This window comes from Musa acuminata, chromosome BXJ1-9, assembly GCF_036884655.1.
Source record: "Musa acuminata AAA Group cultivar baxijiao chromosome BXJ1-9, Cavendish_Baxijiao_AAA, whole genome shotgun sequence".
Lineage (NCBI taxonomy): Eukaryota > Viridiplantae > Streptophyta > Magnoliopsida > Zingiberales > Musaceae > Musa > Musa acuminata.
Genome location: NC_088335.1, coordinates 40,195,180 through 40,267,268, shown reverse-complemented (window position 1 = coordinate 40,267,268; position 72,089 = coordinate 40,195,180). Strand labels below are relative to the sequence as shown.

General features: G+C 37.8%; 2 protein-coding genes and 1 long non-coding RNA gene across 3 annotated transcripts; 2 read left to right on the top strand and 1 right to left on the bottom strand.

The window, feature by feature from the left end:
- Positions 1–16,593: 16,593 nt before the first annotated feature.
- Positions 16,594–31,292, top strand: LOC135593524 (uncharacterized). The gene is made up of 12 exons (XM_065083635.1): positions 16,594–16,914; positions 17,062–17,180; positions 17,265–17,371; positions 17,519–17,606; positions 21,579–22,623; positions 22,738–22,792; positions 22,887–22,968; positions 23,125–23,205; positions 24,031–24,135; positions 24,210–24,259; positions 30,555–30,705; positions 31,137–31,292. Exons 1-12 carry the CDS (start codon positions 16,785–16,787, stop codon positions 31,203–31,205), a joined length of 2,082 nt encoding a protein of 693 aa, XP_064939707.1. The 5' UTR covers positions 16,594–16,784; the 3' UTR covers positions 31,206–31,292.
- Positions 31,293–31,447: 155 nt separating this feature from the next.
- Positions 31,448–47,387, bottom strand: LOC135593525 (uncharacterized). Its single transcript, XR_010479674.1, has 4 exons — positions 47,005–47,387; positions 45,837–46,436; positions 42,762–42,805; positions 31,448–31,652 (listed from the first exon to the last, which is right to left on the bottom strand). It is a non-coding gene; the product is annotated as an uncharacterized LOC135593525 (long non-coding RNA).
- Positions 47,388–47,780: 393 nt separating this feature from the next.
- LOC135593523 (uncharacterized) lies at positions 47,781–48,975 on the top strand. The gene has a single exon (XM_065083634.1). The coding sequence runs from the start codon at positions 47,895–47,897 to the stop codon at positions 48,765–48,767; it is 873 nt and encodes a 290-aa protein (XP_064939706.1). The 5' UTR covers positions 47,781–47,894; the 3' UTR covers positions 48,768–48,975.
- Positions 48,976–72,089: the final 23,114 nt, after the last annotated feature.

The window sequence follows — 72,089 nt, the reverse complement described above, 5'->3', positions numbered from 1 at the left end:
ATGCTCCCACTATTTTACTAACGAGTCACGCGACACCCTCAGCACATGAAACGGAAGTCTCCAACATACTTCTAGTGGGGATCAGGATCCAATCAGCGTCTTAGTGTAACCTCGAGGGACTCGACCAATCACACTAAGCCTAAAAAGTAGGCAACTCTTGCCGATCACAACTCCTTGTGATTCCCGTCCTATTCGGCCTTCGAATCACCATGGCCTCGAGGGACTCGACCAACCATGATGCTCGGTTAAGTCAACACTTTCGTTACAAGATGAGTCTGATTTGATGATATACCCTCGAGGGACTCGACCAAGCATACCATACCCTCAGGTCACCGATGACATCTCTATGTCGTAAGCAAGATAGTGAATCACGATATAGGTGAGTCTCGAGGGACTCGACCAACTCAACCTACACCAGGAATCGGTTCCTACTTATAACGATGGAAGGCCACGTGGGTCAATATAATTGCCTCACGTTTACCGACTTAATATTATCGAAAGATGCTTCTATGATTTGGTCTCCTAATATGACATGTCACACATATACATATTTAATATATATCTATATTGCATGCAAATATATATACATATCTAGTATGTGTATAAATAATTACACCAGATGATCATAGACCACAACCTAATGTGATTAGGCTCGAGCCAATAGGCCTAATCACTCACATCAAGATCTATGTGTGCAACGGTGCATCTCCATGCCCTGTGATCGTCCATCTCGTGGGTCCCGCTATCGCAGCCACGCTCCCGCTGCGCCTCCTCATGTGATTACAACTTAATCATATGCATGCAGGCCTGACAATAACCGAGAAATATAATGGAGGCTCGCAGACCTCAATAATAATAATCACAAGTACACACATCACATGGTCCATGATCATCCGTCCACACTGCTAGTCATAAGTGCCCAGCAAGCCAATCACGTGAGTGATGGCACGTGTGACTTGATACAGAATCTTTTTGCTTATTATATTTTTGGCGTATATCACTTTATAACTATTGCATAAATGCATATGTATTGTGATGTCCTTGGATTTGTGCAATGGGAATCGGATCGTGATGAGATCACGATAATGAGATCGATTCACCTTTAAACACATATCCTAAATAATCCCGGTCATAGGTTACTCGAGAGGGACATCGTGATAACCGGATAGACTGGTGTGCTGTATACCCGTCCATATGATGGATGCAGCTGGTCTCATAGCTACTCATGTAGGGACACTAGGGATACAGTACAGGTGCTCATTGGAGAATGAGTTCACTGATTGATCCGCTTACGGAATGCTGGATGGTTGATGATGCCTTATTGTCAGACAACGATTTCGTAGTCCTAGTGGTGTATCTGGTTCTTAGACTTGAGACACCAAGGATGTCCTGTATGAGTGCTCCACTCTTTGATACCAGACTTATAGGTTTGGCTGTTCCCAGATCTAGTACAGCTGGTCATTGGGAGTGGTAGTCGACCTTACGAGGGCTATTGAGTGTCGATAGAGGATCATCCACTCTCGGTATCATGAGAGGAATATCCCATGTGTTCTTGCTCAGACAAATCCCTGGCCAGGGTCATTCGGGTTGAGAGAGAAAGAGTTCTCCGGGAGAATCCGATTAGAGCGAGACTCAAGTAGAAACCGTATGGGTCTGACAGCACCATGCTCGATATACGGTCTCTAGGATATTAGATGGATGAGGGACTATAGGTACATGGTAACTGAGGACAAACAGGTCCAATGGATTGGATTCCCCTGTATCGTCTGGGGACTACGGCGTAGTGGCCTAGTACTTCCGTAGTCGATGAGTCGAGTGAATTATTACAGAGATAATAATTCACTTAGTTAGAAGGAGTTCTGACAGGTATGACTCACGGCCAGCTCGATATTGGGCCTAGAGGGTCACACACATATGGTAGGCATTACGATGAGTAGAGGTTCGGATATGAGATATCCGACGGAGCCCTTGTCTTATTGGATGCAGATCCAATACCCACTAGGGAAAGGACCCATTAGGGTTTTGACACGGGATCTCTATAAATAGGAGGGATTCACAGCCTCATAGGCTAGAGTCTTTGCTTGCCCTTCCTATTCTCCTCTCCCTCTCCACCTCAGAGTAGGCCTGGAGTTTTGAGGAGCGTCGTCGCAACCCTGCTGTGTGGATCACCGCTAGAGAGGAGGACGCTTGACCTCCTTCACCCTCTCCTGAGGATCTGCAAGGAAACAGGGATATACGATCTCCCTAGGTAACACAATCTCTATACGCAGTTTTGTGTTTTGCGGATTTTGCGCACCAATCTTCGCACGACGACGAACATCTTTTTGGGAATCGGGGATTTTTGTTTTCTTGTTCTTCCGCTGCGCATATGATGTCGCCCCCATGATTTCCCAACACACACATCATACATCACATGTATAAATAATCATCATCATGTAGAACTACTACATAATAATAAAAATAATAATCAACTAAATTTTTTAATTAATTAATATTTTCTGAAATCAGGGACATGTAGGGAATTTCTCAATTCCAAAGGGTATTTTCATAATTTAGATAAAAGACAAAAACTGAAAATTTTCAAATTCACAAGGGTAAAACTATCTTTTTGCCCAAAACCCTAATTCCCTTTTATTGCTGCCGTCGCCGCCACCTTGCTGGCGGCGGCCTGTGTGGCGGAGCGAGGGCGCTGCCCTCGCCTGCAGGCGGCACGCCCGCTGGCGACGTTGCCGCTGCAGGTGGGCGCCCCCGCGGGCGGTTCTGCCGGCGGGGCAACGCCCACAGGCGGTGCTGTCCCGCCGGGCGGTCGCCCCTGTAGGGGGGGTTTCGCTCGCGGGAGCAGCGGTGGCAGGTGTCGTTGCCCTGCGGTGCCTCACCCCGTGGGAGAAGCAGCCGCAGGCGCCTCTGCCCGCGGACTGCCAGCCCCGCTGGACGCAAGCCTGCTGCAAGCAGGCCGTCAGCCGGTTGCTACAGACGCAGCCCTTGTGCTGCCCGCCTTCGGATGCGCTGCACGCACGCAGATCGAGGGCAGCAACTGTTGCTGCCCTTCCTTGTTTTTGCGTCAACGATTTTGACGTCAAAATTCTTCCTAAACACAACACACGCAGTTCAAAACTAATCATTTGCACGAACAACCTGGCTTGGATACCACTGTTGGGAAATCTTGGGGGCGACATCACATGCGCAGCGGAAGAACAAGAAAATAAAATCCTCGATTCCCAAAGAGATTTCGTCATCGTGCAAAGATTGGTGCGCAAAATCCGCGAAACTTAAAACTGTGTATATAGTAGATCGTGTTACTTAGGGAGATCGTATATCCCTGTTTCCTTGTAGATCCTTAGGAGAGGGTGAAGGAAGTCAAGCATCCTCCTCTCTAGCGGTGATCCACACAGTAGAGAGGGAGAGGAGAATAGGAAAGGCAAGCAAAGGCTCTAGCCTATGAGGCTCTGAATCCCTCCTATTTATAGAGGCCCCCTGGCTGAGAGTACCATCAAGAAATAGAAGCCAATTCTTTATACTGGTGAGACTAGGAAGAAAAAGGAAGGTAGAGAAGTCCCTTAAGAAGGATAAGGGTAAGGGAAAACCGGACAAAGCAAATATTGCTAAGAAGGACCTAATAAAAGATAAAGGCTAGTGCTTCTACTATAGCAAAGACGGGCATTAGAAAAGGAACTACAAAGAGTACCTTGCAGAAAGGATGAAATAGAAGCATAGAGAAGCTTCAAGTATATTCATGATCAGTCTTCATTTGTTAGACTCTCATGATAATACATGGGTATTAGATACCAGTAGTATTTATCACATTTGTAATTCGTTATAGGTTCTGGCAAGACCTAGGAGATTGGTGAGAGGTAAGATGGACTTCAAGATAGACAATTAATCAAAAGTTGCTATAGTGGCTATTGGCGAGGTCACCCTACATCTACTTGGTGAAGCTACTATTGCATTGGATGCATATTATTTTGTTCTCTTGTATTATAAAAAAAAAAAATTTCATTTCATGTTTGATAGTTAGTGGATATAAATTAGTTTTTGAGAACAATGATTATTCAATAATACTGAATGATAAAATTATCACTAAAGGAGCATTACATAATAGTTTATTTATGCTAGATATTGCTCCACATATCATGAATATAAGTATGTCCAAGAAGAAATGAGATGAGATGAACAATACGTACCTATGACATTATAAGCTAGGTCACATCCACGAAGAAAGAATCCAAAAGTTGTTGAAGGATGGATACATAGATCCATTCAACTATGAGTCATATACAACTTAGGCTCCAAGTTTGAATCCATTTGGGGCTTATAAATATCCCTCTCATCCCTACTTAGATCACACACAACTGACAGCAAAAAGAAAAGAAAATGCTATTGTAATCTTGTGTGAACTTCTCTCAAACTCTAAGCGTTAGTGAAGTTTAAGAGAGGAGGTTATGGGGGTGTGAAAGTTCTCTCCTAAGCCTGTTAAAAGAAGAATAGAGTTGTAAGAAGGTGGTTGATTTTCGCCTATTGAAGGAAGACCGTTAGTGGATGCTTGTGGCCTCGACGGAAGAGGAATCGGGAGTGGATGTAGGTCACGACGACCGAGCCACTATAAAACTTGGTTTGCATTTCTATTTGTGCAATTTACCTTTACTGCAAACTGCCTTACTTGCTTTACCTTCTCATTACACTCTTTCGTACACTTTCAAAGTTAAGCATTTCCGATATCGGTTTTCATCGAATGTATAAAAATTTCAGAACTAACATCATTTTTAATCTGCTGTACTAATTCAACCCCCCTAGTGTCATTCTTGATCCTAACACAACTAAGAAGAAGGTATCGATTATGAAGAAATCTTCGCTCTTTTAGCTAGATTTGAAGTCATAAGGATTTTCCTTACCTATGCTAGTTGTAATAATTTTAAGTTATTTCAAATGGATGTTAAAAATGATTTTCTAAATGGTTTTATTTCCGAAGAAGTTTATGTTGAACAACCACCCAGATTTAAGAATGTTATTTTTCTAAATCATGTTTTTAAGTTATCTAAGGCTCTCTATAATTTGAAACAAGCTCCAAGGGCTTGGTATGAGAGACTTAGTTCCTTTCTAATTAAGAATAATTTTTTGAAAGGCAAGGTTAATACCATATTATTTATTAAATATTTTAAAAATAAATTTCTTATAGTTCAAATTTATGTTGATAATATCATTTTTTGTTCTTCAAATGAGTCTTTATATGAGTCTTTTGCCAAGAGTTTGTTCGTGAATTAACTTTCTTTTTGGGATTATAAATTAACTAACTAAGTGATGAAATTTTTTTTAGTCAAACTAAATATACTTTAAATCTATTAAAACAGTCCAATATGGATAGTTCTAAGGTCATTAATACACCATTGAGTACTTCCATAAAGTTAGATATGGACTATGATGGAGAAAATTTTGATCAAAAGACTTATACGGGTATGATAGGTAGTTTACTATATCTGATTGCAACTGGACCGAAGGATTTCCATATATTTAAAATATGTTTAGAGGATATCTCACCTAAAAGCTATTTAGAGGATTTTCATATATTTAAAAGGAACTCCTAATCTAGGATTATGGTATCAAAATCTAAAAAAAAATTAATTAATTGCTTATGCCGATGTTGATTTTGTTAGATGTAGAATAGATAGAAAAAATACATCTAGAACATGTTAACTCTTAGGTCACACACTTATTTCTTGGTCTTCCAAGAAACAAAATTCTATTGTATTATCTACAATTAAAGCTGAATATATTACAGTACATGTTATGTACAAATTATTTGGATAAAAAATACTTTAGAAGACTATGCAATTTATTTGAAAAACATCCCTATAAAATGCGATAACACTAGTGCAATATGTTTAACAAAGAATCTCATTCAATACTCTAGAACTAAATATATTGCCATTAGATATCATTTTATTAGAGATCAGGTTAATAATCATGATATATCTCTAGAATGTATTGATACAAAATATCAATTAGCTGATATTTTTACAAAACCATTGAATGAGAAATAATTTTATTTTATCAGAAGAGAATTAGGCATGTTAAATCTTTCTAATACATGAATTTCTCTTATATAATTTTTGAATTTCTTAGTTTTTCGCTAACTACGATCGTGAGAAAGATAAAATGATTAAAGAAGAATCGAAGTTAGGTTAGAGTCAATGATCGGGCATCAAGCCGGATATCGGGGACACACCGAAGGATCAAACGATGTAGTGAAAGCTCACTAGAAGTTCACTGGGAGTTCGTCGAAAGCTCGTTGGAAGATCGTCGGGAATTCGTCGGAAGTTTACCGAGAGTTCGATTGAACAATTGACTTGCCGAATAACTTAGACTATGTGTATTGTAATTATTTTAGCCTTAAATATTATAGTTATTATTTTAATTTGAGTTAGTTTTGAGAGAAATCCTATCAACTCAATTAGGAGCCAAGTGGGCCTTTAACAGGACTAACTTTAGCCGATTGGATGGCCCATTCAACCACTTGGAGCCACGTTAGGTGGTGGCACCACCCAAACTAGGCGGTGGTACCACATGAAGCTTAGTCTCCCAAGTGATCTGGGCAATGGTACCATTGGCAGTTAATGTTGTCAGGCGGTGGTACTGCCTTGTCAAGCGGTAGTATCGCCAGAACCCAATCTCCGAGGCTCTATCAGGTAGTCGTACCACCCAGATTGGATAGTGGTACTACCCAATGTCGATCTGCATGCGGTGGTATTGCCCAATACTAGCGGTGATACCGCTAGTACCTCGAAAACTTGGGATGAGATACTTTTTTATTTTTTTTAAGCCATTAGGGCATATAAATACGCCACTCTTTCCTGCATAAAAGAGTCTAAAAAGTGTAAATAAAAGTCTAAGATTTTGATTGTAAAAGTGTTGAAAAAGTACTAAGTGTCCTCCTCATCCTTCTTTAGCTTTGTTATCAATCTAAGAGAGGTGTGAGGCTTGTAAAAGGTTATCTCTTAAACATGTAAAAAGGAGAAAGAGTTGTAAGAGGGTGGTTGGTCTTCGCCCATTGAAGGAAGACCGTCAGTGGATATCAATGGTGTCAACAGAGGAGGAATTGAGAGTAAATGTAGGTCACAATGACTGAACCACTATAAATCTGATGTGCTTTCTTTTTGTGTCATTTCTTTCATGCTTTTCATTCTCATCATCCACTGATTTACTTGCTCACTACCCTCAATCACTTATGAACATTTTCAAGTTTAAACGCTTTTTCATATACAAGCTTTATCGAACGAATCTTTTAATCAACATCATTTTTATCGAAAGCACTAATTCACCTCCCCTCTTAGTGCCAACTTGATTCTAACATGGTGTACATGGAAAGGAGGATTGTACAACGATTTGATGAGCTTCTTCGCAGCCCTTACCATATGGATCACTGTTAGAAAGAGGATAGTTGACTTCCTTCATCCTCTCCTATAGATTTATAAGATTTCAAGGATATATGATTTCCCTAGGTAACACATCTTTTTTGGTCGCATAGTTTTTTTTTATTTTTGCACACCAATCTTCGCACGATGATGAAACCATCATTTCTGTGAAAAAATTTAGGATTTTATTTTCTATTCTTTCACTATGCATGTGATGCTAACTCAGATTTCCCAACAGTGATATCAAAGCCAGGTTATTCGTGTGAATAATTGGTTTTTAAATTACGTGTGTTGTGTTCAATCGCATAGAATTGTTTTACATGTTATTGCTACGTTTGACATAGTTTTCAGATCTCACAATAAGGTGGCATGTGCACAAGGGTTATGGAGGAGATGCTTGCCCATTGAGGCTGCACTCGTGGGCTAGCCACTTACGGGAAACAATAGCCCCACCCGCAGGTAGGCCACTTGCAAGCAAGAGTAGTGCTAGTTGGCGGTCATCTACCCGAAGGGCACCTACAAAGGTAATGCCTGTGGGTAGGCCACATTCGATCGCCCTACATGAGGCGATAGCCTGCTTACAAGGCATCGCCGCACTGTCACCCACCAGCGAGAAGGCGACAACCGTAAAGAGTTACGACTACCGCACTAGTGGGTGTCAATAGGATGGCAACAGCCGAAACATAGAGGGGATTTTTTTGGACAAAAGATAATTTTACCCATTTAAATTTTAGAAATTCCAAGGTTTCTCCTTTCTATCTAAATTACATAAATGCCCTTCATAAATTAAAAAATTCTTATATATCTCGAATTTTAAAAAAATTAATTAATTAAAAATTTTAATTAACTATTATTATTATTTAGTAGTCTTATATAGTGATGTGTACTTGTGATGTGTGATGTGAATGGATGACCATAGACCATATAATGTGTATATATGTGATATGATTATTATTATTATTGGGGCCTACATGTCTCTATTTTTTCTCATTTATTATCGAGTTTGCGTTCTTGTGATTATGTTGTAATTATACGAGGAGGTGCGACGAGAGTGTGAAGGTGACAATAGGACCCACGAGACCAAGACGGACGATTATGATGCATGGAGATGCTTCGAGATATCGACAAAATCGATGAGGACAAGATTGATGATTAGAGGGCATAGAGATGCATCGATGCACGCATAGATTATGATATGAGTGATTAGGCCCACTAGCTCAGGCTTGATAACATTAGGCTGTGGTCTATGATCATCTAGTGTGATTACTCATATGATGTGTGATTGATTATATACCTACTAAATATGTATATATTTTGTATGCGATGTAGATATATATTAAATATGTATGTATATGATATATCATATTAGGAGACCGAATCAAAATCCCCTCTCTCGATAATATTAAGCCGGTGAATGTGAGACAATTAGATTGACCAATGTGGCCTTCCATCGTTACAAGGAGAAATCGATTCTCGACGTAGGTTGAGTTGGTCGAGTCCCTTGAGGCTCACATATATTGTGATTCGAGATTTTGCCAATGACATAGAGATATCACCAGTGACCTGAGGATGTGGTATATTTGGTCGAGTCTCTTGAGGGCATATTATCAAATCAAACTCATCTTATATCGATGGTAATGACTTAACCAAACATCATGGTTAGTCGAGTCCCTCGAGGCTATGATAGTTCGGAGATCGAATAGGATGGGAATCATAAAGAGTTGTGATCGACAACACTTGCCTACCTTTTCGGGCTTAGTGTGATTGGTCAAGTCCCACGAGGTTACATAATACCGATTGGATCCTGATCTCCACTAAAGATCTGTCGGGGGTCTCTTATTCACATACTAGAGGGAGTTATGTGTTTCACAAGAAAATAGTAGGAGTAGATTAAGATAAAAGTCTATATCTTAATTGTTTATTTTCGTAAAATCTGCATGTTATTTATTTTTATTATATATTTATTTATAAAAATATCGTTTTCAAATCTCGTACGTGGTATACTTGATGTCAACCACCTCACTAGTCTAAATTATATAGATTGGCATCGCAACTTGAGAATCATTCTTACGATAGAAAAAATCACGTATGTCCTTGACACAGTGATGCCTATGCCCGAGGAAGAGGCAAGCGAGGATGAGATCACTTGCTATGTAAAGTACAAAGATGACTCCACTCTTACTTAGTGTTATATGTTAGGTTCTATGACTCTCAAGTTATAAAGACAATATGAAATAATGGATATTAGATCCATTCTCCTATATCTTCATAAATTATCTGAGGAACAGGGAAGAAGTCAATGATATAAGATATCCAAGAATCTCTTTTATGCTAAGATGACAAAGGAGACACCAATTCAAAATTATGTCCTTAAGATAATTAAGTGGATAGAGAAGTTCACAGGTCTAGAAATGATCCTAGAGGATAACCTATGTATAAACCTTATGCTTCGGTCCCTCTCAGGCTCATTTTCTTAATTTATTATAAATTTTTACATGAATAAGCTTAAGGTGACTCTTCTTGAGTTTCTCAGTATGTTGAGGGAGGTTGAGAGTACCGTCAAAAAATAGAAGCTAATTCTTTATACTAGTGAGACTAGAAAGAAAAGGAAGGTGGAGAAGTCTCTTAAGAATGATAGGGGTAAGGGCAAACCGGGTAAAGCAAATGTTGCTAAGAAGGACCTAATAAAAGATAAAGGCCAGTGCTTCTACTATAACAAAGACAGGCATTGGAAAAGGAACTACAAAGAGTATATTGCAGAAAGGGCGAAACAGAAGCTTGGAGAAGCTTTAAGTATATTCATGATCAGTCTCTTAGACTCTCATAATAACACATAGGTATTAGATACAGGTAGTGCTTATCACATCTATAATTCATTGTAGGGTCTGGCACGACCTAGGAGATTGGTGAGAGGTGCGATGGACTTCAAGATAGACAATTGATCAAAAGTTGCTATAGTGGCTATTGGCGAGATCACCCAACATCTACTTGGTGAAGCTACTATTGCATTGAATGCATATTATTTTATTCTCTTGTATTATCAAAAATATTATTTCATTTCATGTTTGATAGTTAGTGGATATAAATTAGTTTTTGAGAATAATAATTATTCAATAATACTGAATAATAAAATTATCACTAAAGGAGCATTACATAATAGTTTATTTATGCTAGATATTGCTCCATATATAATGAATATAAGTATGTCCAAGAAGAAATGAGATGAGATGAACAATACATACCTATGACACTATAAGCTAGGTCACATCTACGAAGGAAGAATCCAAAAGTTGTTGAAGAATGGATACATAGATCTATTCAACTATGAGTTATATATAACTTGCAAATCTTGCCTTTGTGGAAAACTAACCAACTTTTTATTTAGTGGAACTGGACAAAGAGCCACTGAGTTACTGTAACTTATATATAGTGATGTATGTTGTCCCATGTTAACTCACGTCATAGGTGGTTACTCCTATTTTATTAATTTTACTAATGATTTTTTCTAGATATGGACATGTGTACTTGATGAAGTAAAAGTCCGAAACATTCAAGATATTCAAAGAGTATAAGAATGAAGTAGAGAACCAGACTGAAAAGAGGATTAAGACTCTTCGATCAGATTAAGAAGGAGAATACTTGAGTACAAAGTTCACATAGTTCCTCAAGGACTATATGATTCTATCCCAATGTGTTGTCATATTTAAGTGGACTGGGTTAAAAGCTATAAGACAATATTATGGGCTATAGGGAATACCATAGAATCACCAAGATCCACACGAGCTAATTGCAGCAAATTAGGTACTCTTGTGTTACACTGCACATCATAATATATACATGTATTTTCACACTACATGTCATAGTATATATGTGGATTGTACATTATAATATATCCGTGCACTCCTATATTACACATCATCATATATGCATGCATATAAGATATTTTTATCATAGTTTATATATTTTATGTTTATAGAATATATATATTCGCATTGAGCTCATGATGATCATATTCGTCCAAACATGCATTTCATATGCATATAATAATTAATATGGCCACTATTTTGTAGTAAATTAAACTTATACTGATTGAAATAAAAAAATGAAGATGCCAAGGAAAGATAATGTTCCTTAATGATCAAGTATGCTATAGAGCGATACACCTATCAAATTGAGAGTATAGGGTTATGAGATATATTAATTAAGAACCCTACCTCTTGAATTATTGATTTATAATAATTTATTATAATAATCTATAAAAAAAGTTTGATAAAATTTCTCATAAATAAACTATACTTAATTAAAATTTTATCTATATTTTATTATTAATTTTTAATAATTTATTTTAAAATTAAATGAACTAGTTAATATTAATCAACCCATTGCACCATTCTGTGAAAAAAATTTATTTCACTATTCTAGCTAACCAAATGATCTTGAATTATTATAAAATTTTATAGAAAACTAATAAACATATAAACTAAGTACACATCGAAATTTAGCTTAAAATCAAATCATTTAGATGCTAAACTATCATCCTAATTCTACGGGTACCTATTTTGTTATACTAAAACTAGGTTGGGATAGTCTAAACTTATAAATCTACATATAAAAATGGTACATACTCAATTCTAAATCTCACAAACTCTAAGAAAATCTTTTAAAATATATCAAAAGATGAGAACCTAATCATATACCTAAGAGGGTTAATTAAGCTTGAACAGAACCCCTTCACAAAAAATAAAGGATTCCGAGTACCTCAAATTTAGAGCATAATAATTCTATGCATGTCTCATATTAAGGTCATACTAGTGGCTTTAGAACCACAAGAGAATCATCAAAAATATATCCAAAAATCAAAAGTAAATTTGAAGTCTATCTTACTCAAAAGTAGCTAGAAAAATCAACTTATAATCTATAAAATTGAAAGCTCATGTATAGTATGGGAAGAGTTGAGTTTTTCTTATCTTAATATTTCTTACATTTAGGGTTTCCTAGCTTGCATGAGAAATGTTGAGAGAATGACTATAAAAAAAGAAAGAATCATACATTATTAGATTGGTAAAGAGGATGAGGCCAAAATAAGATTAAAATGTTTAAGAGGTTACCTTAATGTCTAAGGTTCAATCCCATTAGGCATCACTTCAAGTTTTTTTTTAAAACTAATATAATTTTAATGTTACAGTTACTTTAATTAAGTTTAATTTGGTTTAACAAAAATGATATTTTTTTTATCAAAACTCATCCTTCAATCTCACTTATATACCTCAACCTGTAGTAGAACATTTTTTAATTTACATTTGTATTTATTTTTTTATTACTCTATTCATGTCTAAGTAGCTTATTATCCTCCATATACATGAGGTTTAAAACTTAAGCTTTCTTACTTAAAGTCAATTACAATTCAATCGTCACTTTTAATCATTATATGTATTCTTATTACTATAACTTAATCTCATATTAAGTCCGCTAACGTACTTTAGCTTATTGTATTATGCTTAACGTAAACACTAATACTTATGTATGCTTAATTAATATTTCATAAAACATTAAGAATAATATTTTTGAAAAGCATGTACTTAAATCGTAAAAATTAAAAATGTAAGCATATCATTTATCATATTTATAAAGTTTAGACATCACAAATCATATCAGTAAATGAGGATTATATATATATATATATATATATATATATATATATATATATATATATATATATATATATATATAAAATTTATACTTCTGTTGATATATTAGTTATAGTTCAAAGTTTGAGTTATAGCGATCATCAGTCTCATTTTATCATTTCATGTTTGAGTTGCTTTGCCTAAACGAAAACATAATGAGATCTTTAATGCTGGCCTCAGTGATGTTAACTCAAAGCAACGTTGCTTCCCTCCCAAGTGTCTGATGAGGAATCCTTCAATGTCTTCAGCAGGAAAACATCTCCTACCATTTGGATCTCTGCTGCAAATTTATCTTCCTGTTTTATTTAGAGTTATATTAGAGCAAATTGCAATACGTGCAGTATCGGAAGTTGATAAACCATTTTAGTAATTTCTTGGTAGACTGGTCAAGTTGGAGCACTCAGTGAGATATTGATGGACTTGTGATTTGTTCATTCAAAATACAAGGATGTACCATTAGCTATATATATATATATATATATATATATATATATATATATATATATATATATATATATATATATATATATATATAAACTTTTGAACTGGTTAGAGAAAGAAAAGTATGAATTTGATAGAAGAAATGTTTATTCCCATGTTGGACATGTGACAATTTAGGCGATGGGAGCCCCATTCGATAACCAAATCATAAATATAAAATATCCTAAAAATATTCTACTCATGTTATAAAACATTTTTTCAAACTAAACCAATTATAAAAGATTCATTATGTCATAAAAATATAGTTCAATCGATGTTTATCCACACCACCTACTGTTTCATTTTATTATTAATTTAAATCTTGAAGGGACTATTAACCCTATCTAATATTGATTTTGATCTTCGTATAGATCTATCTTATGCACACGAATCTAAATTAAGTTGGATTAATTTAACTGATATCAGTTTCTTACATAATTTTTTATTGTTCAATTATACCTAAAGATTCTTATGTATATGATCCGATTATCACTGGCATCGTTCTCTAATATAATTCATAGTTACTCTATAAATCTCTAAATTTTTATTCGACTAATAAAATTATATAAATGATCATTCGCAAGTCTTGTCCTTACGGCAGCAGTCTCACAGACTAAATAACCATTGTGAACTACACACTGAAATAATGACATTCCCCAGTAGTCATCATCAGAGCCTCTGCACCGGTCCAGTGGACAGCTCTGTGCTTTAGTAGCTGCTAGTTAGCAATGAAACACACAAGTGTGAGCATTGGATTTGCAGGTGTGCATACTGCAATCCACATGCTTCCAGCTGAAGCTCCATCATCTAACCTTCAAGCAAAACTTCTGCTAAAGGGGTTTTACCCCAGTTAGAACATGAGAAGACTTGATCAATGAGCTGAACTACCAATCAAATCCTGCTCGCTTGCCTCCAAAAGAGTCTCATAGATGATTCAAAAAAATATATTACTGTAAAGGTTTAGTACACAACAAGCCATCCTCATCGGAGGAGCATTAAAAAATTGATGAAGTGCTATCGGTCATGAGATCCTACGAATACAAAAGGAAAGGGATAAAACGTGTTAACCAGTTAATAAATACTCATGTTTCTTTCCAAAAAAATATAATAAAATTTATATGCTTGAAAACATACAGTCAAACCCAAAAGACTCCTTATACAATTCAATAGTTCCATATTTAACATCTAAATAATCAGCTCTGCATCAAATTTAAACACCAGCATAGAAGAACTTTTCCCATCCTATTGTTTAGATGTTGTTAAAGAGAACATAATAGTCTCTTGTGAAGTACAAGTGCATTTGCTTAGAAATTAAACTTTTAATTTCTTTTTTACTATCTTATTTATTTACTATTTTAATCTATCATTAATTACGAAATTGAAAAGATAAAGATGCCACCTGCCTTGGTTGGTAAGTATTTTAATAATAGAAGTTGTCACCTGCCTTAGCTGCAAAGTAACAATAAATTATGTTATTTTAATTGCATAAGATTGAGAAAAAAAAAAAGAAAAGATTTTTAAAATTAAAAAAATTAAAAAGTCGACATAAGATTTAATATAATTCCATAAGTTTTACTTATATCTATAGAAAAAATTAAATTAGTCTTAAGTTATAAATTTTCTTTATATATTCTCTTATATGAATCTCAAAAAATTTAACTATATATATTTCTCTCGCTCTTTTTAAAAACTTCACATAACACCCTCTTTAGATATATTAGAGAAATATTCATAAACACTCAAAATGTTTCTCATATCTTATTCTTCCCAATCAAAATCTATAGATATATGAGGTATTTATAAGAGAAATAAACCTGATAGTCATTTTCTTCTTGCACGAGCACTTATCATATTAGAATTTCTTTCATTAAGAATCTTAAAATACCTTTAAATCCTGATAAAAATAAATATATTCTTCTGCCATTGAGTTTTGTAAAGTTTAATATCTATATTCAGAACTACAAGAATAACATATACAAATGTTACACTCATTATAAAAAGGAAAATTAGTGCATGAGCTGTTGCCAAAAGCCACAACTTAAATGTGTTGATGATGTATGTAAGGTGAGGGCGTGACTCAAACCAATAACATAATGATAATATGCTTAAACACATACATTGTGGATAAAAACTATGCAATTATCATAAATAAATAAATAAATATATAAAAAGTGTCAAAATGTTCATATTTATTAAATATTTTTTTGGGTGTTTAGACTAATCTTAATTACAGTTCGATTCAAATCGAATTAGAATCTTCAATCTAATAGTTCATCAGTTTCATGATGAATGGGAACTAAATCCAGATGATTTAATTACAATCCCTGATTTTTGAGAATCAAAATGGGCTATTCATCGATTCAAATCGACAATTTATTATTTAAAAAAATTACGAATTTTATTTTCAATTATATTTTTGATATTTTAAATTGTTTTTAATTAAAAATGAACCGGTTTGATTTTTTTTTCTCATAATTTAACAACGGGACCGGACCGGTTCCAGAACCGGTTCGGATGAATTGATTGAGCAGTAACGTTTTGATGATTCGGATATTCGCATGTCGAATTTTGATTGGAGTAGCCACCACCGTAATGCGACAATAAATAGAGCCTCTTCTCCGGTCGACGACTAACAATTCTGGAAGCTGCAAAAAAAAAGGGCACAAACTCGCAACGTATGCTTAACAGCGAAGAGAAGCAAGGATCTTCTGCAAGCATGCCTCTAATTGCCATTGTCAAAGTCGCATCTTGAGCGTACCATGTACGCTTTCCTGCTTGTGTTTCTCCTATGAGCCGTCCGATTGGAATTGGGTAGCAAGGATTTTTAATATCCTCCGATGTTGCATGCCACGCCCACACCACCCTTCGCTTTCGTCAATGATTCGACGGTTGGATGACAGCCGTCGGTCGCAACGCGTCACGAACTTCCGGCATCCGACGGCCACAATCGCGTCGGCCAGATGCGAGCTGCAAAATTCCCCTTCTATAATTAATTACCTCTCCCTGCAGCTCCGAGATAGAGGAAAAAGAAGTGGGAGAAAGAGAGAGAGAGAGAGAGAGAGAGGGGGGGGTTCGGGTTTCCATTTTTAATTCCTCCGAGCTGTTGTTACTTCTTGTTGTTTCGATCCCTCTCCGCTGTACGGTTTAGTTGGTGGAGAGGAAGGGCTAGGGATTCGGCCGGTGATACGAGGAGGAAATCGAGGCGGTGGTGATGGAGGCGGAGGAGCAGCGGAAGGGGGCGGAGGAGATCCTTTACAAGACCAAGGTCGTCCAGTTTCTCGGCCGCGCCACTCCAATCGTGCTCCAGAACGACAACGGCCCCTGTCCTCTCCTCGCAATCTGTAAGCCCTTTCCCCTCCCCCTCCGGTTCCTCCGCAAGCGATCGAATGCGGCGTTGCTTTGACTTTCTTGGAAGTTTCTTGTCTGATTGACCTAATTTGATGGTTCTTGGGATGTTTGATCCGGGTATGTTTTCTTGCTGTTTGTAGGTAATGTTTTGCTGCTGAGGAATAATCTCAGTTTGAGCTTGGAGGCGTCGGAGGTCTCGCTGCAGAAGTTGCTCTCTCTTGTCGCTGAAAGATTGATCGATTCCAACAGCAACGTGCAGGTTTGTATCTTCCATTTTCAGCTACAAGAATCTTGGTTTGTAGTCAAGTCTTGGTGTAACTATTCTTTTGATTCTTGCATTCAGGACAAGGATGATGGCTATGTCACCAATCAGCGGCAGAACATTTCTGATGCAATTGACCTATTGCCTCGTCTTGCGACCGGGATCGATGTAAATCTGCATTTTAGGAAGTGCGTTCCCATGTTGCCCTCAGTTTTGGTTCTTACTGACCATATGAAATTGTAACCCTTGTGTTTTTATCTGTATTATTTTTTTATGAAAAATTATGATGTCAAATTTATGAAATCACATGTTACTAGTTGCGTTTGATTATGTAGGATTAATGATTTTGAGTTTACCCGGGAATGCGCCATATTTGATCTCCTAGATATTGGTCTGTATCATGGCTGGATTGTTGATCCCCAGGTAACCTTCCATGCCACTCTGGTCCATGTTGGTATTTTGTTGTTTGCTGTGAGTTATTTGCTTACCTATTTCTTTTTGCTATACACCTAAAAAACTATGGTTCCTTTCTGCTTGACATAATGGTTTGATGACATTCGTTTTCAGAAAAATATATGCTAGAAAAAATGCTATGCTTAAAATGTTTAATATCCTCACCTGATGGCTTTTTTCATTATCTGTTGTGTTCATCTGCATTTTGAATGTCATCCATAGAATAGCTTATTCGCAATTTAGTGCTATGTTATTCTGACTCATGTCATGATAGTGTAACAATATCATGTTCTCACATTATGAATAAACCATTTCAAATCCCTATAAGTTGATGATTGACAAATTTTGAAGTAGATATGATTTTTTTTGTTTTGATTAATTACTCATGCAGGACCATCTTTCCTTAGATATTCTGAATTACTGTGCATAACATTTTCTTATTCTTGTCTCATTTCAGTTATTCTTGTTATTTGATATCATACTGAATCTATTATCATATATTCTCTTTTTTCATGCTTTGCAGTGCAAGTCTCTTTTTCAAGTAAACATGTTAATACTTTTTTTTTCTTTAGATTCAATATCCATTAAGTACAGGTTGGTCAAATTTTTGGTAGTTCATGTATGTTTGACACAGAAAAGTACGTGTATCAAATGCTTCATATTATCGATTTTGCCCGATGGATATGGTGTTGAGTAACACAAACGTCTGAGAGGTGCTTTCTTGGTGCAACAGATACATCGTAACAGGAAACCCCATCATTGTTGTTGATTCAGGATGTGGAGGAATACCCATCATCATCGTACCTTCTTGTTATATTGAATCCTAATATCAGACTATAAGTTTGCTTATTTCTTATTCAATTAAAATTGTAAAAATAAAAACTACCTAGTGGAGTGTTCGGTAAATGGAAAATTTTGATTTGATCTGCTTAAAGTCGATGTTAACAAGTTTTGATCTTTTTGTAAGCTCATTTCAACGTAAATCAAATTAAATTGCTTGAAATATAGAAGAGCACATCATCAGGTTTAATTTTAATTACGAAATCACCAGATGGTCTTTGGGAAGAAAGGATAACTATATTAAAGATACTACTGTATCGGATTCTGAGTTCAGAAACAGTGTCATGTGCATCATTTTTGTTTGTGCTTGGGCTATGCTGAGTGCATGCCTTTGCATTTGTTATTTTGGTTTGCTACCATGATGTGTGGAAGTGGAGTGCATGCCTTTGCATTAGAATCTTGAACATTTAACTTCTGGTGAGCTTTTCATGCGCCATAAATGTAATTTCATTCCATCTTCCTGTTGAAAACTGATGATAAATGCAAGAGGCATATTACTGGTGATGGTTGAAGGTTATCTTTGTTTACTATTCCAGATTTTTCTGTAAGCATACTGCCAAATATTCTTGATTCACTTCTCATTTCTCATACTTTGCTTTTTATTGCATTTTCTTTTGTGTTGTTGACTTTACAGTCTCCATTTTTGTATGTTTGGATTTCTGCTTCATAGATTTGACAATACCAGGCGAAGAAAAAATAAGTCTTTCTGGCTCATTGATTCTCTGGGTATCCTTGAAGGAGCCGTTAGTTTACTAAGCAGTTAACATAAGTAATTTTGAAATTTTATTTTGAAAAATGTTTTATGAATGTGTAGATCTAAGTGCTATTTATCAGTGAACTGGTGTACATTTTTTTGTACATTTTCTGGATGCGCATGCTAGTAGACATTATCTTTGATTGATATATCCAGAGATCTTGGTTCTATTCCCTTTTTTTTATTTTTTTAAATTAAGACCTTGAATTGCAAGCTTTAAAATGAATTGTATTGCAGTTCAAAGTTCTACAGCTCATGAGAGATGTACTTGACTTGCTTTTGCTTTGATTTTGTGTACATGCTGGAGAGTTATCTGATTAAGTAGATACAGTGCCTCCTGTTCTTTATCAAAAGTTCATTTTTGGTAAAATTAAGACCAGTATCAGGCATTAATTCATGTTTGTAGAAAATGATTTTCTCAAGTTCAACTTCTTAATATTTGTTTATAGCATGTCTGATGTGCATTAAGAAAGTTACATTAGGGATATTCCTTGTGTGACCAAGCACATGGCATACATGGAATAACCAAGTTATGTGGCTGTTTGTTTACATGAAGAACAAGCATGATGTCTATGCTACTCTTGAACCGAAAAAATCTATATAAAAAATATAAGAGAACTTGGTAAAACTTTCTTATTTTTTTGGAGGGGAGAAACATACAAGGACAATCTCTATTCCTATGCTGCTACATTCTAATTGTTGTGGTTCTCATAGTTTTGGTCTATATACAGTTCTTTGCCTGTTCTAAATTCTTGACTAATCCTTTGAATTTACTTCCCTGTTTCTGATCTCTTACATTCGAAGATAAGTTGATTTACATTTTTGTTAAAAATACCTAAGTAATATCAACTTTTGGGAGATCGAAAGATCTTGGACCTTACTTCTCAAGTGCTTCTTTTTGTTCCTGCATACCAAATGTGATTGTTCTCTTTATTATTCTTCTTCTTTTGTTTATCAGGCCTCTTCCAGTGTACATAGCGTAGATTGTGTATTAATCATGTTCTTTTCTATTATTTATGGTTTGGTTACTCACTTTATTTGTGGGATGCATCATGCCTAATATGGGCCATTATCTATCAATGGGTACCTTTTATTTAAAGAATCACTTCTTTTCATACTTCTTGTTACTTGCATCTTTATCATCAAAGATGAAAACAGATACAATATGGAACAAGTAGTCAAAAAAACACAAATTTTTAGTCACTTCTAATGAGCAGATATGAATATACTGGTTTGTGTATTTGATATACACTAGATGTTGACACTATTTGTTCAAAATGAAATCCTAATCAAATATGACATGTGGCATATATAGAATTCTGGATGGGGTGGATGTAGATACAAATTGGATGTGATGGCTAGAAATACGAACCAAATCAATAATGATAGCACAATGATGGATATTTGATGTGATCAATTAAGACAAAAGATTGGAGGTATACTAAACATAGGAATCTGATATTTCTATATATTTTTAATGTTGTTAAACTGGTTATAGAGATTTTTTAGAGACACCACTTTAATAAAAATATAAGCTGCTCACAAGTTCTTATGTCAAATCAAAAGTTGTAGAGGATTCCAAACTGTTTGTGGTTGAGCATGAGAAGTAAAACATATATTGGACAGTGGTCAAAATAGAATCCACATTAACCTTTTTTTCCAATAAAAGGTAAATATTTTACTTAACTATATGCATACATCCTAAGCCCCTCTTGTTGGAGCATAACAAAAACTGCAGATAGGAGCGATAGACAATTCAAGATCCTGTTCCAATGATTGGATGGCAAAATTAGCAAGCCTAGCAACAGTGTTACCTTCTAAAGATAGGAGAGATTGTGTATTCTACAAAAAGTTCAATTTAATATCTGTAACAATGCTTAGAATATGTCAAGAAGGGTCTTTGTTCTCCAAGATTTCTGTGGTTGTTACATGTCCTCTTAATATAAGCCATTATTCCTCTTACTTACACTTAAGCTTGCAATGCTTCAGCATTGATATTCACTACATTGTTTCTTGTGCCTGTTCTTTTATATTGAATCTATGGTGCTATTCAACTTTGATCGTTTTTTGTTTCGTTGAGTTTATAATTTTTATATTTTTCATATTCATCCCTTTTTTCTTTGCACTTGAATTTTTTTAATTTAAAAACTTTCACCCTATATTCGAGCACTTGCCCTATTAATTCTATACCTCTTTTGTTCAAATAAATCGACCCTTATTTTTGGTATTTAGTTGTCAATATTTGGGCTCTAAGTTGAGCGTACAGTTGTTATGCTGACTAGTTTAGCCTTTGTTAGTATAGATGAATCGCTAGCAAAGGCATTTAACTTATCTATGCTGTATCTCAGGACACTGATACTGCAGCTGCAATTGGGTCAAAGTCGTACAATACTCTAGTTGCTGAGCTTGTTGCTTTTGAAACAAAAAGATCTGAAGGAGATAGTAGGGGTGAAGAAGAAGAAGATTGTGTTGATTTTGCTGCAGCTACAACTGCTACCTTAGGAGTTCCCTCACCAAACCTTTCAAGAGGTAGATCATTTGATGATCATCAGGTTCCAGTCCTTGACGATCAAAGAAAAGGGAAAGGTGATATCCAAGAAGAAGAGGAGCTGATGAGGGTCTTAAATCTCTCAAGGGATGAAGTTTCAAATCCTGTTAGTGCTTCTGTATCATCTGTTGGTGGTTTGAGTGATTCATCTCTTGGTTTAGATGCAAATGATAAGAGATCTTGTGCTGGAAATTGTGCTGATACTTTTGGGGAACAAGCCAGAGATGATTGTAACAAAAGCAACCACTCAGATTCCTTTGCATTGCAAGAATGCAATGCATCTGCTGATTGCAAGGGTGTTGTGTTTGCAGAAGATGGTTCTGTGCTTTCCAATGTTGTTGCTGGGAACGATACGTGTCAGACAGGCCATGAAGGATCTGTAATTTATGATATATCTAATAAATCAGAGGAAATTGATATGGTAATGCCCAACCAGGCCACAAATTTCCAGTCTCCTGATAATGGTGGTTCAGACAGGTATTGCAGTTACAAGGACCTGATGATTGTTTCAGCAAATGATGAGTCTATCTCAAAAGCTTGCTCTGGAGATTGCAACTCTCAAATTCATGAAAATTCCACTGATATTTTAAACAAAGCTTCACCATACAATTTGCAATCCTCAAATGGAATTGAAGAGCTTTCAAATGTTTCTGAGGTTGTCACTTCATGTCCTGGGGGTGAGCCGATATATGAAGGAGAAGAATGTATCCTTGAATCTGGACTAACTATCTATGCAGATCGGGAACCAGTCTATGAAGGTGAGATGGTTCTTGCTGAACAGGCTGAACAAACAGAAGAGAATAGGCACCTTGCAAATACAAGTGATGAGGTTGCTCACAAGCATTGTAAGACAATTTCTGGGCCTTATTGAAAGCTTCTTGTTTAGTATTGGGGGTTCTTATGACTCCTTTAATGCTGACAAAAAATCCTTGAAAATTATCTGTTGTATTTGTTTCTAGGGCAACTTATAAAGAATTTTCTGGAACATAATGCAAGCCAATTGACAATTTACGGGTGAAGTGTCATCGCTTTCTAATGTGCATGTTATTTTCTTATGCAATGTAAATGTGATTGGAGTTTATATTGTTCAAAGACTCTGTTTTTGCAGGCTGTTCTGTTTGCAAGAAGGCCTTAAGGAGAGAGAACTCTGTGTTTTCTTCCGAAATAATCATTTCAGCACTATGTTCAAGGTAAAATGATAAAGTGGATCATGTATGTCTGCTCTTTAATTTCTTTGATTTGTATTGATTATGTACATTTTACTTGTAACAGGATAAGATTGTGAAATTCTTATTTATTTAATCCATACTGAGGGATCTCTTACAAATTTTGTACTTGTTGTGTAGTTCAATGGTGATCTGTATCTATTGGCTACTGATCAAGGTTATATGAACCAGCCAGATTTGGTTTGGGAAAAGCTGAATGAGGTATGCTCTATTTGATGTTTGGTTGATGCGTGCTTACCAATGATTTTAATTTTGAATAATACCACCCGTATCGGGCGGTACGTACCGGTCCACCAATAGACTGGTATACGGACCGACCGCTATCGGGCGGTACCGTTGATTGGGGTTGTTTCCGTCCTGTTATCGTCCTAAATCGGGTGGTGACCGAGGGAGAAAAAGAAGAGGGAGAAGGGTGGTATTAACTGAGGGAAGAAAGAGAAGGAAGAAGAGGAGAATCTGGAGATCGGCGCCGCTCTCCCTCCTCGTTTGTCGGCGACTTCACCTCATTCGTGTAGGGAGAAGAATCCTCGACATTGCGGGAAGAAGAGAGGCAACGTCGTGGGCAGAAAAGAGGCGACGTCATTGAGGTGACATTGCAGAAAATGATTTTTTTTACTTATATATATATATATATATATATATATATATATATGTATATATATAACGAGGCGTCGGTTTTCTACCCACGTGGGGAGAAGAAACCTTAGTTTCTTCTCCCCACGGACCAAAAGGGCGATGAGGCAATCAGCCTTTTTTTTTTTTCTACTTATATATATACCGAGCGGGATATCGAAATGTACTACTCAGTATACAGTACTGTACCATACCGAACGAATCTCAAAACTCCAATACGGTACAAAATTTCAATCCTTGGTGCTTACAGCTTCCTTTTTCTTCTTTGATGTAGTGTGCTTTGCTCATTAATATTACCTTAGCTTAACAAATTTTGAATTGAAGTATTTTGCCTGAATTCATTATGGTCTTTACAATGGTTTTTTGTTGATTTCTTCTGTTTGTATCCTTAAGGTCAATGGGGACACAGTTTTCATGACTGGTAATTTTATGGAATTTAAGGCTGACAATCAAGTCCGTGACTCGTGGAATGAACAAAGTGCTATGACGAGTACAGCTGTATGTATTAGCACTGTCAGTAGATCAAAATCTTTGAATATATATATCTGATTAATTGTTTTCTCAATTTGCAGGATTATCTAGCAGCACTTGAGAGCACAGGTCCCTCGAGTTCGGCTTTTAAGTATGTATTTGTACTTTTAAATTTAGTTTTGTTTGGAAATACATCTCTTAGATGTCTGTAGTAGCATATGTTTGATTATAAGTTGCATGAGGAAATTGAACTGGTTTCCTTTTGAAATTTTACTAGGTGATGCTTTATGTATTTGTAGAAAAGTATTGAAGTCTAAGATCCAATACAGATCAATATTAGTTAATTTAATTAGGGTATCATTTTCTACCATTTGCTAATATTGGGTATAACTGTAATTTTAACTCTTTTTATTCCTATAGGTATTGAAGTCCGTATTAGTCATATGACATGATCTTGGTTGTCTGAAGGGGCAACATTTATTGAATTGTTAGAAACATGAAGCTAGCTTTGATTCCTTTATTTTAAGTTTGGTTTAATTACTAGGATTAGTAAATTTGTATTAGTACTCTAGGTTTATTCTTTTATATGGCTTATGGCCTACATAAGCAGAGGAGTGAGGTCATCACTAGAGAAAAATTGATATGAAGTTTTAAGTAGTTATAATGTTTATGCTTTAGTTTTCTTTATTGTAGAAATCTTGTAGGGATAACTATGCTACACCTTTATGGATAGATACTTTTTTAGTTAGAGTTTTACAACCTATGAGATGCTCAATTCTTTCTTGGCTCACATGTGCTTTTTAAGTTGTATCATTTAAACCAGCAGAGGTCATCCTTTCCATTGGCCACCTATCATCTGGAACAAGGAGTTGGTTTTAATGGCAATATCTTAACCACTGGTCAGATTAGTATGGTACCAGCATACCGTCTGATTTGGAAGTAAAATAAAATTTAAAATAAAAATATGATGAAATTCAGTAAAACAGGAAAAGAGAAAGGGGGAAGGAACATGCCTTTTGATTATTGTCTTCTTCCTCTTAGCTTTTTCCTCCATTCCTTGCTTTCCTCGTTGGTGCTGTCTTTGAACAAGTGAGAAGAGACCTGGCCCTAGCCTCCCGCATCTCACTCTCTTCCTCATCTCCACTCCACATGTTATCGGTGTTGTCTCAACCTGTTTCTCCTATGAAGAATCACAACTTGTTATATTAGAGTTTTGACAGGTTTTGTTTAAATTAAAGAAGGTTTAGATCATTATTTGTAAGTGCTACATCATGATATCAGTCTGTTATATAATTCAGGATCAGTTCAGCTGCCTATCTTTGCTTTATCTGAAGATACTGATCAGAATCACCTGGTTTACAACCTGGTCTCTGATCAGACTAGTACATACCACATGGTATTTCTTGTATCTCTTGCGATTAGAATACTTGGTCTGGAGAACAAGTGTTCCATCTGTTTAGAATTATTCATACTTACAATCGAGGAGGTAAGTAAATTTAGAATTTGGAGCAATTGCATCTTGCAGAATAAGTCCCAATAAGTGCTTATTCTATAAGCTTCTTCTGCAATTTCTTGATTGTGCATCCCTCCTGAGCACTTCATGATCAACCACAATGTTCACAATTTCAAGGTACACTGCCTTCACCAGCTACTGGAAATGGTTTTGGAGTAGATACTATTGTCACCAGCTGTGGAGCATGCTATGTTCTGCAGCTTAGCAATCACTTATTGTGATCATATATAGTAAGATCATGGGAAACTGAACTCATGAAGTTCAGGAAAGATCATTACAAGATCATTTAAAAATAACTAATCTCTAACTACTTTATGTCTTGTGATTTACTGTGTATGCTTCGATCTTTATGTGAAGACAAGAATTGAGTTGAAGCCTGCTGATTGCAAATTTTAACAAATAGAAGTTTATTGATATAAATTTAAATGGCAATCAAGGATAACCTAGAAACTAAAGCATATAGTTCTCAACTAAACCTGGATCACAACCTTATTACATTACTTGCAAATGGATAGATTTATCACAAGAGACCTTAGTGACTCAAGGGAGGAACAATGTCTTCCTACCATCAATCTGTCTGAACAAGAAGCTGAGACCAATGACAACAAATAGCATTTATGAAGAAAGTAGTATACAATAATTCTTGCTCCTTTCATTGCTTCATGTTCAAATGTCATCTCTCCAAAGTTGCTAATCCTTCAAAATATCCTCACAATTGTGACATGATGTCACTGTAATTGCTCTTATTGACACTTGAAGAGTTATCATGTTTTCAACCATCAAAATGGGTTGTTAGCAGATATAAGCAAAAGAAACACACAAACTTTTTTAAAAGATTAAAATAACAAATGATTGAAGGGGAAGCAAGAAATGCCTCTTAAGGAGGGCTTTTACTCCATCTAGATTTATTTTTATTCACCCTGACATGCTTAAATAGCATCTGGAATACCCCCTAGGGATTTTGTGTTTCTTTTCGGTCTCTAAGACTACACCTAACATACCTAGTCTTCGTTACATCCACTGTAGTGATTTCAACACTAAGTTGGTTAAGTGAATAAAGGTTATCTCACAAGTGTAGAAATTATAATTTTCCATATTTATTGTATTTAATTATCTATTATTATTATTTTTGGGAATGTTATAGTCTGTTTTGTGCATGGTTGCTTATTCAGAAGTACTTCTTTCAAAGTTGTTAGGAAGCGTGAAACTTTTAGGCAGGGATTAAAATTTCGTATCGTATCGGTATACTGAGCTTTGCTTGGTATGGTATGATACGATATACCAAGTAGTACATCTAGAAAAAAATATAAAAATCAATTCTAGTATCGAGCGATATTAAATATATAAAATTAATATATAAAAAGATATAAAAATGAAAAATCAATATATAAAGATATAAAGAAAATATGACATACTGAGCAGTCGCCTTATCGTCGTCGCCTCGTCCTTCTTTTCCTCGTCACCTCGTGTGCGACCTTCGATGTCTAAGAGGTCGGGAGAAGAAAGACGATATCGGAAGATTCTCCGTGTGGAAGTAGTGGACGAAGGAGACTATTTGGAGATGAAGGCCGGGGTCTTCGCCATCTTCCTCGCGGCTGCCTCTTCCGTTGCTCTCGTTGTTACCTCCCTTGATCCCCGCCAGCTCCCCCTCCAAAGAGGTACGACTCTCCTCGTCGTTACCTCCTAGATCGGGATCGTCGAGGGAGGGGGACGTCGAATCGGGATTGAGAAAGGGCGTGGAAGACAAGTTCACACCGAGGTTCGATGGGCTCAGGTTCATCGAGACGTTGGTGACGGCGCATCGTTGACTTTGAGGTACTCTTTCTCAATGCTTCTCCCTCTTTCTTGATGCTTCTCTCTTCTTCAAATGCCCTCTTCTTCCTCGCCTCCCCTTGCTGTAGCTAGGCTAATACCACCCGATAGTGGGCGGTCTGCGTGCTAGTCAGCTAGCGGACCGGTACGTACCGCCTGTATCGGACGATACGGAACGGTATTAAAAATCCTACTTTTAGGTCCCATTTGGTATGAAATTTTGATATTTATCAAAAGTTCCAATAAGTGTCCAAATTCTAAGTAGCAATTTCTTAATAGGAAATTTTAAGCAGTTGAGAATCCCAGAATTGCCTATGATACCATTGGATAATGAATCCCAGAATTTGTATGGTGGGATATAGAGAGTGTTTAGTTTAAGATATCAAATTGCTAATGGACTTGGGAACTTAAATCATGGGATTTGGAGAATAGTGTTTGAATGATGAGATTTTGATGGTGGGATTTTGAGGGTGTGTGGCTAATATATCAAAGTTTCACCGGAAATCTCTATGGAACTCCTACACTAACTGAGACCATGGTAACTTCAAGGGTATCTATGTCAAAATTGCATATTTATATCATATAACTGTGCATTTTAACTGTGAATATCTTTTTTGGTTTATTCTGATGATGTTATTCATTTGTGATGGATGGTCGTATACTCGCATTTACACATCTCTTTTTTATTCTGATTTGTAGGATTTGGTTGACTTGTATGAGCAGATTTTACTGTCAAAAAGTAACAACTTATTTTAGGCTTTTGAGTTTTATACTATTGACAAACTTAAACCATTAAATATATATGGAGTTGATGGTAGTAGCCATTATATATAAATATATATGGTAGTTGATTCACAAGAATTTCATGACATTTTTCAGTGATAACGAGTGTAGGGGGAACTTCTTACTAAGATACTAGGGCAAAGCTTTAGTTTTATGTTTTGTTATATTGGCAAAGCAATTTTTAAAAATAAAGCAATTACATCTGATCAATTTCTTGTAGCCATGATTTGAAGATTTTATGGAATAATATAATTAGTAAGACAACAATTCTATATGTTAGAATTCTTTACTCATGTACCTTTTCCTTTTAATATGGTTTCACATCAATGGTTATGTTTCTCAAGTTCATATTAAAAACAAGGGTTAAGGTTCATTTAAGCTCCTATGTTTTTAATCATGGATCACTTAAGTTCTTATGGTTTACTTGTGTCTAAAATAACTACATTTTAAAAAGCGTAGCATATAAGCCCTTCCCGTCAAGTCTGAGTTAATAAAAGTTAGTTTGCTTATATGGCTTGCTGACTAACAATAAATCATTAATATAATGATTCGTGTAATTTAAGTTTAAAAAAGAGTTAAAGTCCATTTTAACTCCTATGGTTTTGACCATGGATCACTTAAACCCTTATGATTTATTCGTGTTTAAAATAATCCTTATATTTTCAAAAGCATACCATATAAGCCTCTCTTGTTAAGTCTGAGTTAACGGACGTTAGGGTTTGCTTACGTAACATGTTGACTCATAATAAAATCATTAATATAATGATATATGTAATTTAAGCTTAAAAAAAATTAAGACTACCATCAAAGGCGGGAGGAGGCGCTATCGTGGAAGCGACCACCATCTTGAGCTCGTCCTCTTCCTCGATAAGATGGACCTTAATCCTTTTTTAAACTTAAATTACATGTGTCATTATATTAATGATTTATTGTGAGTTAGTATACCACGGAAGCAGATTTTAACGTTTGTTAACTCAAACTTAACGGGAATGGCTTATATGTTATGTTATTGAAAATATATGGGTTATTTTAGATACGAGTAAATCATAAGGGCTTAAGTGATTCATGGCCAAAATCACAAGAGCTAAAATGGATCTTAATTTTTTTAAAAACTTAAATTAAACATATCATTATATTAATAGTTTATTGTGAGTCAGTATGCCACGTAAGCAGACTTTAACGTATGTTAACTCAGACTTGACGGGAGGGACTTATATGTTATGTTTTTTAAAATGTAAGGGTTATTTTAGACACGAGTAAATCATAAGAGCTTAAGTGGTCCATGACCAAAACCACACAGGTTAAAATGGACCTTGACCCTAAAAACAATAGCATAAGTTTTATATTCTCTTTCAACCTAGCCTGTTTGTCTCTCATGTTTACATGAACTACAGTATGCTCAAAGGCTTAAAGTTTATTCACATAAATTAGAAAATTATTTGAAGCAACCTATAGTCGCTGAGAGCTCGGAAGTAATATTAGAAATTTCGAGGACCTGTTACTTAAAGAAGATATTGAATTCTAGGTTTCTGGATGTAACATAACCACATTTTGCAAATCGAGCTGATATTGATGTTGGAATTATTAGCACTAAATGTAACACCTGCATGATTTCATTCCACAAATGTCTTAAAATGTTTGTCATTGTGTTAAAGTCATGGATCAACCACTTAAATGCTTTTAACAAACGATTGAAGTGCTTTAGGCATGGTTTAGTGTTGTATACCTCTGTTTCATATTTCATACGAGACATTGCTCATCAGTGCTTATCTTACATTCCATTACTGTGCCAGTGGCATACATGATATGAAGTGATATATTATTTAAAATGATATATTATCTAATATTGGCTTCAGTTGAAACTAGTGAACCACACCGAAATCTGTCATGAGTGGACTGGACACACCTGAAATTATGAAAATCCTGAAAATTGGTGAAACTAATCTTAAACTGATAAGTTTTTTGGCAGAGTTGCTTTAGATCAGCTGGAAGTGGCTGAAACTCCAAGATTATCAAATTTCTTGTTGGCCTTAATGAGATTGATTATCAAATAAAAACTTAAAATTAGATGAGTAACAAGTCCCGACAACAACTAAATGTCTTGTGACCATACCGGACTAGTTAACAAACTAACTATATAACTTTTTCCGATCAACTCAGGTGGATGACTTGTAATCAGTTCATGGTCTTAAAGCTGGGTGACCCTTGTTAGTGTTGATTATTGGTACTGCAATCTTAATTTCTTCATGGTTTTTAATTGAATGAAATGACAATCCAACTGGCTGTATTATTTCTTTTCTGTTTACACTAATCCTTTATTTATGCATGACCTTGGCAGTTCTGATTTGCAACTGGCAATAGCACTTCAACAGCAGGAGTTTGAACAGCAGCAACATCAGCAGCAGCAGCAGCAGCAGCAGCAACAACAACAACAACATTCTCAACAGTCATCTATTGGTGGTCGTTCGAGGCTTGTCACTGGTCCTCAGGTTTGTGCTTTTCAACCTCATATCGTAGTTTCTTTCACTTGATTATGTTCCAAACTGCATTCAGCTTTTAATATTTGGTAAAGGTTGGTGCTACCTGCTATTTGGATTTTATTCTTTTAGTGTTAGTAGGACAATTTGCACTTGGGGATTAAAAATGGTAAATTACTTTACCCATCAGTAGTAGTCTCACGTTGGAAGTGTGTTATGAGATTATTGTCACCATCTCCAAAGTCCCCGGGTTCAGGAACTATTCTTGGTTGTGTCGTACTGCTTTGGGTCAAGTTGCGTCGTTCTCTCATATTTGGGTAAAGCTGAGTGTCATTTGTTTTAACTGCCCCACATGTAATATGTTTTTTTATGCTTCTGCTTTTGAAGTATTTGGTTGACTAGTATATTTAGATTAATTAAAAGGGGTTTGCAAAATTCCACAGGTCTCCAGAAACGCTGGCGCTGCACAGAAAAGCGACTCAAAAACCAAAGAGAAATGCATTGTCATGTGACATGTAATTTGTACCGTTTTTAAAGTTTTGGTGTAAATATGGACATTGTTTGCAATAAGTCCTAAAAAGTCTAAATACATTTTTTTCTTTGCTTGAGAACACTCAAACATCATTTTAACATCCGTTTTTGATTTAATTCCAGCTTAACGGTCCAAATATATATATATATATATATATATATATATATATATATATATAGGAAAAAAAAAAGACTACAACGTTTTAATAATATGCCTCACGAATAAGGAGAAGCCGTAGGGTGGGGGGGTTTCAATTTCTCAATTTTCACAATGTATATAGACTTACGATCAAAAGTTGATCTATCATCGTGATTATCGTCCATCTCTCAGATTGCTAGCATAAAAGTTGATCAGCCGCACTACTTGCATCAGAATGATGTCATCGACCCACAACAGTAGTAGTAATGCGCAGCCATATCAGCATTACCTGTTTCGTACAAAAAATCATCTGTCAAGTTCTCCTCCACTGCAGTTGGCAAAGCGTGCAAAGTAAATAAAAAAAAAACAGAACACGATTGTGCTGAGGTTTTAACTAAATTAAAAGTTGACGATGGTATCTTAAAAAAAAAAAGTATCTTCAAAAAAGATCTAATGAAACGTAAACATGCTGGCCCTAAATGAAAAACAGTAGTTTCATATAAAGCTACCAGGCTAAAGATGATTACTTGCTAAAGCACCAAAGAAAAAGTAGAGATTTAAGATAACATTAGAATTCTTGTGAAGAATACGAGGGAAAAGAGAAAGAACTTTCCCGAACCACTTATTTTGAAAAAGTAATAAGCCCAAAGTTTATAGGTTCATGAGGAAGATAAAAAGGACAGCAAACAAAAAGATGAATATAGGTACAGGACTTGATGATATCAAATAAATGCCTACAAGGAGTAAAAATAGATTAACGTGGCCAACTCAACTAATGAGAAGAAGGAACACTACTGCTCCTGCAGCACCAATGTCAAGTTTACTGATCTCCCTGAAGTCCAGAACCATCTCTCCAACAACCTCACTATCCTCTTTTACTCAGACTGAAATTTCTTGACACTCCTAATTGGATTGGGAAAGCGAAAAGTCCTAATCCTCATGGCTTTAACACGTTCAATTTTATTACGAGATGTAATTTAAAAAAAATCATATCTTTGATGCATGTAATGCTTTTCACAGGATTGATTTCATCCCTCCGAGTTGGGGAAGATCCTTCCTAGTCTTTTATCTCTAACATTTTCTCCCTTTCCAAAATTACAAACTTAAAGACTAATCGCTTGAGACTCAAACCTTCCCTTGACAAAATAATTAATCAGAACCAATCTGTCTTCACCCAAGGTCGCAACATCTATGACAGCATCATCATCGTTAACGAACTTATCTATTGAATGTATAGGTCCAAGAGGAAAACCCCTTTGATCCTCCTAAAAAAAATATCAACCTAAAGGAAGCCATCCTCTCTACCTTAAGCTATATGAACTTCCCCCCCTAGGTTTGTTAATTGTAAGGTTCAGGGTTAAGAAGAACCTCCACTCCCAAGTCGGTAAGTCGATCCTATTAATGCTGTAATTAATGCCATCCCCATTCACTACTATAAACTCTCACATTGTTATTAATGCAAAACAATTCACATCTTATGTTTGGGGACGATATCATTCTTGCTGTTACAACTAGTGACAAAACCTGTAGAAACCTTCTCAATGCCCTTTGACTCATATTCTGCATTCTTTAACCTCCTCAAGGTCAACACAACAAAATCACTTATCTATTTCCACAAGTCTACTTCCTTCCAAACCAGACATAAAATATATAACCTCTTCAACATGAAAGAGGGGACCTGGCATATGAAGTACTTGGGTACTTTCATAATCTCCTTATCTTTCCAAGACAAACTGATTAACAAGGTTGTTTATAAGGTTTAGGGTTGAAAGAGGAACCTCCACTCCCAAGTGGGTAAGTCGGTCCTTATTAATATAGTTGTTAATGCCATACATGGCGCAGAGGGGGATGAGGAACAACTGATTCTGATTATCTTGTCACTGTTCCTTCGGCTTCTACTATATGCTTGAATGCAATGCTTCTTTCACCACCTCTACTGAAGTTGCAGGTCTAGGCTTCATCCTCAAAGATAGGGATGGAAGAATCCTCTTGGCTGCCAAATCTTACTCCCTTGCCCAAAGTGTTCTGCAAGCTTATAAAGCCAACTCAATTGACAATTTTGTCAGTTGTAAAGCTCACTCAAAAAAAAAAAATCACTTCTATTACAAGAGAGAGAGAGAGAGAGAGAGAGAGAGAGAGAGAGAGAGAGAGAGAGAGAGAGAGAGATCTATATATTCTGCCACAGTGAAATTCTTCTATTAATCGGAGGCTAAATTACCATATTAAATCTGAAAGCATGTTGCCTTTCTAGATTTCAATTTTAGTTGCAAGATACTGTTTCACCCCATAAAGTTCCTAACAACAGTATCAAGAGCCAGATTGTTGGTTTCACTTTTCCCATTTTCAATTTTAGTTGCAAGATACTATTTCACACTATGAAGTCCCCAACAATGGTATCAAGAGCCTAGTCGTGGGGTTAGGGTTCCTTGAACAGTGGGAGGTATATGAGTGAGAAGCAGATTAAGACAGACAGTAACAACAAGGAGATTTGGGATACCAAGAAAAAGTTAGACGAGGTCAAGTCACTATGCAACAAAATAATTTTAATAAAATGCTCCACACTCTTCAAGTGTTAGAATCCACGACAGTGGGATCATATCAAAACTCTATTTTATTCTCTCACCTTACAATGATGAATCATAAAATAGAGGATATTGAATGTTTTGAGTAACTAAATATCCAAGGACGTGTAGCAAGCATCTCAGATGATGGTGAAGTATTAAACAAGAGCTCTATAGTTTTGGAAGGCAGATAACAGTTTGTTAATATCTAGCTAGTGAATACAACAGCACCTATCACATGACCTTCAGAAGAAACTGGATATAACAATAAGAACCTATCTTAAGAGGATGTATATTTTTGGATAATTATGCCTTCGGAATTGCTAGTATTGACACCATCAAGATAAACATAATTCACACTATTCAAGGGGTCCTACATGTGACAGGTAAGAGGGAAACCCATTTACTCCTGGGACAATTAGATGAGTTTGGCTGTAGCATCCATGCTAGACAAGGAATCATGAAGTTTGTCAGAGGTGCACTTGTTGTGAAGGCAGAAAAGATCGTTATAGATCTAGATATGATTTTGGGAGAAAGGTTCAAGATATAGATACATTTGTTGCATCAACAAATGTATATGATATGGCATCACAAATCAGGTCATATGTCAGAACAAGGAAGCTCAAACATGAAGCTTCTTACTGATCTTAAATTGGTAACCTTAACCTTTTCGTATGCATTATATTACAAGTAAGCATCCGTTGGTGATGGTTTTGGTCGTCAGCCCAAGGTAGTGATATTGACCCGACCTAGTCTACTTTCCGAATGTGTCGTGATTGAAAGCCAGACGCTCCCTAGGAATATCAAATGTAGTCTCATCCCCTTGGTGGCAAACTCCTCCCAAGCTCCTCTCAAGCTAAAAGATCTTGCAAATCTATGCCGAGCACATGCTCCGCAAATCCCTTACGATGCTTAAGTCAACAAAAGCTCAAGAAAGTGAGTTTAATTGAGTGAGTTTGGAATGTCTACATACCTAAAGAGGTCCTCTCTTTATAGACCCCAAGCTAAGAATGCCCAGGACATTAGTGGAGAATATTTCATGGTGCCACATCATTGTCTCACTCATTGGTCATGCTTAGATTATACTACATCACCTAATTGATTGGGCATATATGGCCGATCTATCACGAACGGTCGTCGCGCGCCCGCAACAACTCTGTTCAACGAACCGTTCGTCATTTGTGTTTATATGTACAGCTGCATGGCAGCATGTTTTGGCTTGGTTTTATGCCCTTTTGCTTGTAAAAATGTAAGTTCAAATAAGTTACAACGCTACAATGCGACCGCTCACTGAACTGAGCAAAACAGCTAAAAACAGCTCTGTTTTCGCGAGCCACGGGCTGTTTTCTGCAGCCCGCTGCCGCTCGCGAAACGTCAGCCATCTCAGCACCCTGGAACCACCCGGGTGGCACCATGGGGGATGGGGCTTCGGTATAGTGTTGGACGTTGAACAATCTTTCGCAAGTTCGCACGTTACCTTGACGGGAACTTCTTGTCGCGCCCGGCACCCGATGAGCAGCTGTTTGTGGACTTGCAGCTGTTCGTTCAACCTTCTAAAGTCCTTGTTTTCCTCCTCTCCCTCTTTTCTCTTGTGCATGCAAGGTGCTCGCTGAATTGCTTGTAAAGCTTCCCCTTTTCGCAAGACGTCGGGATTTGTCTGTCACTCGTTCTTCGAACTAATCAACTTTCTCTTTTACAGGTCCTTCGGGACCTGTGAGAGGTTGCAAGTGGGCTGATCTTTGCGGATGCATATCGCAAGGGCGAGGCGCGACTTAGGCAACACAAGCTAAGTTCGCGTCTTTACCGCAAGGGTGCCTCACGACTTAGGCAATGCCAGCTAAGTCTGTGATATTGTGGTATCAGAGCGGGCAAGCAATTAGAGCAAGCAGCGAAGGAACTTCGTATTTTCGCCATGGCAAAGCATCGTGGCGAATCAAGCAAGACGGGGCAAGCCGGACCCTTGCCCCAAGCAGTCGCAGGTGGGCTGTAAGTGCATACTCGCTCTCATGTCGTTGGAGTCACTCAAGTGGAGCACGATAGCAAACATGATGAACGAGAAGTTGGTTACTCTCCGCAAGCGGAGGAGGCGCAATCTGGAGCGCCAACCGGGAAGAAGAGCCGTAAGGAGAGACTCACAGCGGCGGAAACCCACTTGGATGTTCTTGAAGCAAGCTTAGAGGAACTCTACCGCCAACGAAGGCTTGTTGGGGTAGAGAGCTCGCAAGAAGAAGCGGAGTCCCGGATCGACAAGGTTGAGGCCCTAGTCGACCGATTGTCAGATGACACTAAAGACTCCGTGCAACACTTGCAGGAAGTCGTGGCGGAACTCACTTCCACGGTGACCATGTTCACGAGGGCCTTGAATGCGGGAGGAAGCAACACCCGCGTTGCACCGGCACAAAACTTGAGAGCACCCGAGCTGCATTGTTATGGAGGTGCCCGAGATGCCAAAGCTTGAGAATTTCTTGTTTGACATGAAACAAAACTTTCGAGCTACAAGGCCTGATTATAAAGAAACCAAAGTTTCTATAGCAACCATGTATCTGAACGGAGAAGCAAAACTTTGGTGGCGAACCTGTTGGGAGGAGATCCAACAAGGTCGGTGTCGAGTTGACACATGGGAGGACTTGAAGCGGGAGTTGAGAACTCAGTTCCTACCGGAGAACACAAAGTTCGTCGCAAGAAGGAAGTTGAGACAACTCCACCAAAATACTTCTATTCGAGACTACATAAAGCAATTTTCTGCACTAATACTGGACATACAAGACATGCCCGAGAAGGATAAACTATTCAGCTTCCTCGATGATTTGAAGCCATGGGCTCAACAAGAACTACATCGAAGGAATGTCGCCGATGTGATCGGAGCAATTGATGCCGCAGAAAGGCTCACCGACTTTGTTTCCTCTGAAGCCCGGAGAAAATGAAAACAATCTTCAGGCAATCGCCCTCCAAAATATTCTCAAGGGAAGGAGCTCGGGGGCAAACAAAGGAAGAAGAGTTCCCACAAAGGGCCAAGCCCGAAAGGCAAGGCCCCGAAACCTGGCAGATGCTTCTTGTGCGGAGAGACGCACATGGTAAGAGAGTGCCCACAAAAATAAGCACTCAATGCTTTAACAGCTTCCATCCATCCCCCGCGATCGGACAAGGGCAAGGCTGTCGCTCTTAATTCGAGTAGTTTTGAATCCAACAGCGACAATGAGGAGTCGCAAGGACCCCGGATGGGAGCAATGCGTTTCTTGAACACCATGCGGGGTCAAGTGGGGGAGAACACGAAGACAAGGCTACAAAAAGCAGGAAGTGGCGAGCTAATGTACGTAGACATAAAGCTCAATGGCTAAACGACCCATGCAATGGTGGACACGGGTGCTACCCACAACTTTATTGTCGATCGAGAAGCAAAACGACTTGGGCTGATCTTGGAGAAGAGCCCGAGTCGAATGAAGGCGGTGAACTTGGAGGCCAAGCGAATCTCCGAGTTGGCTAAGGGAGTTCCTATCAAGATCGGAACATAGAGCGGGAGCACAAACATGATGGCGGTGCCACTAGACGACTTCCAAGTGATTCTTGGAATGGAATTCGTGTACGCGACGAAGTTGGTGCCAATGCCATTCCTAAACTCCCTATGTATGATGGGAGGTGACGACCCCTGTGTGGTTCCCGTCTCTCAGAAAGGAACCAGGGAACCCCAATATATATCGGCATTACAACTGAAGAAAGGGGTACGAAAAGGTGAACTAACATTCATGGCTGCTATGAAGCTAGTGCCACTAGATGAGAAGGTCATTCATGAACCTGCTGTGGTGGCAAATGTCCTGAAGGAGTTCATGGATGTTATGCCACTCGAGTTGCCGAAGACTTTGTCGCCACGCAGAGGTGTGGATCACCACATCGAGCTGGAGCCAGGAGTGAAGCCTCCAGCGAGACTACCCTACCGCATGCCCCCTCCAGAGTTGGCAGAGCTCAGAAAGCAGTTAGGTGAACTGCTAAGCGGTGGTCTCATCCGCAGTTCTAAAGCACCATTCGGAGCTCTAATTCTCTTCCAGAAGAAACAAGATGGAAGTCTCAGACTATGCATCGATTACCGAGCCCTCAATAAAGTGACGGTGAAGAACAAGTATCCCATCCCGCTCATCGCGGACTTATTCGACCAATTAGACAAAGCCAAGTATTTCTCAAAACTCGACCTTCGGTCGAGGTATTGACAGGTGCGCATTGCTGAAGGCGACGAAGCGAAGACTACCTGTGTGACCAGGTATGGAGCCTTTGAGTTCTTGGTGATGCCTTTCGGCTTAACCAATGCTCCGGCCACGTTCAGCACTCTCATGAACCAGCTATTCAAAGAGTATTTGGATAAGTTCGTGGTTGTCTACTTGGACGATATCGTCGTCTACAGTCAAACGCTCGAGGAGCATGTTAAGCACCTTCGAACAATTTTCAAGGTTCTTATGTTTCTACACTTTGTTCGTGAAAAGGGAGAAATGCTACATTGCTCAAACGGAGATCTTATTCTTGGGGCATCGAATCGGTGATGGCTCCATTCGGATGGACAAATCGAAGGTGGAGGCGGTTGCGGAATGGCAAACCCCAAAGAAGGTGCCAGAGTTGAGATCCTTCCTTGGTTTCGTCAACTACTATCGACGCTTCATAACGGGGTATTCGAAGCGTGCAACTCCACTGATGGAGTTGCTGAAGGAGTAGCCTTGGAGGTGGTCTGATAAATGTGAAATTGCATTCCAAGATCTGAAGGCTGCTGTGTTGGAAGAACCAGTGCTTAAATTGCTAGACTATGGGGAGCCCTTCGAAGTCCATACAGATGCTTCAGACTTCGCTATTGGGGGAGTACTCATGCAAGAGGGTCATCCGGTGGCCTACGAGAGCCATAAACTCAACGAGACCGAGCGACGGTATCCGATGCACAAAAAGGAAATGACAACGATGATCCACTGTTTACGAGTTTAGCGAAACTACCTTCTTGGATCGCGATTTGTGTTAAGGACAGACAACATCGCTTTGAGCTATTTCCAAACACAGAAGAAACTCTCCCCAAAGCAAGCACGATGGCATGACTTCCTAGCTGAGTTTGATATAGCAATGGAGTACAAGCCCGGAAAGGCAAATGTCGTGGTCGATGCATTGAGTCGGATTGTGGAGCGTGTGAATGTCGTACAATTGGAGGGTAGAGGCCAAGAGTCAATTGCACTCCAACTTCCTTTCCAAGATCAGGGATGGTCTATACAGTGATCCCCAGGCAGTAACCCTGATGCAGCTCATTAAAGAAGGCAAGGCACGATGGTTTTGGGTCCAGGAGGGACTCGTTTACACCTAAGGAAATAGGGTTTATGTTCCTCGAGTGGACAATCTGAGGCGTAAACTCTTAAGAGAGTGTCACGATTCCCTTTGGGCGAGACACCCAGGCATTCACAGAACCTTGGCTCTCGTGAAGAGGGCCTTCTACTGGCCGAAGATGGGGACTGATGTGGAGGAATATGTTCGAACGTGCCTCACTTGCCAACAAGACAAGGTGGAGCAGTGAAAGTCGATGGGACTGTTGGAGCCATTGCCTGTACCATAAAGGTCGTGGGAGAGCATTTCCTTCGATTTCATATCAAGCTTGCCAATAGTAGGGAGACTCGGATCGATACTCGTGATGGCCGATCGATTTTCAAAGTATGCAACTTTCATTGCTGCTGATGATGGAGGCGGCCAAGCTGATGATGAAGGATGTGGTGAAGTATTAGGGAGTCCCGTATAATATCATCAGTGATCGAGACGCTCGATCCTTGGGACGATTCTGGACCGAGCTATTTAAATTGTTGGGGTCGAAGTTATACTTTTCCACAAGCCTCCAACCCTAGATGGATGGCCAAACTGAAAGGATAAACTCGCTCTTAGAGCAATATCTTCGGCACGACGTGAGTGCCAACCAACGAGATTGGGTGAAGTTGTTGGACATTGCCTAATTCTCCTACAACTTGTAGCGGAACTCTGTATCCAACAAGAGCCCCTTCGAGATCATTACAGGGTAACAACCGTCAACTTCTCATACCATGGTAATCGAGTATACTGGGAGTAGTTCATCTGCCTACCACTTTGTAAAGGAGTGGCATCGAAATGCAGATATTGCCCGAGCTTACTTAAAGAAGGTGGCAAAAAGAATGAAGAAATGGGCAAACTTGGGCAGGCGACTACAAGAGTTCAAGATCGACGATTTGGTGTTGGTCAAGCTCCAACCAGCATCACTCCAATTCTTTAGGAACAAAGTACATAAAGGATTGGTGCGCAAGTATGAAGGGTGGGCAACATCTCCAACAAGTTGCAGCTGCCGGCGTGATTCAAAATTCACAATGTTCTTCACGCCAGCAACTTGAAAGCCTACCACTCGGATCCGCAAGATGCTTCCCGAAGTGTTCCAACTTGACTACCCCCCATCAGAGCCTCCTACGAGAAGCGAGTTGAAACCATTTTAGCGGACCGCAAGATAAAGCTACCCACTGGAGCTGAGCAGACCGAGTACTTGGTGAAGTGGCGAAGGCTTCCCCGAACTGAAGCCAGTTAGGAGCCCGAAGACGCCCTACGACATGAAGCAATCATCAACAACTACCAACAAGCGTCGACGAGGGCGTCAACAATTTGAGTGGGGGAGAATGTCACGAACGATCGTCGTGCGCCCGCAACAACTCTGTTCAACAAACCATTTGTCATTTGTGTTTACATGTACAGCTGCATGACAGCATGTTTTGGCTTGGTTTTATGCTCGTTTGCTTGTAAAAATGTAAGTTCGAACAAGTTGCAGAGCTACAGTGCGATCGCTCACTGAACCGAGCAAAACAACCCAAAACAGCTCCGTTTTCGCGTGACACGGGCTGTTTTCTATAGCCCGCTGTCGTACGCAAAACGTCGGCCATCTCAGCACCCTGGAACTACCCGGGTGGCACCATGGGGGATAGGGCTTTGGCATAGTGTCGGGCGTTGAACAATCTTTCGCAAGTTCGCACGTTACCTTGATGGGAACTTGTTATCGCACCCGGCACCCGGTGAGTAGCTGTTTGTGGACTTGCAACTGTTCGTTCAACCTTCTAAAGTCCTTGTTTTCCTCCTCTCCCTCTTTTCTCTTGTGCACGCAAGGTGCTCACCGAATTGCTTGTAAAGCTTCCCCTTTTCACAAGACGTCGGGACTTGTCCGTCGCTCGTTCTTTGAACTAATCAACTTTCTCTTTTACAGGTCCTTCGAGACCTACGAGAGGTTGCAAGTGGGCTAATCTTTGCGGACGTATATCGCAAAGGCGAGGTGCGACTTAAGCAACGCAAGCTAAGTTAGCGTCTTTGCCGCAAGGGTGCCTCACAACTTAGGCAATTCCAGCTAAGTCCGTGACAGATCGGAGTATTAGTTGGGGATTCACAACCTAGGACATTTGTGGGAAATATTTCCTTTTGGACATTATAATGACTAAGCATGTTTATGAAGGGACACAGCATTGCCTAGTTGACTAGGCACACTCATGTGGCACCACATCATTGCCTAGACAGACAAACATAATCAACTCAGCTATACGTGTCAGGCCTCGGTTGGCTATCCATGATTTAACTAGGTTCCATATGTCAAGTTCTAATTGACTATTAAATCTAACTATATCAACAACATAAATTAGAGTTTGACAAATATACCACTAGAAGTAAATACATTTTAGCATTGGAGATAACTAGTTCCATCATGAAGAGGCGCAGAAAACTTTATGTTTCGCAGAGCGGATGAATAGGACTCTAGTATTAAGGACTGAGGTAATGTTAAAAACTACAAGTCTAGCCAAGTCATTTTGGTTAGAAGTAGTCCAGACGGTATGTTTTATCAATAAGATACCTATAATTACACCAAAACTGAAGACTAGACCTCCTAAACATAGACAGTAGTTCACTCAAACCTTCATAATATAATGACATGATGGAAAGGTAACCTTGACCAAAATGCATCACCTATCGTACGATATCTCATCAGAGATTCTATGGTTCATGAACTCCATAACTCTCACTCTATATCAATTAATAATTTTGAATTTTGCAAATATCACTTCAGCATAATTTATCTGATCATTGAACATCTTAAGAAGTTAATAACAATAAGTGAAAATATTTCTTGTTAGTAGGAACAAGAGTAATCTAGAATATACATACAAGAATTCTAATAAAGCTTATAATTAAAAAATACATCGCAATTAAGAGACCATAAGCATATCCCTAAAACCAATGAGATGTCGCTGTTTCAAAATCTAAAAAAGGTTAGTCAGGAAAATCTTAAATTGCACCTAGATAGACATACAATAACAATACCTATGGTTTAGGAGCAATATTGCCACTGGTATTTTGAGATGTTAGATCAAGAAACAAGTTTTTGAAATCTGTTGCAAACCAACCTCGTATTTTTGTTTACCCTAAGATGGCTGTCGCAACAGCTCTATATGGCCACGTGACTTCTATAAAAGAGAACCATTAACCTTAAGAAAAAGCAGAGTAAGATTGTTCATGAGGTGATATTTAGCTTGTAGACATTTAAGTTTACCACTAGCCTACAGAAATTAGTTATGATCTTCAAAAAAACTGCATCACCATGACAAGCTTGTTGATCATACACATTATGCTCAATTTTGTACTTACTAGTGCAAAAATGTACTTTTTAACAGCAGACAGGCCATATCTCATAATAATTTATATATGTAATTTTAGTGAGTTGACATAAGTGAGTCCAATAAGGCATATCATCTTAACACAAAAGTACAATTGCAGGAGATAAAAACTTGAGGAAACAAATGATAGCATTGATCTCAAAAATCCAGTATTTGTACCTTTATTTCATGAAGTGTGAGCTTTCTTGATTGTGTTAGAGAACCTATCAACATATATAACACAGGAAACATGTTAATATAAAATCTTTCATTCAAAGTATGTTATGTAAAGCATAAAAAATGACTAAATCACACAAACAAAGCTACAATATAAGAAAGGCTTCTAGGACAAAAGAAAATATGCCCACCAGCATCTCTCTAGTAATAGTTCCAAGGGTGGTAATTTGTCATGTAATTTGGAAGCAATCATAGTTGGAAATAGTCAAAGAAAAATATGATCTCAGTGTATATGCAATGACTACAAACTGCTCCTTGAAGCAGGCCTTTCCTTTCAATTAATCCAATAATATCTGATAGAGTAACAGACACAAACAACCATTTATAATAAAGATGAATTAGATAAAAAGGCAAAATCCAATCCTGTACTTTTCTAAGCATTTATCTCAACATTTCTTAGCAAATAATTCAAAGCCCTACAATGAAAAATGTAATCACAAAAATAAGTAGAAATTGGATAAAGAAAATGTTCATGACCACTAATGTAGAGAAAATACATCAAACATGGAATTTGGAAGTTCTCACAATTCTGTTCCCCACAAGCTAAGTAACCAAAATAACTTCATTTATACTTTTTCCTATAAGCATATGAAATTGTATTAAAGTTGTTTTGTACTTAATCAATTTAAAAAACTATATCTGTCTGACAATACTCGCATAAAGGTGCAACGGTAAGCCATGCAGAAAATAACAATGTACAACATGGCCTTGAGCAAAGCTTGGGCATGTGTTGTATACTCCTAAGTTAGATTTGATTTGCATCATCAACTTGAATATACAAGGATGATTATGACTAAGCATGTATATTGATGAGCCAACTCATCATACTCTGCCACAAAATTTCATACTTTGCAAACCTAATTTAAATCAATGATTTTCCAACTCAATGTTTTATTTTTTGTTATCTTTCTCATATGTGTCTTCACAGTCAACCTCACAAAAAGTGATTTCATACAAACACTCTAGTGATGCTCATCAATGCTCAAAAGTGGATGCCTTCTTTCCTTACTCTTTCCCAACTCGCTCTTGTTTACCTTTATGGTGACTATCTCTCCCACAATTTGGAAAATGGCTTTGATTTGTCTAAAACTGATTTAGTTTGAAACCTAGAAACTTGTTTAGTCATCCTCAACTTGATATCAGTTCTAATTGTTGCTAACTAAGTTTTGTTGATGAATCAACTTGGATCCAACCTTGCACAATGGATGCATTTGTTTAGTTTCTTGTGTCTAATTATAGTTTGGCCCTATTGGTCAAAGTAGTACCCCGTATAACATAAAGGAGCAATTACAAAGTGTGCAGTTTGTCCATATATTCTGAAAGTAGGCATGTTAATGCTGTACATACAAAGAGTTGCCTCAATTCTATTTGTACCTTGCCACTATGGGTAACCGACCCATTAACTTATAGACTTGAACCATCTACACAAAATTCTTCAGCTCGAGTTAATATTAATAGCACACCATATAGCCCAACAAACCAATTCAATTCTCTTGCAATGCCCAATGTGAAATTAAACTATATATCACAATCTCACCCACTTAAGATTCGTTATATCAAATCTTAATTCGTTGCTCAAAATCACGCATTAGTATGGTGCACACGAGGTCTAACTTGGTAGGTGCTCCATGTTGTGGCGTGCCTTCACCGAAAATATTAATCCATTCTGAGACTATTTTGCACGACCTCACCAATAGAACTGAACTATTAACTTGATCTTCATAAGTCCAACCAACTGATCAAACTCAAAATGCTTAAACCCAAGATAATGACAGTAGAATTATCTAGATCTATAAATTAATTCAATTATTTTATGACAACTAGTGTGGAACTAAAGTGGAGTACCATAAATCCTCTCGAGGGAAGCACACTACACATGTCTATCTATTCCTTAAACAGTAACCATGAAAATTTTGCACAGCACCTAATAATTGCACATAATGATGTTAAAAAATTGATAATAACTAAAAGTAAAGTGCCATACACTGGACATAATGATATTAATAAGTTGGTAATGATTAAAGAAAAGCACCATGCACAGCACATAATGATATTAAAAAGTTGATAATAACTAAAAGTAAGGTACCATGCACATACAGCACCCAACCATTACAATAACCTTGCTCTTTATTTCCTACCACAAAGAGAGAAAATGTGTATATCCTGAAAGATGAAATAATCCGATAAAGCCACTTGTATTTCCTACCACAAGATGAAAAGAATTATGTATAACCTAAAGATTAAAGAGCTTTGGCATACACTACTGTTAAGTCATGTTATTACTTTCGGTAGTTCCTAGTTGACCTCATCTGATACCTAGGTTTGTGTACTGTTGGTCCACCTTCAGAACAAAGATACATCCTGCAACAAGATATGTTCGTTCCTCTATGAACTCTAACAATTAGTTATGTCCAAAAGAGGAACCTTGCATGATCAGTTCTTCTTTCATTAAAAGAATAGATAAGCAAAAAACGGAAACGATGAGAAGAAACTAGATATGGAAGAGAATGCAAAGACCCAAACAGGGAAGAAAATGATTACAAAAGAAGATAAACTAAAAGCAAATAGAATAATTTGGTATGGTCTTGATTGAAGATTTACGAAACAATATTTGGTCAGTTTAGGTGCATATTTACAAAAATCGTACAGGGAACTTAGTATGAAAATAGGAATTTCATGGGTTCACATATAAAATACGTAATTCAAGAACGTCGAAGCTTTATATATCGAGAATGCAGGAAAACTCTGCAAGGAGGTAAACAGGACAAGCTTGGGCCCATGGTCATACAATGAAACCTTCGAATCGACATCAACTTGGGATTCTTGAACAAAGATTGAGTCTTTTGGTCAAGCTTGTTCAAACTAAACCCATCCCCCAGTTTTAAAGAATCATGCATTAGCCTCAAGAACCAAGAAACCCTAATGCACTCAGACTCACTAACCATGATTTGGCGATCTTTAGCATTATGATCCAAAAACCAACGAATCCTATTTCATGCAAACGAGAAATGGACACACCTGGCGTAGATCCTGATGATCTACACAGCGCTGCGCCACTACCGTGGCACGAGGCTCCCCTTGTCCTTCCCTCCGAAGATAGGCCAACTGTGGCGACGTGCTCCGCCACAATCGCCAGCGCCAAGAGCACCAGCCGAGCGGCGGCAATCGGCAGGCATAGGGACGTCTTTGCGCCAACCTTTGAACCCACAGGCGGCGGGCGTATGGTACCCGAAGGATCATCAGCGGCAGCGCCAGTGGCGCTCCGGCATAGTGGAAGTCATTAAGGTCGAGTGAGAGGAGGGAACGGCGAGATCGCCGTCTACATCAGCCAAGGGGAGGGCGAAAGCCACCGAAAAGAAGAATGGGCGGTTGAGAAAGCGGAAAAAGAAAGCGAGCCCCATGAAAGTACCTCTCTTCGGCGAGCCACAACCGTTCGTTTGGGGGCCCACGACCGAGAGACACTCTCGCTTCCCTGCCCCGCTCATTACAGGTGAGGTCGCTTTGACAGAATAGAACGGTGTGAGGCCATCTAGAATGTCATGACGTCATCCCATTCGGACGGTTCTGATCGATCAAAAAGCAAGGAGGAAGTCTTTCGTCGCCCGATCATGGGACTATCTGCGTGGAGATTCGTAAAAGACATCAGCGCAGTGACTTCAAAATCATGTTACTGCAACCTGCGTTGACCCTCCTGATTCCTGAAGAACGGTGCAATAATCCTATCTTCAAACATAGAGAAGGGAATGCCCAGACCCAAACAGATTAAAATATTATTACAAAAGAAGCTAAAAACAATATAATTTGATATGATCTCAGTGTCAATTTTTTGTCACTCTAGGCGTAATTTCACACATAACAGACACGATTCAAGACAGCCCAATCTCTTATGTACCGAGAGAAGGCAGTGAAACTTTGCAAAAGGGAGACAAGATAAGCTTGGGATTCTTGACCAAAGCTTGGGCCTGTTGATCAAACTAAAGCCATTAGCTTCTGGAACCAAAAGATAAGCTTGGGATTCTTGACCAAAGCTTGGGCCTGTTGATCAAACTAACGCCATTAGCTTCTGGAACCAAAAGACCAGTATCAAGAACCATGAAACCCTAATGCACTCGACTTCCGGTGACCATTAGCATCACGACCCAAAAACCAAGGAATCCTGTTTCACGCAAACGAAAAGAGGACGCACCGGGCGCAGATCCTGATGATCCGCACGACGCTCGATCGCCACCGTGTCACGGGGTTCTTCTCGTCCTTCCCCCGGTACAGAGCCCAACCGTGGCGACTTGCTCTACCACGATGGCAAGCGCTAAGGGCACCAGCCGAGCGGCAGGCAGACAACCATCTTTACGCCACCGTTTAAGCCCAGAGATGGAGGGCGTCCGGTACCGGAAGATATACACGAGGGTCATCCGCGATGCTCCGGCGATAGAGCGGGTCATCGAGGTCGAGGGACAGGAGGGGACGGTGAGATGACCGTCGGTGTCCGCCATGCGAGGAGGAGGGCCATCTGAACAAGAGGGGTGGAGAAAGGGGGGGGAAAACGGCATTCGAGCCCATGAACCGGCCAATAAAACACGTCTGGAGCTCCTGCCATTGGGGCGAGGGAGTCCGCTCCACATAAAAGCAGCGCCGGGTCCACAAAACCAGCGAGAGCTGTTCCCTGTGTTGCTTTGACGGAAGAGTGTGGTCCCCGGTGAGCGGTATGACGTCATCTATTTACATGATTCGGGCGGTTCTGATCAAAAAGCAAGCATGGAGTCTATCCTCGCCCGATCTGGGACTTGCTGCTTGGTGATTCGTACTAAAAGTCATCGGGTCAGTGACTTCAAAACTGACATGTTGATAATATTAAGGAATATAATATTTTAGATTAAATTGCATGACATCAAGATTCAGACTGTCATTAAATTTGGGCCATGAAAGGTTGATTTGGTCCAAATCCTGGAAGGCCGGCCCGGGATTGGAGGATTTCCAGCCTTAGAAAATCCACTAAATCGGGCGGCGGTCCTCGGCTGACCACCGTGAGCCACAACTGATGCAGTTTAGGAGTAACGCGCCGGTAGCCGCCGCCGCCTGATGCGCCCACTACCTTCTCTCGTCACCGCTGGTTTCACCGCCGCCCTCCTCTCCGCCTTCCCCTTCCCCTCTCCTCCTAATCTCCTCTTCTTCGCCGCCGCAGCGTCTTTCTCCGTCGTCTGCTTGTTCAGGCCACCCTTATCTACTTTCGCCCCTGTCTCCCGCCGCCATCGGGGCCCCTACCACGCGGTGACGATGAGACGCGCTGACTCCCCCCCGCCGTCCCTCTCCTTTTCCTCGCCGGAGTCGCTCAATGATTGGATCCGACCCCGCCTCCCCTCCGACGCTTTGGCCTCGTGGGGCGCCTCCCCCGGCACCAAATCTCTTCATAATCTCTGGCTCGAGATCTTCCACGGCGAGGCCTCGCTCCTTCTCCTCCCCCACTCCCAGGATGAGACAAGAGGCGGCGAAGATGGCTCCTCTACCCTTCTCCGCGTTGTCAACGTGGCTGCCGTGAGGATCCGCAACTCTCGCGGCGCCGTCCTTGTTGAATCGCACCAACTCCTCTCCGACGGCACTATACGCCACCGCTACCGGCCCCTCTCGGAGAAGATGATGCCCGGGGAACCCGTGGAGGCGGCGGTCGCCCGTGCAGTGCGTGAGGAATTGGGGAAGGATGTCGTGAAGATTGTGCCGGGGTCATACAATATGAGGGTTGAGGAGAGGACTTCCGCCTCGTACCCAGGCCTTCCGGCACGATACGTCTTGCATTCTGTTGATGCCGAGGTGGAGGGACTGCCGGAGGAGGGCGAATTCTCGACTGAAGAGAACGGGGAAGGCATTGAGGCAATGGAGAAGGCAATTTTTGTTAGGAGACATTTCTGGAAATGGGTAACTGATGACGATGGCAGCATCGAGCGAGCATGGGGATGATTAGGGCATACAAAGGTGAAATTTTGTCTTAGATGTGCAAATGCTTATCTGTTTAATACTTATTGACCAGTTATTGACTATAGAAATCTGTTTTAGTTTTGGCAAAGATCTGTTGGTAAAGAGAGGCTATGTGATAGATATCAATGACATCTATATCAATGGTTTGATATATGGTATGAATGGCACTGAGTTAGAGAATATTTATTCATCTATTGTAGATCTCATTGGAAGTATCTTCTGTGCTGCATCCACGAAGCTGCATTTGTACAGCAGTGGATGAATTTCCATTAGACATGTTAGAATGCACTATCTGTGAATGGTGGTTTGATTTTAGAAATCGAAATGTGGTGTTATCTTGTGGTTGGTTGATGTTGCAGGCACATAGTTCTTATTATATTCTAGCACTTAGAAAGTGTTAGCTAATTCAGCGTTCGAAGTTTTTTTTATAGTTCGGCACTTCATGAGAACAATTTTTTGTGCTTGCATTAATATCAAGCAGCTGTCCTCAACATCAGCCTTGAATTAAGCATGCAACAGAGGCTACTGGAACTGATGGCAACGATATTCTTTCTAGTGGATCTATTCTAGCATTCAAGTCTTATTTTATACGTTTGCCTTATGCTTTTTTTTTTTTCTAATCCTCACTGCTATTACTCTCTCTCCTTTTTTTCCCCCTAAGACAATAATCATTTTTTCAAGTATTTTTCTGTTCTGCATATGGATGTTCTGCAGATGTTAGGTTTTTTTTGTTACTTGAATGGGCTAATGCAAAACTTCTTTGTTGCAGAGTTTAGGTGTGGGAAGATAGCAGGAAGATCTTGAGTAACATAGAACAATTAGTGTAATCACCTTTCCATGACAAAACTTAAGGATGATTTTATGAATCTCTGAAATGATAGATAAGTGTAATTTTCATATTAATTATTTTTTTTTTATGGAAGATTCATGGAGGATTATATGAGACCAATTTTGAAAAATTTTAAGGCCATAGCAATCTGTTTTTTTGGTTAGATTGCTGGGATCATTCTTAAAGGCTTGACGATGGTAGCTGAAGTTCAGGAAATCTTTGATAATCTGAGAGGTGATTCGAGGGTGTTTATCCTTAAAGAAACTTGAATTTTTAACGAGAGTGGAAAGTAGATATTGGATTTCTTAGACTGAAAATGGAATCACATAATGTGTTGAGCCAATTCGTCAAAAGTGTTATCGTGTTTGAATTGCTCCAGATTGTTACACTAGCTGTTGCTTTTGTTTTCCCCATCAAACCATGCAGTCATGTTGCATCTTCTTCTGATTCTTTCTTCTGGGAGATTGATGGTTTTGTAGATGACTTTGCTGAGGAATTATTTATCCATTGTGAGCTTGCACCTGTATGCAAGTGAAAATTCAGTAAACAAGATGGAGAAATAAAAGGCTTTAATTGGTATGACTGACCATTTGGAGAACAAGAAAACCAGAATATCTGATTAGAGGTGTAATTTGAGTCAGAATAGTACCTTAAGTTAGAAAATTGAATATTTAGTCATAGGCCTGTAGCAAGGATCAACGCAGTCCCACATATATCACAATATATACTGATACGTTCTTAACATCAGGGGTTTAACATGCTATGTTTAGATAGAAATGAGATAGTGTTAACTTATCACGATCTATACTGATTTGTTCTTAACAGCCAGCGTTTAGCATGCTATCTTTTGATGGAAATGAAATGGTGTCAACTCATGAGGCAAGATAGAATTTTCTCTTAGTTATGTACCTGCTGAATATCTTAGTTCTCAAAATACTATGTTTACTGCTTTTCTATGGATGCAGTGACCTCAGACTGTGTTCATGTACATATTATAACTCTCCATGTATAAAGCTTGTTAATTCTCCAGTACCTACCTCATCATTTCGTTTTCTGATATTCTCTGTATGTAGAGGAGCTTGTATTGCTTATAGGGAGGTCACCAATGTCTCAGCATCATTGTTTCCATGTCTGGTTTTAGAAATGGATTGTTCGATTTTATGAACGTTCTCTGTTGTTGTTGGAAGTTAGCACTCCCTGTGTTCAAATGTTTATTTGCAGTCTTCTACTTGCTTTTCCAACACCCATTATCAGGATCGAGTTGCTTTTATGCTCCTGTACGATGCAATTATGTGCATAATATTCTGACCAATATTGGTGGAACCATATGCTACTGATGTGATACAGTTATCATAAAACCAGTTGATTTTTTTTGTCCCTACATGTTTCATATGCTTATATTTATTTATTGACTATATCCTCCACCACAGATTCACTGTTAGTAAATATTTATTTTCTCTTGAGTACGTTTGTTGCAATTGTTTTCTAGAATTTAGTATGTTATTGAAGTTTTGGAATGTATTACAAAAAAATTATGTAAGAGAATATATGTTGACATGTGATGCAAGTTGAGTCCAAGTGGATAAAGAAAATGAATGTTTAATGGATATATATATATATATATATATATATATATATATATATATATATATTAGAGCTGCTTATTTGATTAAGTTTCTTATACATACTGAATAAGTACTGGTTCCTACTGCCACATCTTTTCATATAAAAGTTCAATCATCACTGTAATTCTTGAGCTGTTCACATTTCTCAATACCTTTTACTTCTGCAAGCAGTAATAATTTTTTGATACAATTCTTGAGTGTCTCATTTGATATAGTAATTTTTTTATTTTAAAAATAAAAACTACGTATTAACTTCAATATTTTCCAACAAACTTTATTGTGACAGGATTTTGTTCACTAAATCTAGCATTAGCCAAAGCAATTTGGTGGTGATGCTTTTCTATCCAATCGCTAACTTTGCCATACCTAAGCATTTGGTGTTAGTAAACTTGGCTTACATTAAAAGCTCAAAAACTGCATAGCCATATTTTGGTTCATTAGACATGTTAGTTTGTAATTGTCCTATGAGTCCATGTGAATATGTGATGTATACTATATAACCTATGGGATACTTATCTCTACTATAAAATTAAGCATCTACGAAATCATGGTGGCTTTCATGTTTCATCAAATATATTTATGAGACACCCCAAATTAGATCAATCTCATTATCGATAATGTTCAAAGCTTTCCATAAAAAAAAAGGTGGGGGTTATATCATAATGTTATATTAGTAGGTTTATAATATTCTTTTCCCGAGGTGTTATAGATTGATCTTAAAGTCCGCAGATAATATCTCATGAATCATTTGCCAGGTCTTAATATCTATCTCTCTAATAAGATATCATAATATTATCATATTAGTATCCTTATAATTGAAATTACTAAGTGAAAAGTGTAAGTAATAAAATTATATTAAATGCGAAAACAATGTTAGAATTGAAATCAAATAAAATTAGATTTAGTTTTATAATGTGTACCTTTTAATGTCATCTGAAAAAGAGATTTATGTTTTGATCTGTAAGGACCGTCTTTAGATCCAAGATCATGGTCAATATGCAAAAGAACTAGATCCTTCACATCTCTTTCTATCCTTTCACAGGACCAGTTAGGAAAAAGAGTTGAGAGAGAGACTGTAATCCATCAACTGATCCTGTCTATTTATAGACGAGAACAGACGATATAAGTAATTAGGAGAGTTCCTTCCAACAAGATTATCTTATAAGGAATCATACTTTAAATTGATTTCTTTTCTATTGATCAATATATGTCATCATCCAATTAGTTATATTATAAATATCTTATCCAATTATAAAGGGTCACAAAATCTAATATTCTCTCACTTAACCTATTAATTGATAAGATATAAAGAAATATTTAAAATCAAAATAAATAAAAAAATTAATTTAAAAATAATTTTACCTAATTGGATTCCAAAGAATTTTAAAAAAATATTTTATACATGGTCATGAATTTTAAAACAAGCCAATAAGTCTAATAAATATAATAATACTATATTAAGTCCAACTATTAATGCGAGTCATAGCAGTTGTATATCATCAAAATCATACTCCCTTATATGTACAACAACATTGTTAGTCTTTCTTAATATAGTCCATAATGACCCTTGTAATTTGTCTTGTCAAGATAATCCTATTATTGCATTCAACTATAATATGCATAAACATAAATGTAAATAGGATAATACAGAAAAATAACTTTAGTTAAGCAAGAAAAATATCAATAATAGTATCTATCTAAACATGCATCACCATATCTTTTATGACTTGTTCATAAGCCTCATAATATGTTCTTTAAATATTTTATATTGTAAAGCTTTTGTCAATGGATCAACAATCATCATAGAGGTGCTCAGATTGTCAATTGACATTTGTTGTTTCTGGACTCTTTCTCTAACCACTATGTACTTTATCTCGATGTGCTCAGAACCACTAGAGTACTTATCATTCTTAGAGAAGAAAACTGGCTTAAAAGCATGCCACAAATTCAACTTCCATTATTAATGATATAATAAGCGATTGATTTACATTTTTTTAAAAAATTACATCACTAGCTAATATGAATACAAATCCTGAAGTGGACTTCCTACTTTGAGGTAATTTATAAAATCAGCATCTGAATATCCTATCACTTCAAACTGATCTGATCTCTTGTATATGAGCATATAATCTTTCATCTCCTACAGATATCTCATTACTTTTTTTATAGCTTTCCAATATTTCATTCATAAATTGCTTTGGTATCTTCTTAACATTGCAACTGTAAAACTAATATCTAGTCTTGTACATGTTTGAGCATATAATAGACTTCCAACTACGCACCCATAGGGAATATTCTTCATTTGATTCTTTTCTAAGTCATTTTTTGAGCATTTGTTTTGACTGAATTTTTCACCTCTAGTAATAGGTATATCATTAGCTGAGCAAAGCTGCACAATAAATCTCTTTAAGATATAAGTAATATATCATTTTTAAGACAATCCTAATAATCCTTTATATATATCCTTGAATATCTCAATGCTAATAACATAGGTTGCCTCATTCATATCAACTATTTTAAAGTTCTTGTTGAGAAATTTCTTGGTTTCGTGTAATAAACCAAGATCACTATTGGCAAGTAAAATATCATCCACATATAAGACTAATATAATAAACTTGCTCCCACTTACCTTCATATATATGTATTGATCAAAAGTGTTTTCCTTAAATCCAAAGGAAGTAATGGTATTATGAAACTTTATATACCATTGTCTAGAAGCTTGTTTAAGGCTATAAATGGATTTCTTAAGTTTACAAGCCTAACTTTCTTTTTCCTTTTCTATGAATCCTTCAGGTTGTTCCATATAGATTTCCTCATCTAGATCCCTATTCAGAATGAGCTACTAATGTCATGACGATTCTCAACAAGTCCTTTCTAGAAACTAGAGAAAAAGTCTCATTATAGTCGATGCCTTCTTTCTTAGAAAAATCTTTGGCCACAAGTTTGGCTTTATATCGTTCGATATTACCCATTGAGTCATGTTTTATCTTAAAGACTCACTTACATCTGACTTTTTTATAATTATTGGGCAATTCAATGAGTTTCCAAGCACCATTCTGGACCATTGATTTTAACACTTTTTTCATTGTATCATACCATTTTTTAGAATCGTTACTTTTTATGGCTTGTGAAAACGATAAGGGTCTCTTTTTATTCCTATATCATAATCTGATTCTTATAGATATACCACATAATCATAAAAAATGACATATTTCCTTTTCCTTTGAGATCTTCTCCAATTGTGATTGTTCTACAATATCATCAGCTTCGACATCAACATCATATGAGAGTTCTTCGATGTTATTTTGTTGTTCACCCTTATCAATGTAGGAAAATTTAGGGGCTGTTAGGAACGAGTCGGCACTAAGAGGGGGGGGGGCGATGAATTAGTGCATCGAAAAAATTACTTCGGTTTGAAAAATCTTCATTTCGATTAAACTCGATTATGATGAAAACTGTTTCATAAAGATATTAACTTGAAAGAGTATGGGAACGTAGTGAAAGTAGTAAGAAGTTAAAGCAGTTTGTAGTAAAGGTAAATTGCTCAAAATGAAATGCAAACCAATTTATAGTGGTTTGGTCATCATGACCTACATCCACTCCACCGATTCCTCTTCCATCGAGGCCATCGGTATCCACTAACGATCTTCTTTCAATGGGCGAAAATCAACTATCCTTTTACAACTCTCTTCTCCTTTTCACATGTTTAGAAGATAACCTTTACACACCCTTCACTTATCTCTTAAACTATACTAACACTTAGAGCTTTTAAAGGAGTTCTCACTGTTAAACCTTGGATTTTGATGATGAAATTGATAGTGTTTATGATTTAATCTGCGTTTTGAGTGACATAGGATGCTTCGATCAGGGAGAGATAATTAAACCTAGAAGAATCATGTTGGGCCAGAGAAAAACATGTTAGAAGATTGGACGTCGAGCCGAAGGATCGGTCGACGTATCGATAGAAGGCTTCGGGCCATGAGTTCAGGCATCAGGCCAAAAAGAGCAGAAATTACGCCAAGTAAATCAGAGTTGCGAAGGTTAACTAGCCGATTGGGCAATAGGCCGCAAGAGAGGACGATACGTCGAAGATTCGAATGAAGCGCTGATAAACTAATGACAGCAAGACATTAGTTTATGTGTGCAGGATTAACTACGATAGCAAGGGATAAAGCAAAATGAAGTCACGGAGTCAAGAACGTAATTTCGTTGAGAGTTCAAGAGTTCGTCGAAGGTCTGAATATTCATCGGAAGTTCTGCCGGAATTGACCGAGAAGTCTAGGAGCTTGCCAAAGAAGCTCGTCAGAACTCGCCAAGAAGATCATCGTGAAGTCTAGGAGCTTACCAAGAGTCCGCTGGAACATTGCCGAGAGATCGTCGGAAGTTTGCCGGAAGATCGCCGAAAGAAACCTAGACTTACGGACTTGTTTACATTAGTAAATGTCTTAAATTTCGTAGTTAGCACATAATTGGGATTGGAATTGGGCCAACCCAATTAGGGGCCAGTTGGGCCCATGTATAGACTGTGTTGGGCCTAATGAAAGGCCCAAACAATGACCCAACAAGTGACATCATCGTGGCACAGTCTTCGAGACTATCAGGTGGTGGTACCGCCAGTTTGGGCAATGGTACCACCTAGTGGCAATGTCAGGCGGTGGTACCGCCAGTCGGTGGTACCACCCAAACACAGTCTCCCTAACGGTGGTACCGCCGAGCACAAGCGGTGGTACCGCCAGGACCTGGGAAACCCAAGATAAGACATTTTTAGGCTCCAAGTTTGATTCAACTTGAGGCCTATAAATACCCCTCTCATCCCTGGTTAACTTACATAAGCACAAAGAGCTTAAAAGTGGGAAAACGTTGTTGTAATCACTTGGTTAACTTACATAAGCACAAAGAGCTTAAAATACCCCTCTCATCCCTGGTTAACTTACATAAGCACAAAGAGATCTCCTCCTCTAGTCTAAGTTTAGAATTCTATTTAGGAAGAGTAAGTGCTTGTAAAGGTTGTCTCCTAAACCTCTGAAAAGGAGAAGAGGGGTGTAAAACATGGTTGGTTTTCGCCTATTGAAGGAAGACCGATAGTGGATACTAGTGGCCTCGACGGAAGAGAAATCAGTGGAGTGGATGTAGGTCACGACGACCGAACCACTATAAACTCAGTTTGTATTTCTATTTGTGCAATTTACCTTTACTGCAAACTTACTTGCTTTACATCCACTACGCTCTTCCGTATGCTTTCAATTCTAAGTATCTTTCCGAAATCGACTTTAATCGCAATGAGATTTTGAACCAACATAATTTTTACTCCTGCACTAATTCACCCACCCCTCTTAGTGCCGACTCGTTCCGAACAGTTGGTATCAGAGCTACGTTTTTCTCATTTGGTTTAACACCCAAATAGAAGTGGCTCTTTTCAACTTTCAAGAGAGTCACTCTCTCATTCGTCCTCCCTGGTTCAATGGGACAGACTACACATATTGGAAAACTTGAATGAGAGTTTTCTTGCTTTCGTTGGACTTGAATATATGGAATATTATTGAAAGTGATTTTCAAAAGTCTTCTACTCCAATGAAATAATTAAATGATTTGGAGAAGAAAACTTTTTCCTTAAATGCTAAAGCTATGAACCCTCTATTTTGCTCTTTGGATAAAATTGAATTTAATCATATTTCGACTTGTGAAACGACTTTTGAGATTTGGTACACTCTTGAAATCACACATGAAGGCACTAGTAGAGGAAAGACTCTAAGATTAATATTTTGATGCATGATTTTGAGTTATTTCGAATGGAACCTAGCGAGACTATTGGAGACATGTACACCTATTTTATGGATGTCATCAATAGTCTAAAAGCACTTGGTAAAGTTTTTCGGATTTTGAACTTGTAAATAAAATTTTTCATTCTCTTCATAAGAATTGGGATTCAAAAGTAACTGTAGTACAAGAGGTAAAAAACTTAAACAAGTTTACACTCGAAGAACTTATCGGGTCTTTAATGACCTACGAAATGACTAATGTGGCATAAAACGAACTTGAGGACAACCTTCCAAAGAACAAGAAGGATTTCAGACTTAGAACAATTAAAGACCACTCGAGCATAAGCTTAAATGATGGTGAACTTGAACTCCTTACTATGAAATTTAAAAAGTTCATGAAACAAAAATTAAAGAACAAAAAGAATACAATTACTTGCTATGAACGCAAGAAGAGGGAAGCACTTTGAGACGAATTGAGCTCATCCGATGATAAGAAAACCGATGAAGAACAAACCAACAAAGGTGAGATTGCAAACTACGCCTTAATGACTTTCGATGACAAGTAATCAAAATCCCCTTAGTTTATTTCGAAATTACATAATGTTTTTCATGAGTTATTTTTAATTTAGTTTAGAAAAAATATTTTTCTTGAAAATTACATATTTAATGAATGAAAATGCTAAAAAAATTGGGGATCATGCTTTTCTTTTTCTAGCTAATTTTGAAAATAAATATAAAAATTACATGTTTAATGATGTAATGAAAATATTAAATATTTTGATACCATAATTGATGATTTTATTTTATGCATAATGATCAATCTTAATAAATATATATTTCGAAATTATGCATGATGATTTTTGGGTAATTTATGATTTATTAATCTTGATGATTTCAATGATAAGATTTACTCTTTTGATTTTAAACCATGATGTATGGTTTTCATATGAAAAACTTGAGTATGCTTATATGAAATCAATCACTTAAATTGAAATAACTAAAACGAGAAAAATATTTTTTTTTAATTTTTTTTTCTATATCTTATTGATTTTGATGAATCTATTTGTAGCATTTTTATGAATCTCTTAAAAGTGACTTTGTTGATTTAACAAGTTGAACGATTTGAAGATAAATGATGATTTTCACTTTATTATAACTTGTGATATTTTTTTTATATGAATCATCATCTTGATTTCTTGATATTTGATACATGAGATTTCTCTATGAATCAAGATCTTATTTTTGAACTTCTATGTTTCTTCTTACCATTTTTCTAAAAAGGAGAGATTAATGAATCTATCTATGTCCTTTTTATGAATCTCTTGAAAATGATTTTGATTTTATGATTTGAATTTGAATGAGCTTTATCTTGATTTTTTGAGATTTATAACTAAAGATTTCTTATGCATCAATCAAGATATTATATCATTTCTTCTCCTTGTTTCTTCTTGTCATTTACTTAAGAGGAGAAATTAAATGATGAATACTTGGTACCAACAATCATGAAGTGATAAATACTTAAAGATATTGATTTAATGTTTGGTATCATAAATGCTTTAATATCATGCATGGGAGTAATGATGAAGGTTTTGAAAACAAATGTTTGTATCATGTTTGATGATTTTACATTTTGAAATAATGCATGATGAGTTGAAGTGATGTTGGTTTAAAAATATTTATTCAAATGTATGAATCAACAATCTTTTTGTCAAATGAATCATGATTTTTCTTGTGAATTTTTAGAATTATAACTTGAGTTTTCTTTTTGAATCAAGATTGTTTCCTATCATACTTTATATTTACAAAAAGAAGAAACTGGTCAAAAATGATATATGATCTTTTGACATTCATTTTTGTTGTTTACCTTTGTCATGATTTGAAAATTGATGTAAAGGGAAAAGAGTTACAACATTGTATTCTTCCTCTCTATTTGACAATGACAAACGGGGAGCAAAACTTGCTAAAAAGCAAAATTGATAGCTTGCACTCTTAACAGAAGCAAAAGTGCTATCTTGCCTATCTCAAGAAGCAAAACATGTTAAACTTACACATATAACAAAATTTACAAACTTGCAAAACTTAAAATTTTTGCTAGCTTGTACGATGATAAAACTGAAGATAATGTTTATTATGTAATGATTTGAACTGTAATATCTCAAACACTTGATAGTTGAACTTCTCTTTTTTTGTTGATGACAAAGGGGGAGAAGTATGATGATGTTATACATAAGTTTATGATAACATGTTGCTTGGATTTTTGAATCCAAGAGTTTTATCAATATGGCATATTGATAGGAGGAGTTAAGGTTAACTCTGTCATCAATTGGTTGTCATCATAAAAAAGGGGGAGATTGTTGAATCTCGGATTTTGATGATGAAACCAATTAATAATGTTTATGATTTAATCTGCATTTTGAGTGACATAGGATGCTTCGATCAGGGAGAGACAATTAAAGCAAGAAAAATCATGTTGGGCCGGAGAAAACATGTCAGAATATTGGACGTCGAGCTGAAGGATCGGTCGACATATCGGCAAAAGACTTCAGGCCATAGTTCGGGCATCGGGCCAAAAAGAGCAGAAATTGTGCCAAGTAAATTGGAGTTGCGGAGGTTAATTGGCCGATTGGGCAATAGGCCGTAAGAGAGGATGATGCGTCGAAGATTCGGACGAAGCGCCGATAAACCAATGGCATGCCAGACAATACTTGATTTGCTTTGTAATAATTGTCTAGATCGAAGTAGGTTTTATGTGTGCAGGATTAACTATGATAGCAAAGCATAAAGCAAAATAAAGACCCGAAGTCAAGAACGCGATTTCATTTGGAGTTTGAGAGTTCGTCGAAAGTCTGGATGTTCATCGGAAGTTCTATCGAAATTGACCGAGAAGTCCAGGAGCTTGCCAAAGAAGCTCATCGGAACTCGCCAAGAAGATCGTCGTGAAGTCCAGGAGCTTTCCAGGAGTCCATTGGAACATTGTCGAGAGATCGTCGGAAGTTAGCTGGAAGATCACAGGAAGCTCGCCGGAAGAAACCTAGACTTACGAACTTGTTTAGCTTAGTAAATGTCTTAAATTTCAAAGTTAGCAGATAATTGGGATTGGAATTGGGCCAACCTAATTAGGAACCAGTTGGGCCCATGTATGGACTGTGTTGAGACCAATGAAAGGCCCAAATAGTGACCCAACAAGTGGTACTGTATTGGCACAATCTCCGAGATTATGTCAGGTGATGGTATCGCCAGTCTGGGCAATGGTCCTGCCCAATGGCAATGTCAGGCGGTGGTACCGCCCAGTGGCAGTGTCAGACGGTGGTATCGTTAGTCTGGATGATGGTACCACCCAGACATAATCTCCCAAGTGGTGGTACCATCAGACTGGGCGGTGGTATCGCCCAGTGATAGTGCTGTAGGCGGTGGTATCACCAAGACCCGAGAAACCCGAGATAAGATATTTTTAGGCTCCAAGTTTAATTCAACTTAAGGCCTATAAATACCCCTCTCATCCTTGGTTAACTTACACAAGCACAGAGAGCTTAAAAGTGGGAAAACACTATTGCAATCACTTGAGAGATCCCCTCCTCTAGTCTAAGTTTAGAATTCTGTTTAAAAGGAGTGAGTGTTTGTAAATGTTGTCTCCTATACCTCTGAAAAAGAGAAGAGGGGTGTAAAAGGTGGTTGGTCTTCGCCTATTGAAGGAAGACCGAAAGTGGATGCCAGTGGCCTCAACGAAAGAGGAATCGACAGAGTGGATATAGGTCATGATGACCGAACCACTATAAACTTGAATTATATTTCTATTTATGCAATTTATCTTTACTGTAAACTTATTCGCTTTACATCCATTACGCTCTTTCGTTCGCTTTCAATTCTAAGTATCTTTTTGAAATCGACTTTAATCGCAACGAGATTTTGAACCAACGTAATTTTTACCGCTGTACTAATTCATCCCCCTCTCTTAGTGTCGACTCGTTCCTAATACTCATAAGATTATAACAGAGTTTTTCTACTTTTTTCACTCAATTCTTGTGTGAGTTAACCAAGGATGAGAGGGGTATTTATAGGCCTCAATTTGATTCAAACTTGGAGCCTAAAAAGGTCTTATCCCGGGTTTCCTGGGTCCTAGCAGTACCACCACTTGTGCTGGGTGGTACCATCGCCTGACATAGTCTCGGAGGTAGTGCCATGACGGTGCCACATGTTGGGTCACTGTTTAGGCCTTTCACTTGGCCCAACATAGTCTATACATGGGCCCAACTGGCCCTAATTAGGTTGGCCCAATTTTAATCTCAATTATGTGTTAACTATGAAATTTAAGGCATACACTAAGCAAATTCGGTCCGGTTAGTCTGGGTTTCTTCTAGCGATCTTCCGACGATCTTCCGATGATCTTTCGACAATGTTCCAGTAGAGTCTTGGTAAGCTCCTGGACTTCACGACGATCTTCTTGGTGAGTTCGGACGAGCTTCTTCGGCAAGCTCCTAGACTTCTCGGTCAATTCCGGCAGAACTTTCGACGAACGTTCGAACTTCTGACGAACTCTCGAACTCCCAACGAAGTCTCATTCTTGACTCCGGGACTTCATTTTGCTTTATGCCTTGATCACTATCATAGTTAATCCTGCACAAATTAAACCTACTTTAATCTAAACAATTATTACAAAGCTTGAATCATGTTATCTGGCATGTCATTGGTTCATCGGCACTTCGTCCGATTCTTCAGCGCATCGTCCTCTCTTGGGGCCTATTACCCAATCAGCCAGTTGACCTCTGCAACTTTGATTTCCTTAGCGTAATTTCTGCTCTTCTTGGCCCGATACCCGAACTCATGACCTGAAGCCTTCTACCGATACGTCGATCGATCTTTCGGCTCGACATCTAATCTTCTGATATATTCTACCCTGGCCCAATATAATTCTTCCTACCTTAATTGTCTCTCCTTGATCGATGCTTCCTGCGTCACTCAAAACACAAATCTAATAAACACCATCAATTGGTTTCATCATCAAAATTCGAGATTCAATAGGGGCGACATCACATACGTAGCGAAAGAACAGAAAATAAAAATCTTAAATTTCTCAAAAGGTGGTTATCATCATGTGAAAATTGGTGTGCAAAATCTGCAAAACTAAAAATCACACGTGAGATAGCTGTGTTACTTAGGGAGATCGTATATCCTTAAATCCTTATAGATCTGTAAGAGTGGTTGAAGAAGGTCAAGCATCCTCCTCTCTTACTATAATCTACATAGTAGGATTACGACGACGCTACTCAAATCTCCATACTTGCTATCTAAGGAGGAGAAGGGGAGAGGAGAATACGAGGTGACAACTAAGAAGCCCTAGCCTATGGGCATTTATAGTTCCCTCCTATTTATAGATGCCCCTAATTAACCCTAATAGATCCTGCCCTTTTGGGTATTGGATCTTCATCTAATTACCCAAGCCTTTTAGATCAGTGGATCTCTACCCAATAATCTCTTATTAGCTCTTATGGATCTCATCCATGGGATCCAATAATTTAAGGGCTAATTGGATATCCAATAAGATAGGGGCTCCAGCGGATATCTCATATCCGAACCTTTACTCGTCATTGCAACACCTACCATATATGTGTGACCCTCTAGGCCTAATATCAAGTTGGTCATGAGTCATCCCTATCAAAATTCCTTTTAGTTTAGTGAATTATTATGAAGATAATAATTCACTTGACTCATTGACTACAAACGTACTAGGCCACTACGTCGCAATCCCCAAACTGTTAGGATCAGGAGTACTAAGGGGGGGGGGGGGAATTAGTGCAGTGGAAAACTTTCGACGAATAAAACTGTGTTCATACGATAAGAGCGATTTCGGTAGAAAAGCCGATTCATAAATCACTTTAACTTGTGATCAAGCAAGATGCAGTTAAAGCGAATCTATAAGGGCAGTTTGCAGTTATGATGGAAATCAAAATGTAAGCGCAAACTAAAATATGATATTCGTATGATAAAACTGATTTACGTCTAAACACCGATTCAGAAAATACTGAACTTTGAAACACGATCGTAAATTCGCAGAAGGCAGTAAGCTATTGAGGAGGTTTGCAGTAAAGATAATATGCTCAAAGTAAATGCAAACCAGAGAGCACCGCGATTTTAGAGTGGTTCAGTCAATCTTGACCTACATCCACTTCTGGCTTCCTCCACCGACGAGGTCACCGACGTCCACTAGAGGCCTTTCTTCAATAGGCAAAGGCCAACCACCCTTTTACAATTTCAGTCTTTTTCACGGGCTTAGGAGACAACCCTTACAAACTTTTCTCTCCTCTCTTGAAAGATCAAAACTTGGAAGAAAATAGGGAGGAGAACTTCTAGACTTTACAACACTTTTAAGCTCTAAAATCATAGAGAAAGATCAAGCTTTCGGTGCCTTTGGGTTGCCCTTTCATTGCTGAAAGGGTGGGGTATTTATAGGCCCCAACCCAATTTGAATTTCGAGCTCAAAACTATCATTTCCCGGATTTTCGGGGTCTGGCGGTTGTACCGCCTGACTGGGGCGGTTGCACCGCCTGGCAGAGCTTGAAGACTGAGCCTCTAGGCGGTGCCACCTCCTGTCAAGGGCGATTGCACCTCCTACTAGAGCTCGGAGACCGAGCTCAAGCGGTTGCACCTCTATCAGAGGCGGTTGCACCGCCCAACTAGAGCTCGGAGACTGAGCCCTGGGCGGTGCCACCGTCGACCCATGCGGTGCCATCTTTGGCTAAGAAATCTGGGTCTGAATGGGCTGATCCATTCGGCCCAATTTGGGTCTGTCAAGGGCCCAATTGCCCCAAGATTAAGTTAATGGGATCACCTCCCATTTCTAACTTAATCATCGTGCTAACTACGAATTTTTTTAGACATTTACTACAGCTTGCTTCCGGTGCGTCAATCGCTTCTTTCGGCGAGCTTCCGGCGAACTTCCGTCGATCATCCGATGAACCCTCGATGATGCTCTTGCGGACTTCCGGCAAACTCCTGGACTTGCGATGATCCACTTGGCGAGTTCCGACGAGCTTCTTTAGCAAGCTCCTAGACTTCTCGGATTTGTTCTCGTAGAACCTCCGATGACCGTCCGAACTTCCGTCGAACTCTCGAACTCCCACCGTGATCATAGTCTTGACTCTGGCGTAACTCCTGCTGCATGTCTTACTTTCATCGTAGTTAATCCTGCACATGTAAAACAAAACTTTGATCGAGACAATTATTCCTAAGCAATTAACCAAGTTGTCCGACATGTCATTGATCCCTCGATGCTTCGTTCGATTCTTCTGCGCATCGTCCTCTTCTGCGGCCTATTGCCCAATCGGCCAGTTGACTCTACAACTCTAATATCCTTAGCACAATACCCACTCTTCTTGGCTCGATGCCCAAGTCCACGACCCGAAGCCTTCTGTCGATACGTCGACCGATCCATCGGCCCGACGTGTAATCTTCTGACATGTTCCTTCGGCACAACATGAGTTTTCCTGCTTTAATTGTTTCATCCTGATCGAAGCATCCTGCGTCACTCAAAATGCAGATTAAATCATAACATATATCAAGTAGTTTCATCATCAAAATATAAGATTCAACACAAACGATACAAGGAAATCCAATCCTTTGGACCTATCTATTCTTAGTTACGGTATACCTATAGTCCCTTAACCATATAATATCTCAGAGACCATATATCAGACATGGTTCTGTCAGGTCTATATGGTTTCTCCTCGAGTCTCTCTCTAATCGGATTCTCCCAGAGAACTCTTTTTCTCTCAATCTGAATAACCTTGGCCAAGGATTTGTTTAAACAAGAACACACAGGATATTCTTCTCATGATACCGAGAGCGGATGATCCTCTATTGACACTCAATAACCCTCGTAAGGTTGGTTATCACTCCTAATAACCTGTTTTACTAGATTTGGAACTTCCAAACCTATAAATCTAGTATTAAAGAGTGGAGTACTCATACAAGACATCCTTGGTGTCTCAAGTCTAAGGATCAGATACACTACTAGGACTATGGAATCGTTGTTTGACAATAAGGCATCATCAATCATCGAGTATTCTATGAGCAGATCAATTAGTGAAGTCATTCTCCAATGAGCACTTGTATTGTATCCTTAGTGTCCCCACACGAGTAGCTATGAGATCAGCTACCTCCATCATATGGATGGGTATATAACATGCTAGTCTATCCGGTTATCTCAATGTCCCTCTCGAGTAACCTAAGACCAGGATTATTTAGGGTATGTGTTTAAAGGTAAATCGGTCTCATTATCATGATCTCATCACGATCTGATTCCCATTGAACAAGTCCACGAACATCACAATATAGATGCATATATGCAGCAATTAATATGAAGTGACAAAATACCAAAATATAATAAGCAAAAAGATTGTGTGTCAAGTCACACGTGTCATCACTCACGTGATTGGCTTATAGGGCACCTATGACTAGCAATCAATACTCTCATTGATTTGAGGAACAACAATCTCTCAAATAAGAGATGATATAGGAGAATTAACCCAAATCTCCTCAATATCAAAATTGATCATTTGAGATTTTTCACTCCCACTGATTTCATCATTTTCTAGGAATTTTACATTATCAGATTTAACTATCCTCGTACTATGATTAGGGTAATAAAATATGTATCTCTTGGATTTTTCTATATAACTAATAAAATATCCTAAAATAATTCTTGGATCTAATTTCTTTTCATGTGGATTGAATACTCTTATCTCTGTAGGACACCCCCAAATATGTAAATGTCTCAAACTTGGCTTCCTACCAATCCACAACTCAAATGGAACTGACTTACTATGAACCATGTTCAAGATATACATTGTTGTCCTAAGAGCTTCACCCCACATCGACTTAAGTATAGAGGAATAACTCATTATGCTCCTAACCATATCCATAAGAGCAAGATTTCGCCTTTTAGCAACATCGTTCTGCTGTAGCACACCTATTAATGCATATTGAGCACAAATACCCTATTGTTCTAGAAATCTAGTAAAATGACCAATATTCCGACTAGATCCATCATATATGTCATAAAATTCACCACCGCTTTTGAATTTGACAATTTTAACTTTTCTATCTAATTGTCTCTCGACCTCATTTATGTACACTTCAAGAGTATCAACGGCTTGAGACTTTTCATGTATTAGATAAACATAGCCATATCTGGACATGTCATTTATAAATGTGATGAAATACCTTTCTCCACTAAAATAATGAATATGGAGCGGTCCGCGAATATCAATATTAATAATCTCAAGGAGTTCGTTACTTCTTGTGGCATTTTTCTTTATATGTTTATTTTTTTACCTTAATGCAATCTATATAAACATCAAAATCAGTGAAATCTAAATGATTTAAAATATTATGATTCACTAATTTTTTAATTCTTTCCTTGGAGACATGCCCTAATCGTCTATGCCATAATATAGAAGATCATTTATTATTAAAACTATGTTTCAATCCAACACTTGATTACAGGGTCAATAATGTCTTTATAAACTCAAGATTCAAATTAATTTTGTACAAACTATCATACAGAATTCTAGAACCAACTTTTATTGAATCATAAAATATACTGAGTTTACCATTATCAAAAGAAAGACAATATCCTAACTCATCAATTCTAGATAGGGAAACTAAATTTCTAGAAATAGTAGAAACATAACATGTATCAACAAGATCCATCAAATGACCCGTCTCTAAGTGTAGATGATAAGTCCCCACTGGTATGACTTTTGCTTTGAGATGATTTACTATAATGATGAATCATTCATGTTCTTTTGGTTTCCAGATTGAAAGAAATCCCTATGTATTATTGGTAACGTGAGTTGAAGCACCAGAATCAATCCACTAAGTATTAGAAGGAACTTCTATAATGTTTTATTCGAAACATACAAAGGTCGAGTTAATACCTTTTTTTTCGAACTAAGTCTTGCGTTTAATGCAGTCCTTCTTTATATAGTCTTTCTTGTCATAAAAGAAGCACTTTATTGTAAAAGCTTTCTTTTAGTTAGTTTGTTTAACATTTCTAAACCCAACAAATTTTTTGATAGATGATGTTTTAATTTTCTATTCTTATTACTAGCTTCTTGAGTAGTAGTCATAATATTATATGAACTTTCCTACTTTAATCTCAATTCTTCCTGAACACACATGACAGTTAACTCATTCAAGTCCCACTTATCCTTATTTGTATTATAGTGAATCTTGAATGGGCCAAACTGAGAAGGAAGAGAATTGAGAATGAATTGCATGAGGAATGACTCATCAATATTCATGCCTAATGCTTTAAGTTTTGTAGCTTTATCAGCCATATTGAGGATGTGATCCGAAATTCCTCGAGTGCCATCATATTAAGTCATAGTTCTTTTATTAGTATGCTAGCCGATGACTTATCAGCATATTTAAATCTGTCTTCAATAACCTTTAAATATTCCTGTGCGCTAGTTACAATCGTTAATGAAGTCTTTATGTTATTTGCAATCGTCATTTTTATGAACATTAAACTAAGTGTATTAGATCTTTCACAAGCCTTCATTTTATTAACTTGTTCCACAATACTTTCATCAATCAAGTCTGCAGGTTTTTCAACAAGTAATGCTAAATCAAAATCTAATATGCATAGTGTGAATTGCATATGCTCTAACTATTCTGAATAATTTGATCCAAAAAGTACAGGGACACTAGAAGCATATGAATATATGGACGGAAGTACCAATGAAAAATATAAAATATAAAATATAAAATAATATTAATACTTTGAGTTTTTTAAAAATTTGATGAACTATTGATATCATCTATATTATACATTTGGGTGAAATATTGACATATCTAATGTTCACTCAAGATCATATATGGAGGACTAATACTATCTTTGTGGAATAGTATTGATACCTTTGGGTATACAACCCTAAACTGTAAGGATATCCAAAATAGTATTATCTTATCCCATCACATAATTATTTGAAGTAGATTCTCCTTTGGGATTATCTAAATCTCATAATTATATGTGTCATTATGAATATTATTTCCTTAATGTCATTTAGGACTAATTCCTTAATATTATTTTATAAGTTATTGGTCTATATCACTTTGGTGGCTATAAGACTAATATAATAATATAAAATATAATTTAAAATGTCCTATAAATAATAAAAAATTTATTATAATTCGTATAACAAAAGCTTATCATCCCAGGCCATTTTGGCAATTACAAGCGAGATAAAAGTTAGAGAGATGAGTTACAAATAATATTCATCAAGTTTCTTTAATTTAATTTATGCTAAGTAGTTCAATAATAGAATAATAATATAATAATTATTGAACATTAATCAACAAAATAAAACTTATATGATAATTATGATAACATATAAATCATGCCTTCGTGTGAAAGATAAATATTATTTCATAATTTCAAATATATATATATATATATATATATATATATATATATGTGAATGACCAAATGAATATCCAAGAACAATAATTAGATTTTATTTATCATATATAAAAATATAATCAATAATTCATATGAGAAAACTATAAAAGTGAATCGTAATTTATAGTTTTTAATTAAAATTAAATCCAATCAAATAATCAAAATATAATCATGATTAAATTTAATCATAATTATAATAAATCATATTTATCACTTTTATACTTGAGAATATAAATTAGAAATTCTTAATTTTATAAGAGTAAAATTGTAAATATTTGATAAGATATAAACTAGAACTATGATATTTGTAAAGGGTAGAATTGTCAAAAGAATTAAAGGATATTAATAAAATATAGAAGGGCAAAGCTATAATTTGACTAAAGCGAAACCATAGGGCAAAACTATAATTTTTGCCAAAACCTTACAGCCTACGCTACCGCTACCCGCACGCGGCCGCTACGACGGTTCCTGCCCAAACGTGGCCGTCGCTTGGGCGCGGCTGCCCGCGCATGACCGTCACCTGTGCGCGGCTCCTGCCCATGCACGATCGCCGCCTTGGTGCGGCTTGTGCTTGCACGCGGTTGCCACTTGGGCGCGGTCGTCGCCAGGGCTATCTGCCTTTATGCGACCACCGCATGGACGTGGGTTCTGTTCGCGTGTGGCCGTTGCATGGGCGTTGTGATGCCCATGTACGGTTGTTGCCTGCTGCGCTGCAGCGTGCATGCTGCCTAGCGCAGCCTCTGTCGCCAATAGATTCACTGGCTATATGTAGTAAGGTCGACGACGACTATTGCTGCTTTGCGATCGTTGGAGAATAGGGATCATTATGTGGAATCTCGGATTTTGATGATGAAACTAATTGATTGTATTTAGATGTTTAACTACATTTTGAGTGATGCAGGTCTACTCGATCAGGATTAGACAGTTGATGCAGTTAGACAGTTGATGCAGGAGGAATTGACGTTGCGCCGGAGGAGATCACATCAAGATATTGGATGGCAGAAGGCTTCGGACGTCGAGCATCGGGCCAAGGAGAGCGAAATTGCGCCAAGGATATCGAGGTTGTGGAGGTCAACCGTTGATTGGGCAACAAGCCACAAAAGAGGACGATGCGCTGAAGAATCGGACGAAGCACCAACCAATGACGTGTCGGGCAACAGAATGTCAATTCGCATTGTAATAATTGTCTAGATCAGAGTAGAGTTTTGGCTTATGTGTGCAGGATTAACTACAATAACGATGACGACATAAAGCGAAACAAAGTGCCGGAGTCAAGCACGAAGGATTCGTTGTGAGTTCGAGTGTTCGACGGAAGTCCAAAGGTTTATCAGGAATGCTGCCGGAAATAGCCGAGAATGAGTAGGGAGCTTGCCAAAGGGTTTTTCGGAAGCTCGCTGGAAGGTTTGTTGGAAGTTCGCGGAGCACGCCGAGAAAGATTAGAGCTTGCTAAAGAAGCTCGTTGGAACTCGCCAAGATCAAATCATGAAGTCTAGGAGCTTGCCGGGAGTCCGTAGAAAGGTTTCCGAGAGTTCGCCGGAAGACCACCAGAAGTTTGTCGAAAGCTCACCGGAAGAAGTCTAGACTTGCGGACTTTATAATAGCTTAGGAAATGTCTTTAAATTTATAGTTAGCACGTTAATTAGGGTTAGGATTAGGTGTTAATCCTATAACCCAAGTAGGGGCCAATTGGGCCTGACATCGGACTGGTTTGGGCCAAGTTTGGAGCCCAAACAGTGAGTTGAAATAGTCTAGGCGGTGGCACCGCTAGACTAGGTAGTGGTACCGCCCAGAACCCGAGAGTTCAAGCGGTGGCACCGCCATACTGGGCGGTGGCACCGCCCAGCACCCGAAATGTCGGGCGGTGGCATCGCCACTAACAAGCGGTGGCATCGCCAGTTAATGGTCAATATGACATTGACAAGCGGTGGCACCGCCACCCTCGGAAACCCAAGAGAATTTAAAATTTGGAGCCCAAATTTAAATCCTCTTGGGGCCTATAAATACCCCTCAATTCTCAGCAGAGAATATAACCTTTGGGAAGTTAGAAATTGAGAAAAGCTTTAGCAAAAGTCTTGTTTTCAATAGCTTAAGTGTTCACCTTCCTCTTTCTCTTTGAAAATTTTGTAAGAGTGTGAACCACTTGTAAAAAGGTTGTAAGAGGGGTATTTGTCCTTCCCCTTCAAAGTGATTTGCTAGTGAAAGTTGGGAGCCTCATTGAAGAAGGCTTCGCAAGTGGATGTAGGTCATTTTGACCGAACCACTTTAAATTGATGTGTTCCTTGTATGTGTGAGTATTTAATTTTCTGAAACTGTTATTTACATTGTAGCAAGCTTTCGGTTTTCATCTACTTAAGTTACTATCGAAACAAAATCTCCTCGTATTTACGAATTCGGTTTCAAACTTACAAGTTTTAATCCGCTGCACTAATTCACCCCCCCCCCTCCCCCCTCTTAGTGCCGCTCCGATCCTAACAATTGGTATCAGAGTCATGATTTTCTACTTTGGTTTAACACCCAATTAGAAATGGCTCTTTTCAGCATTCAAGAGGGTTACTCTCTCATTCATCCTCCTTTTTTCAATGGGACGAACTACTCTTATTGAAAAACTCGAATGAGAGTTTTCTTACTTTCACTGGATTTGAATTTATGACACATAGTCAGAAATGGATTTGAAATGTCTTCTCTTCCAATGAACCATTGGAATGATTTGGAGAAGATATTTTCTCTAAATGCAAAGGCTATGAATACCTTATATTGTGCACTTGACAAAAATGAATTTAATCGCGTTTCGATGTGTGACTCAGCTTTTGATATTTGGAGAAATCTAGAGGTCACTCATGAAGGCACTAGCCGAGTGAAAGAGTCCAAAATCAATATTCTTGTGCATTCTTACGAACTTTTCTGGATGAAACCAAGTGAGTCCATCGGAGACATGTACACCCATTTCATGGATGTCATCAATGGACTCAAAGCTCTTGGTAATAGTTTTTCTAACTTTGAACTACTCACTAAAATCTTAAGATCCTTTCCAAAAAGTTGGGATCCAAAAATTACGGTCATTCAAGAGGCCAAGGACCTTAAAACATTCCCTCTCGAAAAACTTATTGGGTCACTAATGACCTATGAAATGAACAATGAGATAAAAAGAAAACTCGAAAATAACCTTTCAAAGGACAGGAAAGATTTGGGACATAGAACACATGAAGACCACTTGAGCATAGGCTGAAGTGATGGTGAACTTGAACTTGCAAAGAAATTTAAGAAGTTAATAAAATAAAAATTAAAGCACAAAAGAATGGAACTACTTGCTTTGAACGCAAGAAGAAGAAAATAAATTGGGATGAAACGAGCTCCTCCGAAGATGAGGAGAAAATCAAGAAAGATGAGGTGACAAACTACGCCTTAACAGCTTTTAACAATGAGGTAATCGAAAACCCCTTAATTTATTTTGAAATTACTTGATGTTTTCCATGATCCACTTTCTTATTTTTCAATAATTATTTTTCTTGAAATTTGCATGTTTTATGTTAATGGAATAAAATGTTAGTTTTAAATCTAATGATCATATATATGTTTTTCTTGGGAAGATAAAATGTGTATATTGATGATTTTCGATTTTGATTGAAACCA

Bases quoted from the DNA above. Each gene is read 5' to 3' on its own strand.
- LOC135593523 (XM_065083634.1), top strand. From the start codon at position 47,895: ATGCGCCCACTACCTTCTCTCGTCACCGCTGGTTTCACCGCCGCCCTC.
- LOC135593524 (XM_065083635.1), top strand. From the start codon at position 16,785: ATGGAGGCGGAGGAGCAGCGGAAGGGGGCGGAGGAGATCCTTTACAAG. The intron at 23,206-24,030 runs GTATGCTCTATT...TGTATCCTTAAG, and splicing joins TTTGGGAAAAGCTGAATGAG to GTCAATGGGGACACAGTTTT. The intron at 24,136-24,209 runs GTATGTATTAGC...CTCAATTTGCAG, and splicing joins GTGCTATGACGAGTACAGCT to GATTATCTAGCAGCACTTGA.